The sequence below is a fragment of the Aristolochia californica genome, unplaced genomic scaffold (genome assembly GCF_029961685.1).
Source record: "Aristolochia californica isolate CCGP_79_NKW_82.1479 unplaced genomic scaffold, dmAriCali1.0.hap1 SCAF_13, whole genome shotgun sequence".
Lineage (NCBI taxonomy): Eukaryota > Viridiplantae > Streptophyta > Magnoliopsida > Piperales > Aristolochiaceae > Aristolochia > Aristolochia californica.
Genome location: NW_027181804.1, coordinates 22943366 through 23012620, shown reverse-complemented (window position 1 = coordinate 23012620; position 69255 = coordinate 22943366). Strand labels below are relative to the sequence as shown.

Genomic DNA, 69255 nt, shown 5'->3' with positions numbered 1-69255 from the left:
TGATTTGAGAGGAATGACCCATATGCATAAATTGTCTTTTCTTTGGGAATTAACTCTCTCTGCATTTGTGCATTACCATTTTAGATGTTCAATTTTAGTTTTTAAATGCAAACCTGAGTTTTCTCTCCCCCTTTTTTCTCATAAGCAAAAAGATAAGAGAAATAGATCACAACTTTGAAATATCACAACTTCGAATGATCACAACAAAATGAAAATTTAAAAGTGAGGTATGCAAGAATTAGAAAGAATAATGAATGCAACTAAAGCAAATTATTTACACACAACAAATGAACACGAAATTTTTGTTATTGATGTTCCCCTATTGGTGGTATTCACTACTAAAGAACTCGTGCTTGGAATTTTATAAGAAAGATATTTTGGCTCTGCTTCAAGCCACGCGGATACTCAAATAAATGATTAAAAGCAATGTCCTCTGAGATTGAGTTATATTCTAGCTCTAGCATGCTTTTCTATCTAGATTTAAAGTTTTAGTTAAACCTATCAAATATAATCAATAGATCACAACAAAATGAGTAGCTAGCACCCTTTTGAGGATCAGGGAGACAATCTTCTCCCTTGAAAGATCCAAACCTCCAATTTTGATGCACAGTTTGAAATGATTTGGAGTTTGACTCATTTGCAAAAAAAATGTCTTTTCTTTCTCAAAAAATGAACTTAATAAAGAATTTTAAGAAGAAATTTTTTGAATTGAGTAGGATTGCTAATAAATGCTCATTAACTTCTCCAATGAACGTTTGGTGGGATATTTACCTAAGCCAAACAAGTCATTTTTTGCCCATTTACAAAAAGCTGAGTTGACAATCATAGATCATTGTAAAGTGATTAATTGATCAATCATGTGAAACGACTATATTTGTTTCAAAAAATAACTTATGGATTGAGAGTCAACACTCAGTTAACAATCCCCTGCCCGTCCCTTTTTTGATGATTGCAAAACCTAATATGTAAAAAATAAAAGACTTCACAATCATAAGGATGGAGTTTAAAATTTCAAAGACTTTTGGAATAAGCTCTCTCTCTATTTCTGCATTACCATTTTAGATGTTCGATTTTAGTTTTTAAATGCAAAGTTGATTTTTCACTCTCCCTTTTACTCAAAACCAAAAAGTGTGAAATTATGGAGCCTAATCAACTCCTTATGTTGAGTCAGTAAGCAGATCAACCTTGTATTGCAGGCAGTTTGGGTATTTCACTCTTGTATTGTGGTTGCCCTAGTTTTCTCTTTATATTTAGGGCACAACTATTAGGGTTTATCATTAGAGAAGGATCTTGAGTTGCGACCAGAGAGAGGTTAGAGAAAAATGCCTGTAAGTGTGCGATTTCTCTTGTAAACTATTTTATTTTCATAGTGAATTACTGCAGTAGCAGAGTACAGGACGTAGTCTCACCTTGAGGTGAACCTTATAAATCTTGTGTTTTTTCGTGCTTGTTTTTCCTTTCTTCCGCATTTGTTATTATTGCTCTCGTTAGTTTGGAATTAGGGCATCTAATTCCTAACAAGTAGTATCAAAGCTTTGGTTCGTGAATGAGAGCAATTGCTAGCAGAGAAGGAACAAATTACGGTCTATGAAAATACTTGTTAGGAACAAATTTTATGTTTAGGCAATTTTTTCTTAAACAAATTACTTTCTTCAAATATACGGCCTTGTTTGTGCATTTTTTTTTTGGAAACATTGAAAAAATATATCTAGTAAAAATACTTATCTTGGGGCCCATTAGTGTCTCATGCTTCCTGAAATACTTTTGTAGTTGAAAATTATTACAAGGAAATTTTGTGGTAAGACAATTTTTGTTGAAACAAATTACTTTCTACAACTATTAGGCCTTGTTAGTGCATTTATTTAGAAAATGTTGGAAAAGTATTTCAATTAAAAATATGCCTCCTGGACAATTATTGATTCATATTTCTTGGAAACACTTTTCAAGCTAAAAATTCTTACCAGGAAAATTTTAGTTAGGCATTTTTTGCTGAAACTAACTACTTTGTAAAACTATACGGTCTTGTTAGTGCATTTTTTTAGGAAACATTGAAAAGTATTTCTAGTAAAATTATGTCTTCAGGGACCATTATTGCCTCATGTTTCCTCGAAACACTTTTCTAGTTGAAAATTCTTACCAGAAAATTTTTGTGGTAGGGTAATTTTTACTTAAACTAATTACTTTCTACAACATTATGGCCTTGTTAGTGCATTTTTTAAGGAAACATTGAGAAAATATTTCTAGTAAAAACACCTATCCAATGACCATTAGTGCATCATGTTTCCTCGAAACACTTTTCTACCAGAAAAATTTTACTTGGAAATATTTGTAGTAAGGCATTTTTTTCTAAAACAAATTACTTTCTAACACAATACGCCCTTGTTAGTGCATTTTTTAGGGAACATTGGAGAATAATTTCTAGTAAAAATATGCCTCGAGGAACCATTAGATTTCTAGAATGACATTTTCTAGTTGAAAATTCTTACTAGGAAAATTTTATGGTAAGACAATTTTTGTTGAAAAAAAATTACTTTCTACAATTATTAGCCCTTGTTAGTGCATTTTTTCCAGGAAAAATTGAAAATGTATTTTTAGTAAAAATACATCTCTAGGGGCCATTAGTGCCATATGTTTCCAGGAAACAATTTTCTAGACAAAAATTCTTACTAGGAAATTTTTTTTGGTAAGGCAATTTTTACTGAAACAAATTATTTTCTACAACTAAAAGCCCTTGTTAGAGCCTTTTTTATAGGAAATTCATCTCTGGGGACCATTAGTGCGTCATGCTTCCTGAAATACTTTTCTAGCTAAAAATTCTTACCATAAAAATTATGTGGTAAGGCAATTTTTGCTGAAACAAATTACTTCGTAACACAATAAGGCTCTGTTAGTGCATTTTTTAAGGGAATGTTGGGAAAACATTTCTAGTAAAAATATGGCTTGAGGGATCATTAGTGCTTCATGTTTCCAAGAAAAAAATTTCTAGCTAAAAATTCTTAACAAGAAATTTTTTTGGTCAGACAATGTTTTTGAAACAAATTACTTTCTACAACTATAAGGCCTTGTTTGCATTTTTTCAAGAAAGGTTGGAAAAAGTATCTAGTAAAAATACTTCTCCAAGGATAGTTAGTGCTTCATTTTTCCTGGAAACACTTTTCTAGTTGAAAATTCTTACCATGAAATTTTTTGGGTAAGGCAATTTTTCCTCTAACAAATTACTTTCTACAACTATACGACCAGATTAGTGCATTTTTTTCAGGAAAATTGAAAAAAATATTTCTAGTAAAATATGTCTCTTGGGACCATTAGTGCATCACGTTTCCTGGAAACACTATTCTAGCTGAAAATTCTAACCTGGAATATATGTGGTAAGTCAATTTTTGCTGAAACAAATTGTTTTCTACAAAAATATGGGTTTGTTTGTGTATTTTTAGGAAACATTGGAAAAATATTTTTAGTAAAAGGACATCTCCAGGGACCATTTGTGCTTCATATTTCCTAGAAACTCTTTTATAGCTGAAAATTCTTATTAGAAAAATTTTGTGGTCAGACATTTTTTTGCAAAAACAAATTACTTTCTACAACAATAGGGTTTTGATAGTGTATTTTTTTCAGGAAATGTTGGAAAAATAGTTTTTTGTAAAAACACATCTCCATTGACTATCAGTGCCACATGTTTCCCGAAAAATAAATTTCTAGCTAAAAATCCTCATCTGTATAATTTTGTGGTAAAACGATTTTTTCTGCAACAAATTACTTTCTATTACTATAAGACCTTGTTAGTGCCTTTTTTTTCTTGAAACGTTGGAAAATTATATCTCATAAAAATATGTCTCTAGGGACCATTAGTGCCTTATGTTTCTTGGAAACACTTTTCAAGTCCATGTAAATTTTATGGTAAGGCAATTTTTGTGAAACAAATTACTTTCTACAATTATACGGCCTTGTTAGTGCATTTTTTAGGAAAACATTGAAAAAAAATTCTATTAAAAATACATCTCAAGGGACCAATAGTGCCTTATGTTTGCAGGAAACACTTTTATAGCTAAAAATTCTTACCAAGAAAATTTTGTGGTAAGGCAATTTTTGCTGAAACAAATTAATTTCTACAACTATAAGGCCTTGTTAGTGCATTTTTTCTAGAAATGTTGAAAAAATATTTCTAGTAAAAATATGTCTCTAGGGACCATTAGTGCCTCATGTTTTCTGAAACACTTTTCTAACAAAAAATTCTTACTAAGAATATTTTGTGGTAAATTTTTTTTTGCTACAACACATTACTTTGTAACACAATAAGGCTTGATTAGTTTAGTTTTTTCAGGGAATGTTGGAAAATAAATTCAAGAAAAAGTTCGTCTCAAGGGACCCTTACTGCTTCATGTTTTCTTGGAAACACTTTTATAGCTGAAATTTTTTATTAGGAAAATATTGTGGTACGACATTTTTTGTTGAAAAAAATTACTTTCTATAACTATAAGACCTTTTAGTGCATTTTTTCAGTAAGCATTTGAAAAGTATTTCTAGTAAAAATACATTATTACAATGTGGGACCCACCATGGTGCACGAGCTGGTGGGACCCACCATGAGCACATGGGATACCAAGAAGAGTCCTCACCCAAGCTAGCATGAGTTAAAAAGATCAAGTGGGACCCACAAAGATTCCACGAGCTGGTAATCTTATCAATATAAGCTGGAATATCATGTGGGACCCACAATGATAAGGCCACGAGCTGGCCTCCTCCCTTATATTCACGTTATTGAAGAAGAGTTCTAGTTCAACTCATATTAGACTTTTAGTAGATTGTGTTATCTTTTCATGATGGACTTATCTTAGAGAGTTAGAGTTGAAATGTAATTAGGAGATAGAAAGGTTCATTGTATAAGGACATTGTCACTTCCTCTACTATAAATAGAAGTGTTGTAATTCAGAATTAGTCAAGTTACACATCTCCTTCTTGAGTAAATTTCTCTCTTTGTTTGGCGCACATCTCTCTTTTCTTTTTTTCTTCTTTCTACTCGAGAGCTCTTCTTCCCCTTTCTTCTTTTTTCTTTCTCCTTTCTCTTGCTCAGAATATTGGAAAAGGGATCCTAAATTCAACATACATCTCCAGGGACAATTAGTGCCTCATGTTTCCTGGAAACTTTTTCCTGAGACCATTAGTGCCTCATGTTTCTAGAAACACTTTTCTAGCTTAAAATTCTATCCATGAAAATTTTATGGTTAGACAATTTTTGCTGAAAAAATTTATTTTTTAACACAGTAAGACCTTGTTAGTGCAATTTTTTGTGGGAATGTTGGAAAATAATTTCTAGTAAAATATGTCTTGAGGGACCATTAGCGCTAAAATTCTTACCACAAAAATTTTGTGGTAATACAATTTTTGTTGAAACAATTTAGTTTCTACAATTATAAGGCCTTGTTAGTGAATTTTAAGGAACTGTTGGAAAAGTATTTGTATTAAAAATATGTCTCTAGGGACAATTAGTGCATCATGTTTCTGGGAAACACTTTTATACCTCAAAATTCTTACCGTGAAAATTTTATGGTAAGACAATTTTTGTTGAAACAAATTACTTTCTACAACTATTCGCTAATGTTTGTGCATTTTTTTAGGAAACATTGAAATGTTTTTTCCAGTAAAAATAGGTCTCTAGGGACCATTAGTGCCTCATGTTTCTTAGAACCATTTTTCTAGCTAAACATTTTTATTAAGAAAATTTGTAGCTAAACCATTTTTTTGTTGAAACAAATTACTTTCAACAACAATAGGGCCTATTTATTTTTATTTTTTTTCAGGAAACGTTGTTAGCTGAAAATTCTTACCTGGATAATTTTGTGGTTTGGCAATTTTTGCAGCAACTTATTACATTTTACAACTATAAGACCTTGTTGGTGCCTTTTGTCAGGAACCATTGGAAAAGTATTTCTCATACAAATACTTCTTTAGAGACCATTAGTGCCTCATGTATCCTTGAAAGACTTTTTTAGCAGAATATTCTTACCTGGAAAATTTTGTGGTAAGACATATTTTATTGAAACAAATTACTTTCTACAACTATAAGGCCTTGTTTGTGCATTTTTTCAGGAATATTTGGAAAATAATTTCTAGTAAAAATATGTCTGCAGGTACCAATAGTGCCTCATGTTTTCTAGAAACATTTTTCAAGCTGAAAATTCTTACTAGTAAAATTTTGTGGTAAGGTAATTTTCGATGAAAAAAAATTACTTTCTACATCTATAAGGTTTTGTCATATCATTTTTTCAGGGAACGTTGGAAAAAATTTTTGAGTAAAAATGCTTCTCTAAGGACTATTAGTGCCGCATGTTTCCTGGAACAACTTTTCTAGCTGAAAATTCTTACCATTCATGGTTAGGCAATTTTTGTAGAAACAAATTACTTTCTACAATTATACGGCCTTGTTTGTGCATTTTTTCTTGTAACGTTGAAAAAGTATTTCTCATAAAAATATGTTTCCTAGGACCATTAGTGCCATATGTTTCCTGAAACACTTTTCTAGCTGAAATCTCTTATTAAGAAAATTTTGTGGTAAGACATTTTTTTCTGAAACAAATTAGTTTCTAACAAAATAAGGCCTTATTAGTGCATTTTTTTCCGTGAACGTTGGACAAATATTTCAAGTAAAAATAAATCTTTAGGGACAATTAGTGCCTCATGATTCCTGGAAAGACTTTTCTAGCTAAAAATTCTTACCTGAAAAATTATGTGGTAAGGCATTTTTTGTTTAAACAAATTACTCTCTACATCTATAAGGCCTTGTTAGTGCATTTTTTGGGGAAAACGTTGGAAAAGTATTTCTAGTGAAAATACGTTTCCAGGAACAATTAGTGTCTCATGTTTCCTAGAAGCAATTTTCTAGCTGAAAATTCTTGCCATGAAATTTTACGGTAAGACAATTTTTGCTAAAAATTATTACCTTCTACAAGTATAAGGCCTCGTTAGTACTTTTTATAAAATAATTGGTAGTAAAAACAAGTCTACAAGTACCATTAGTGCCTCATGTTTCTTGGAAACACTTTTTGAGCTAAAAGTTCCTACATGTTGTTGAATTCAGGACCTCATGATTGAAACCTCGAGCAAGATGAGAGAGGCAGAAGAAAAAGAGTAGAGAGAGAGAGAGAGAGAGAGAGAGAGAACTCTGTTAGAAAAGAGAGAAAAAGACTTTAGGCTCGAGAGAGATTCTTTCACAAGTTTAGAAGTGGAGAGTTTGATTGAACCCTTCAACCAAGACCCCTATTTATACTATGTCCATTACATATTTAGGGAAATTTCATAGATAAGTTGGGATCCCTAATATCCCTAATTAAATCAATCATGATTATCCAAATCTACATAAATCAAAGGAAGATAAATCAATTACATTAATCAAGGAAGATTGCCAAATCTTCCAACTCATGCGATAAGGATTTCAGCTCATGTGATGACTCATCATGCCACCTCACATGGTGACTCATCATGCCAGCTTGTGTGGTCATGGTAGGTCCCACCTTGTAACACTCCCCCTTGAGTTGGGGGTGAGAAAACATCGTATATGCCCAGCTTGCTATGGACAAGACCTTATGAGTGACTGGTTTGGTGAGAATGTCTGCAACTTGCCCTTTTGAGGAGATATGTTTGAGAGATAATATGTTGGCTTGGAATTTCTCTTGTATGAAATGGTAGTCTACCTCAATGTGCTTTGTTCTCTCATGGAAGACCAGATTTGAGGTGATATGTATTGCAGTTTGATTATCGCAATGTAGATCCATAGGGGCTTCTTTATAGAATCCCAATTTACTGAGAAGGGATCTGATCCATAGAAGCTCACTAATTGTGTGTGTCATGGCCCTGTATTCTGCTTATGCACTAGACCTTGCAAATACATTCTACTTCTTGTTTCTCCATGTTACCAAGTTTCCTCCAACCATTGTACAACATCCCGAAGTAGATTTTTTATCATCTAGGGATCCAATCCAGTTTGCATCTGAGAACCCTTCTATGTTGAAGTGACCATGGTTCTTATAGAGAAACCCTCTTGCAGGAGCTCCTTTCAAATATCGCAATATTCTTACTAGTGCTTGCCGGTCAGTAAGTTATGGTTTGTGCATGTTTTGACTCACAACACGTACTGCATATGATATATTCGACCTTGTTACTTAGAGATAAATGAGTTTCCCGACAAGTTTTTGATATTTTCAGGTTTCCACATCTTCTCCAATGCCTGCAGATAATTTTGTATTGGAATCCATAGGGGTTTCTGCAGGTCTACACTCCATCATTCTTGTCTCTTCCAGTAGATAAAGGAAATACTTCCTTTGAGATAGTATAATCTCATGTTTGAACCATAGTACTTATATACCTAGAAAATATTTAAGTAGTCCAAGTTATTTTGTCTTGAATTATTCACATATTTTTTCCTTCGTTTCCTAAATGCCCTCGGGATCACAGTCGGTTAAGACAATATCATCAACATATACAGCTAAAATCAATTTTCCTTTAGGTGTGTCTTTAAGAAACATGAGATGATCTACAAAACATCTGTAAAATCTGTTGAATTTATGGAAAAGAGAAATACTTCATTGAGTTCGTTGATTTATTATAATCAGAGTACTTGAACCTCTATCTATAATAGAGGAAGGTAGTAGAGTCCAATTACAATAAAACAACCATTGTCCTAATTACAACCAAACTCTAACACTTAAGGATAAGTCTTAGCATAATTAAATAACTCAATATAAATAAAAGACAAACATAACTCAAACTAGAACTCTTCTAGGACGTGACCATAAGATAAAGATGTCAACTCATGGATATCTTTGTGAGTCCTTCTTGATCTAACAACTAGCTTGTGATTATCTTTGTGAGTCCTTCTTTATCTTCCAACTTATGTGATAAGAATGCTAGCTCACGGTAATCATGGTGGGTCCTACTTCTTATGTGCTTGGGCCCATCTTACAATACTCTTAGATATGTGAGACTTCCTTGGTGTGTGGACTTGGGCCCTATCTTCCAACAAACCCGTATGAGTACTTGGCTAAATTTATCAAACCATGCAAGAGGAGACTCTTTCAGACCTTAAAGGGATTTCTTCAATCGACATACTGACTCTCCCTCAACGACAAATCCAGGTGGATGTTGCATTTAAATTTCTTCATTTATACCCCTATTGAGAAAAATATTTTTCACATCAAGCTAATAGACTGTCCAGGAAAAATTAGCAGCAAGAGATAATAAAATACATACCGAGTTCATTTTGGCTATCAGAGAGAATGTTTCCTCATAATCGATCCCATAACACTGCGTATAGCTTTTGGCAATGAGGCAAGGCTTAAAGCGAGCAACTGACCCATCCAAATTATTTTATAACTGTAAAGACCCACTTACAATCAACAAGTTTATTTATTTATTTATTTTTTATGGTAGAGGAACTAGAACCCATGTCTGATTCTCATAGAGTACCTGCATTTCTTTGTCCTTTGCCACCTTCTACCCTGGATGTTTTAGAGCCTCCTGATAGGACTATGGGACTGAGATAGAGGAGATAGATGCAAGAAATTGACAACAAGAAGAGGATAAACGATGAGACACAAAATTGGATATGGGGTGAGAAGTAGTGGGCCTAGTGCAAGTTTTGGGTTCTTTTCTTAAGGCAATGGGTCAAGTATCATATTGTGGTCCAAAAGGAACAGGAGAAGATGTACTTATCTCAATGGGATCTGTAAACTCTGCAGGTGTGGTGTCAACTAGCGTTTCAAGGGGTTGAACAATTTTTGTAGCATGGGGCACAACCAGTCGAGGAGAGGTTGGTATAGAAGAGATACCTGAAGGAGCATTGTTAGAGTAGTATGAAGAGTCTTCAAAAAAAGTTACATGCCTGAACACAGGTAACCTTTAGAGAGTGGGATTGTAGCAAATATAACCTTTTTGCGTGTGAGAGTATCCTAAGAAGATACACTTGACAATTTTTGGATCAAGTTTACTATGTTGTGAGGAGGTAATATGAACAAAGCATGTACAACCGAAAACTTTCAAGAGAAGTAAAAAAGGATCACCATGTGGAAACAATAAGGAATATGGGAATTTATGACCGAGAGTAGAAGATGGTAGCCTATTTATTAGAAAACATGCAGTAAGGATGACATGTGGCCAATAAAAGTATGGGACTTTCATGGTATACAATAAGTTGTGAGCTACCTCAAGAAGGTGATGGTTCTTCTATTCTGCTACATCATTCTGTTGGGGGGGGGGGGGGGGGGGGGGGGTATGCTTGTGATGTTTGATGGATAATGCCATTCTTTTGACAAAAATAGTCAAGATCTCTGGAAGTATATTATTTGGCATTATCAGACCTAAGTAGTTTGATTTTCTTACCAAATTGAGTGACAACTATAGCATGAAAGGATTTAAATATAGATGGTATTTTAGATCACTCTTTAAAAAGAAATAGCCATGTAGTATGAGTAAACTCATCAATAAAGGTAATAAAGTATTTGACTCGGGAAATGTTTGAGATGCTCGAGGGTCCCTATACATCTATATGGATCAATGAAAAAGGAGCAACACTTTTAAGGTTTGGACGAGGTGAGTATGTGATCCTCTGGTGTTTGCTCAGTTGATACACTTCACAATTTAAATTTGACCTATCCTTAAAGGTAAGAAAAATAAGATGAAGAGATTGTGCGTATGGATATCCCAACTGATTGTGCCATAGACTTGTCTTAGTTTCCTGAGTTGAGACGATATTTATTTGAGGCATGTTTAGGTAGTAGAGCCTCCCTTGTTCACGGCATCCATCGATTTTTGAATTTATAGAAAAGAGAAATACTTCAATGACTTATTATAATTAGAGCACATGGACCTCTATTTATAATAGAGGAAGGTAGTAGAATCCAATTACAATAAAAATACCTCTGTCCCAATTATACCCAAACTCTAACACTTAAAAGATAAGTCCTAGCATACTTAAATAACTCAATATAAATAGAAGACAAACAAAACTCAAACTAGAACTCTCCTTTGAGGACGTGACCATAAGATAAAGATGCCAGTTCGTGGCTATCTTTGTGGGTCCCACTTGATCTTCTAACTAGTTCGTGGTTATCTTTGTGAGACCTTCTTGATCTTCCAACCGGCTAGTAGTTATCTTTGTGAGTCCTTCTTGATCTTCCAACTTATGTGATAAGGATGCCAGGTTGTGGTAATCATGGTGGGTCCTACTTCTTTTATGTGTTTGGGCCCATCTTACAATACTCTTAGATATGTGGGCCTTCCTTGGTCGTGTGGCCCATCTTACAATACTATTAGATATGTGGGTTCTTCCAACACTGCCCCTCAAGTTGGGGGTGAGAGAACATCATGACCTCAAAGTCTTGTTGCAAATGATGTATATGATCTTTTTGTATAGAATGGCAGTCCTCAATATCTTTCTGACTCTCCCCCTTACGCTAGTGGTTTTTCCATGAGGCCCAACTGGCATAAGATAAGTGAGAGTAAAATCATTCTAAGTTATATGACATTGCTCCATACTCCAGTAGGGCACACTCCTATCTTTGTAGGACGCAATGTTGAGAAGTGTAATAAAAACTCCTCCATCACCGTGTCCCTCCACAAGACAACGACTCTCAAGTAGTAGGAATAATAAATGCCAATTCAGGGGGTTAACATAGATGTAGTAATAAGCTCTTCCATCACAGTGATGTAACATAGATGTAGTAATAAGTTTGTTCATCACGGTGTCCCAACCCGAGCACCGATTCTCACAGGTAGAAATTAATGGGTAGTAGATGTAGTAATAAGCTCCTCCATCATGGTGTCTCAACCGTAGAAACACTCATAAGGTTACAATAAGGGTTGTCCCATAGATATATGTGAGAGTCAAATAAATGATGGTATGAGAAAGGTTACTGAGGCCACCTCTTTTTCAATAATAATGTCTCATCCAAAGAGACACAATAGTTGCATCTGAAATGGGTTTAGTCCCATATAACACGCCATCTTCCAACACATATAACACGAATAATGTCTTATCCAAAGAGACACAATAGCTGTAGCTGAAATGGGTTTAGTCCCATATAACACGACCATCATATAACACAAACCAAAATAATAAACCTTGTAAAAGGACCCATCAAATCATACGATATAAAAATTTCTTCGTAGATGGACAACTTCATTTGTGCTCCCCCTTTCTTGAATATTTTGGTCACATAAAACTTATCCACAACAAATGGAATAAAATATCTCTTGTGTTGTACTTCTTCCACTTCTCCCCCTCAAGCTAGGAGGTAATGGCAGTGATCTCAGCTTGAACCAAATATCATACATGTAGCAATAAGCCCAAATAACATAGATGTAGTAATAAGCCCTTAAACTAGGGAAAACTGAGATATTTTCATGATACAGCAACCCAAAAAGTGACACAAAACAATCGGCTTAAATTCAGATCCTAAAACACACACGAAGTGTGTGAGAAGGTAATCGAGCAATTGAAATGTTGTGTTAGCTGACTAATAGATAAAATATTCAAGGGAAAGGTAGGAACAAAAGAATATATGTGTGTAGAAGTGATAGTGTAAAAGAGGTAGATCCTTTCCTGAGAACTTTAGTTGGGAGTCATCAGCTATGGTAACAAATTTATTTGAGATACAAGGAGAAATTGAGTGAAGTAGATTTTTGTTACCTGTGAGATACTCAGAGGTCCTTGAGTCAATTATCCAGGATGTAGAGGAGGAAGTGGCAGAGAGCATACCTGAAGTGGTGGTGGCAATAGCAGTTGAGGATGAACTTTGAGGAGAGACCATCAGAGTTTTCATTTTTTGGAATAAGTCATACTCATCATCAGTAAGTGTTATTTTTCTGTTGGTGGGGATAAACTGGTCCTCGTTTGTGTCACCACTGAGACTTGATTAGCCTTAACCAAATCTGGTATGCCTTGGATTTAAAACACTAATTTATTGTGTGGTCATATTTCCCACAATGGGTGCATTCCCTGCAGTTTGTACTGACAAAACCATTCCTTCCACCTCTTCCTTGTCTTCCTCTATAATTTCTTCCATGACCTTGGTCGCGGTCGATTGATGTTCCCCTATGCCCAGAGTACATAGCGGATGACACTTCAGTAGGAGAAGGAGAAGAAGAGTCAGGAATGCGGAGTAACGTGGCACATACATCATCAAAGGTGGGAATAGCAAAGGCGCGAAGGAGTTGACTTTTAACAAGTTCGAGATTGGCTTAATATTTTCTAGGCAAATGGCAATGGCTAAGGCTTCCTTCTGCTTGTCTTGGACAGAGACATTGGTGGGCGTAGGCTGAGCTAACTTCCATTCTTGAAGATGGCCTCTAAAACGAGCCAAATATTCATGGATATTTTCTCCTTGTTTAGTGTTGAACATTCTTTGGAGAATATCTTATGGCCTGTATAAGTTGTTGGAGCTAGAGTACAACTTAGTACATGTCTCCCAAATTTTTTTGGGGGTGTTGAGATGAATAACATTGTTGGAGACAGGTTCTTCCATGCTATTGATGAGCCAACTAATTACCAAAGTGTCATTTTTAACCACTTAACATAAGAAACATCTTCTTCTTCAATGGGTGGCACAAGTTTGGCGAGGTGACCAAGTAGGTCCCTTGTTATAAGGAACCGTTGAACCAATGTGGACCAAATAAAGAAATTTGATATCCCCTACAAGGGTATGGTAGTATTATTGATTTTAAGGATTCCATGGATTTAGTTCGTGGAGAAAAAGAGAAAGGGACTCATTGGGAGAAAACCAGATGAAGAAGAGGTTATGGACTTGATGTCCTAATTTATAGATTAATCAAACTATTGTATTACAATAATACCCCTGAACTTAGGGTTTAGGGTTTTAACCCTAAAACTTTAACCTAATTACATCAATGCCATCTCTATGAGATGGCTCTTTATTTACCATCCTATCATCATTGTATGTGGGCCTATGGGTCTTCCTTGATCTTGTGGGCTTGGGCCCATCATCTAACATACTTGGATATATGGACCTTCCTTGGTGGTGTGGGCTTGGGTCCTATCTTCCAACATTGCCCCTCAAGCTGGGGGTGAGAGAACAACATGAACTCCTAGCTTGCTGCAAATCATGTATAAAATCTTTTTTGTATAATGTGGCACATCTTCCTACACTCCCCCTCAAGCTGGTGCTCTCGTTCATGAGGCCCAGCTGGCATAAAAAAAGTGAGGGTAAAATCACTTCAAGTTGTATGACATTGTTATTTAATCCAGTCAAATAACTCATGTTAGGTGTTCGGCACACTCCTATCTTCTGTAGGTAGAGCCACTCCTATTAATGTAGGTAGAGGGTCTATACGTTGCTCGGAAGTGTAATAAAAAACTCCTCCATCACCATGTCCCTCCACAGAACAACGGCTCTCAAGTGGTAGGAGTAATAAATTTTAATTTATGGGGGTAGTGGGTCCATAGATACTGAGGCCACCTCTTCTTCAATAATAATGTCTCATCCAAAGAGACACAATAGCAACAGCTGAAATGGGTTTGGGCCCATATAACACGAACCAAAATAATCCTCGTAAAAATGACCCATGAAAAAAATCCAATGCAAGTATCTGTTCCAAATGATATGCATACCAAGGAATAATCTATTAATACTTCAAAATAATAATCCAGCCTGATAAAAAAATACCGAGTCGCATCGAGTCAAATAGTAGACCAATATATCTGAGTTATGAAAGAAATATGTATAGAACTTGGACACCTATTCAGAGGCAGAAAATAAGTGGTCCGAGTCAGATTGACCTGGGTTGACTCGGCAGAACATAAGCATCCTCGGTTTGGCGGGTTCGCTGGGTTAACTTATCCGATCCGGGTTGTGGCAGTACAACCTGGCCCGACTCAGATTAATTCTAGTTTCCTAACTTAGGAAACATTAATAAGGCAACAATGCCTTCTTCTTCCCCGACGCCGAACAGAATGGAAACAACAAGGCAGCCGAGAAGTACGGGACAACAATAAACTGAGTTTCCAAAAATAATAGCAACAACATCAAGATCAAAATTTAGGAAATCAAGCAGCAATAAATCAGCAACAATGACATGATGACAACAAGACCAGCAGAGGAGTCGTCCTCCCAAAGCGGAAACCAAGCAAGATCAATTTTTAGGATTGACGATAGATTATAGGATGAACGACAAAGACAACTTTGCGATTTCCGAAAAAAATAGCAGCAACAATGTTCTTTGTTAATGGAGAACTAGAAACGGCAGCAGTAGCCGTGGCGCTGATGGGGTGACTGCGACTGAGGATGGTAAGCTAGATGGGTCGACCGATGAAAATAAAATAAACGGTAGGAGATGGCTCTATTTGGACCTTGAATTCCGCCTCGCAAACGAAAATATATTTCAACAACGTCGCTTGCAATGGTGCGATATAGAGGACTCACCGGTGGTTGCCTCTGGCATACCGGCATGGTGGATGAGTCACATAACCATTGTCTGCTTCTCTCCAATGGCAACTTGTAAGTGGTCTCCTTTCTCAATAGTTGTGATAGCAGCAACTACCATCAATAAGATACTAGGCAAAAGAAACCATGGCCTCTCTCTACTGCTGTATCCATGGTAATGTCATAGCAATACCATAAACTTCAATCACTTCTTCGACATCAATGATCTTCTTAAGACCTTGGCTGTGCTGAACCCAAAACTGTAAGGTAGATGCCAGAGAGAGTAGGACGGTGGATGATACGGTTTAATCAAAACACGAATGCAAAAAAATAGGGCACACGACTAAGAAATAAAAGAGAGAAAGAAAAATATTTTCTAGCCCTAAATGGAGAAGAATGAAACTTGAAAAACCACAGTCAAAATCCTGAAAATCAAAGTTCTGATACCATGTTGATTTTCAGGACTCCATGGTTGTAGCTCATGTAAAAAAATAAAAAAGGACTCATTGGGAGAAAATCAGAGGAAGAAGAGGTTATGGACTTGATATTCTAACCCTTCCCCTGAAGCTCAATTTATAGATTAATCAAACTACTATATTACAATAATACCCCTGAACTTAGGGTTTGGGGTTTAAACTCTGGAACTTTAACCTAATTACATCAATGCCATCTCTATGAGATGACTCTTTATTTACCATCCTACCATCATTGTATGTGGGTCTATGGGTCTTCCTTAACCTTATGGGCTTGGGCCCATCTTCTAACACATTTGGATATGTGGGCCTTCCTTGGTCGTGTGGGCTTCGACCCTATCTTCCAACAGTAATCTTGAGAATATCATTCTTGTTACCCATGTATTCTTCAGCCATAAGAGGCAATTCAAGGGTAATAATATACTCAAATTTGAATTAGCCTAAGTAGCGGCTTGGAGATTTAAGTGCACCCAAGGCTATCTTGGGTAGATGGGAGGAGAACCCGAGATTATCAAGTCTTTACGCAAGAAGGGAACCCTCTTTGCCAGTCAACATGTTGGCCAAAAATTTCTATAATTAATTTTCTAGTCTTCCTTGTAGACAATAACAAAAATCAATCAATAAGCATGAGATCAAGTAAGGTAAGGTAGCAATTCCGAATTAGATCTTTCCAAGATCATTCCAAAAATATATTTGACTCCAACTTAGGATAAACCAGTCTGGATTCAGTTCCTCATGAATTAGGCAAGATATGATTGATAAAAATCAAACAAAATCAGGCCTAATCAAGAAGATATTGTGAGATCTTCAAAAACAACAATCTTTCTTCAAAACGGTATTTGTTCTTGATTCCTTTATGTAAAACACAATATTCTATTATTGAATTTCCAAGATCAATCAGCCAACTCATGGCTGTAAAAAAAATCTCCAAAAAATACAAAACTGAGTAAAATTTTTCAAACAACTCGGTTAATAGAGAAGCTTAGCATAGAAGCTAAGTAATTAGATTTCTGAAATCCAATGGATAAAAAACCACTCATAATAGGCTCAAGAACATTTTTATTCATCAGGAAAATCTTGTTCCCACAAAATTATAACTTTTTATGTTGAAAATCTCAACATAAACCAATTTTCAGCCAAGTACTTGAAGACTAACAAAACTGCCACGGTAAACATTTTCTAATCTGAGATGCATAAATCTCTATAATTTCATAAGATGACGACAAGAATAAGATCATCTCTGAACCATCTTCTAAAGATCCAAAAACCAAGAGCATGAAGTAATAATAACAAGAATGAAAATTTTATCTCACAAGCTTCAATCTTGCTGCACAAAGAGCCTTCTATGAGTAGCTTTGATCATAACTTCTTAAAGCATTCTTTTGACGTGGGGATCCTAAAATTGATGCTCTGATACCATGTTGAAGTTTGGACCCACCATGATTGAAATCAATAAGATGAGAGAGGGAGAAGAAAAAGAGCAAAGAGAGAGAGAGAGAGAGAGAGAGAGAGCTCGGTTAGAGAGGAGAGAAGAGAAAAGAGAGAAAAATTTTAGGCTAGAGAGAGATTCTTCCACGAGTTTAGAAGTGGAGAGTTTGATTGAACCCTTCAACCAAGACCCCTATTTATACTATTTCTATTACATATTTAGGGAAACTGCAGAGATAAATTAGGATCCCTAATATCCCTAATTACATCAATCATGATTATCCAAATCTACATAAATCAAAGGAAGATAAATCAATTACATTAATCAAGGAAGATTTCCAAATCTTCCAACTCATCTGATAAGGATTCCAACTCCTATGATGACTCATCATGCCACCTCATGTGGTGACTCATCATGCCAGCTTGTGTGGTCATGGTAGGTCCTACATTGTAACACATGTAAAAAAATTTGGTGAGACAATTTTTGCAGAAAAAAAATAATTTCAACAACTATAAGGGCTTGTTAGCGTATTTTTTCAGGAAACACTCGGAAACAATTTCTAGTAAAAATACGTTTCCAGGGACCATTACTGCCTCATGTTTCCTGGAAACACTTTCTAGCCGAAAATTCGTAACAAAATTTTATTGTGGTAAGAAATTTTTGTTGAAAACAAATTACTTTCTACCATTATAAGGCCTTGTTAGTGGATTTTTTTTTCGGGAAGTTGGAAAAGTATTTCTTGTAAAAATACATCTCCAAGAACCATGCCTCATGTTTCCATAAAGCACTTTTCTACCTGAAAGTTCTTACCAGGAAATTTTTATGCTAAAGGATTTTTTTGCTGAAAAGAAATTATTTGTAAAACTATAAGGCCTTGTTAGAGGAAATTTTTCGGAAAGGTTGGAAAATAATTTCTATCTCCATGGATCATTAGTGCCCCATGTTTCATGGAAACACTTTACAAGCTGACAACTCTTACTAAGAAATTTTTTTAGTAAGGCAACTGTTGGTAAAACAAATTACTTTCTACCACCATAAGGCCTTATTTGTGCATTTTTCAGAAATGTTGGAATAATATTTCTGGTAAGGCCTTGTAGGATACATAAGATATGAATTATTAGTAAAAATACATCTCATGGTATCATTAGTGCCTAATGTTTAGAGGAAATAGTTTTTTAGCGAAAAATTCTTGTTAGGAAATTTTTTTTCTTGCAATTTTTGCTGAAAACAAATCATTTTCGACAACTATAAGACCTTGTTAGTGCATTTTTTTTTTTGGAAACGTTGGAAAAGAATTTTTAGAAAAAATACTTTTTTAGGGGTCATTAGTGCCCCATGTTTCTTGGAAACACTTATCTAGCTGAAAATTCTTACTAGGAAAATTTTGTTGTAAGGTAATTTTTGTTGAAACAAATTACTATCTACAACTATAATGCCGTGTTAGTGTAGTTTTTTTGGAAACATTGGAAAAATATTTTGAGTAAAAATACGTTTTCATAGACATTTAGTGCCTCATGTTTCCTGGAAATACTTTTCTAGCAAAAAATTCTTACCATGACAAATTTATGGTTTGGCAATTTTTGCAAACACAAATTACATTCTAAAACTATACGGCCTAATTATTGCATTTTTTTATGAAAATGTTGCGTATTTCTAGTAAAAAATACATATCCAATGACCATTAGTGCCTCATGTTTCCTAAAACACTTTTCTAGCTTAAAATTCTATCCAGGAAAATTTTGTGGTAAGGTAATTTTTGCTGAAAGAAATTACTTTCTAGCACAAAAAGGCCATGTTAGTGCATTTTTCAAAGAACTTTGGAAAATAATTTCTTATAAAAATACGTCCATAGGGACCATTAGTGCCTCATGTTTACTAGAAATACTTTTCTAACATAAAATTCTTACAAGGAAATTTTATGGTAATGCAATTTTTGTTAAAATAAATTACTTCCTACAACTATAAGGCTGGCCTTTTTTCATGACACGTTGGAAAAGTATTTCTAGTAAAAATGCATCTCCAGGGGCAATGAGTGCCTCATGTTTCTTGGAAATACTTTTTTACCTCAAAATTCTTACCAAGAAAAAATTATGGTAAGGCAATTTTTCCTGATACAAATTACTTTCTACAACTATTCCATTTTGTTAGAGTATTTTTTTCTAGTAAAAATTATTTCTAGTAAAAATACGTCTCCAAGGACCATTAGTGCCTCATGTTTCTTGGAAACACTTTTATAGCTGAAAATTCTTACTAGAAAATTTTTGTAGTAATCCAATTTTTGCTGAAAAAAATTACTTTCTACAACTGTAAGGCCTTGTTAGTGAATTTTTTCAGGAAACGTTGGAAAGGTATTTCTATTAAAAAGACGTCTCCATGGACCATTAGAGCCTCATATTTTTTTTTTCAAGAAACATTGGAAAATTATTTCTAGTAAAATACTTCACTAGGGAGAATTAGTGTGTTATGTATTTGGGAAACACTTTTTCTAGCTGTGAATTTTTACCAAGAAAATTATATTGTAAGGTAATTGTTTTTGAAACAAATTACTTACTACAACTATATGGCCTTGTTAGTGCATGTTTTCAGGAAACATTAAAAAAGTATTTCTAGTAAAAAAATGTCTCCAGGGACCATTAGACTCTCCTGTTTCCGGGAAACACTTTTCTAGCTGAGAATTTATTGGTAAGGCAATTTTTGCTGAAACAAATTACTTTCTACAAGAATAGGGTCTTCTTAGTGAATTTTCTCAAGAAACATTTCAAAAGTAATTCTAGTAAAAACAAGTCTCTAGGGACCATTAGTGCCTCATGTTTCTTGGAAAAACTTTTCTAGCTAAAAATTCTTACCTGGATAATTTTATGGTAAAATCATTTTTTCTGGAACAAATTACTTTCTATAACTATAAAACCTTGTTAGTCCATTTTTCAGGAAATGTCTAAAAATATTTCTTATAAAAATATGTTCCTAGGGAGAATTAGTTCCTCAGGTTTCCTGAGAACAAGGAAATTTTTTTTGTAAGGTAAATTTTGTTGAAACAAATTACTTTCTACAACTATAAGCCCTCGTTAGTGCACTTTTTTTTTCAAGAAACCTTGGAAAAAAATTGTTGTAAAAATATATCTTTAGGTACCATTAGCGCCTTTTCCAGGAAACACTTTTCTGGCTGAAAATTCTTACTAGGAAAATTTTGTAATAAGGTAATTTTTGCAGAAAATAAATTACTTTCTTCAACAATAAAGTTTTGTTAGTGAATTCTTTTAAGGGATCGTTGGAAAATAATTTCTAATAAAAATACGTCTCTAGGGACCATTAGTGCCTCATGTTTTCTAGAAAAGCTTTTGTAGTTGAATATTCGTACCGTGAAAATTTAATGGTTAGGCAATTTTTTCTGAAACAAATTACTTTCTACAAATAAACTACCTAGTTTGTGCATTTTGTTTTTGGAAACGTTGAAAAAGAATTTCTAGTAAATATACTTCACCAAGGACCATTAGTGCCTCTTGTTTCCTAGAACACTTTTCGAGCTGAAAATTTTTACCAGAAAATGTTTTTAGTATGCCTATTTTTTCTAAAACAAATTACTTTCTAACACAATAAAACCTTGTTAGTGCAATTTTTTTCAGAGATTGTTGGAAAATAATTTCTTGTAAAAATATGTCTCCATGGACCATTAGTGCATCATGATACCTAGAAACTATTTTCTAGCTGAAAATTCTTACATAGGAAAATTTTCTGGTATGATAATTTTTTTTGAAACAAATCACTTTCTACAACTATACGGCCTTGTTAGTGAATTTTTTCAGCAAATGCTGCAAAGTAATTCTTGTAAAAATACATCTCCATGGACCATTAGTGCCTCATATTTCTAGGAAATATTTTTCTAGCTGAAAATTCTGACCTGGTTGATTTTGTGGTAAGGCAATTTTTTCTGCAACTAATTACTTTGTACACCTATAAGACCTTGTTAGTGCCTTTTGTTAGGAAATGTTGGAAAAATATTTCTTGTAAAAATACGTCTCTAGGGACAATTAGTGTCAAATGTTTCTTGGAAACACTTTCTATATGAAATTTCATTAGATGAAAATTTAATGTTTAGGCAATTTTTGCAGTAACAAATTACTTTCTACAACTATATGCCCCAGTTTGTGCATTTTTTCAGGAAGTGTTGAAAAAGTATTTGTAGTAAAAATATATCTCCAGGGACCATTAGTGCCTCATGTTTCCTGAAATACTTTTCTAGCTGAAAGTTTTTACTTGGAAAATTTAGTGATATGACAATCTTTTCTAAAACAAATTACTTTCTAACACAACGATGCCTTGTTTGTGCATTTCTTGTAAAAAATTGTCTACAGGTACCATTAGTGTTTCATGTTTCCTGAAAACACTTTTTTTGAGTAAAATTTTTACTAAGAAAATTTTGTGGTCAAACAATTTTTACTGATAGCAGATTACTATCTACAACTATAAGGCCTTGTTATTGCATTTTTTGTAGGGAACGTTAGAAAAGAATTTCTAGTAAAATACATATCCACGGACCATTTGTGGCACATGTTTCCTCGAAACACTTTTCTAGCTGAAAATTCTTACCAAAACAATTTTGTGGGTAGGCAATTTTTTTTTATACAAATTACTTTCTATAACTATAAAGCCTTGTTAGTGCATTTTTTTAGGAAACGTCAAAAATGTATTTCTAGTAAAAAATGTCACCAGGGACAATTAGCGAATCATTTTTATTGGAAACACTTTTCTTGGTAGAAAATTCTTACCATAAAAATTTTAAGGTAAGGCATTTTTTCTGAAACAAATTACTTTCTACAACTATACGACCTTGTTAGTGCATTTTTTCAGGAAACATTGAAAAATTATTTCTAGTAAAAGTTCATCTCCAGGTACCATTAGTGCCTCATATTTCCTAAAAACACTTTTTTAGAGTAAATTTTTTACCATGAAAATATTATGGTTAGGTAATTTTTGATAAAAGCAAATTACTTTCTACAATTATAAGGCCTTGTTAGTGCATTTTTTTACGGAACGTTGGAAAAAAAATTTCATGGGAACGAGATTCCCTTGATATAGAAGATTAATATTGAGTCTATTATGAGTGATTATTTACTCAAAAAAAATCAGAATAATGATTGCTTAGCATCTATGCAAAATTTCTCCATGCACCAAGTCGTTTGAAGAATACTACTTGGATATTTTGATTAAAATTTTTTGGAGAATTATTTTCATTGAAGTGCCTATTATGGCTAAAGAAAATGTGAGTACAAAAGGTGGTATACTTAGAATTACCACAATACCCTTACGAACGGTATCAAATTTTATGAGTTGGTCCACATCGGTTCGGAGGTTTCTTATAATAAAGGACCTACTTGGTTTTCTCACCAACCGTGGACCACCTATTGATTAAGAAGACATTTTTTTATAACAAATGGTTAAAAATGATACCATTGTAATTAGTCGGTTAATCAAAAGCATGGAAAAATTGTGGAAAGAATGCACTCATTGTGGGAGATATGGCCACTCTATCGATACATGTTATTACAAGGAAATGAGTTACTGTGAAAAAAATGGTCACTTTGGAGAAATATGTTATAATGCCAACGACAACTCAAACTTGACAAAGGCTAATCAAGCCTTGGTAGGTGATACAAAGGAGAACAACCCACAAAAACAACTGAAAAGAAAAATTTTACTGATGAAGAATATGAGTTGTTTCAGAAAAGGATGGGTTCTTCTCGAAGTTCCTCATTAAATACCACTGCCACTATTGTTTCAGATATGCTATCTGCCTCATCTTCATCTTGGATAATTGACTCAGGGACCCCCAAACATCTTACAGGTAACAGACATTTATTACATTATGTATCTCCGTGTCTTTCACATAAGTTTGTTACCATTACTGACGGTTCTCAAACCAAGGTTCAAGGTAAAGGATCTACTTCCATTACACCATCACTTCTGCTTACTGATATTCTATTTTTTTCTACCTTCCCTTTGAATCTGTTGTTTGTTAGTCAGTTGACAAAGTATTTTAATTGCTCTATCACCTTCTCACCCACTTCATGTGTATTTCAGGATCTTATAACAAAGCAGGTGATTGGTGGAGGCTGTGAACAAGGGGGCCTATACTACCTGGATGTGATAAAAATAAATATTGTTTCCACTAGTGAAAATGAGACAACGCTATTGCACAACCGGTTGGGACATCCATCTTCACAATCTCTTCATTATATGTTTCATACTCTTAAAGTCAGGTCCGATTTTCATTGTGAAGTTTGTCAATTGAGTAAACATCAAAGGAGTACATACTCACCTCGTCCAAAAGTCAAAAGTATTACTCCATTTTCATTAATTCATACCGATGTATGGGGACCCTTGAGTGTCTCAAATATTTCTCAAGTCGGGTATTTTATTGCATTTATTGATGATTTCACTCGTACATCTTGGTTGTTTCTATTTAAGAAGCATTTCAAGATACCATTGATTTTTATGTCTTTTCATGCGATGGTACTCACTCAGTTTCGTCATAACATAAAAATACTTCGGTCTGATAATGCCAAAGAATACATTTCCAAAGAATTTGACTTTTTTGTCAAGAAAATGACATTATCCATCAAACATCGTGTGCCTACACTCCTCAACAAAATGGTTAGCCGAACGAAAAAATTGTCATATTCTTGAGGTAGCTCGAGGTTTATTATATGCCATGAAAGTTCCATACTTTTATTGGCCTCATGCAATCTTGACTGCATGCTTTCTTATAAATAGTCTACCATCTTCCGTTCTTGGTAATAAATCTCCTACTCTATATTGTTACCAAATGATGATCCATTTGTTATGGACACAATAAGACTGAGTCAACTACTTTACTTTTATTATTTATGTTGCTTTTAATTTCGAATTTTATTGATTTGTAATAAGACTTAAAGGTAGGGGTAGAATTGGGTTTAATAACCCTAACCTATGTTGATGTTAATTACCCTATTTAAGGGGTAAGGATGGAGAAATAAAGCAAGTTCGGAATTAGCATAAACTAGGGTAATTTAGGTTCCTTCTAGGCTCTCTATTCTAGGGTTCTTGGTGTGAACTCTCTTGGGGGTTTGCTGCATCCATTGGGGAGTCTTTGAGGAGATCTTGGAAGGAAAAGGAGGAGGAATCAGCCTTCTCTTCCATGCTGCAATAGTCATCCATCTCTTCCACGAACCAGTAGTGAGGGAAGGAGGATTTGGTTGAGTCTTAGCATCAAGAAAGGGATTTTCGAGTTGCTGAATTGAAGGAGGTCTTCAAGAGGTATTTTTATCTATCTTTTCCGAGTTTAGAAGAGCTAGAGACTGCCCTCTTTACATTCAGCATTGGTAGTTGCATGAATTCAGAAACCCTACTCATTGATGTGAGGTATAAAGTGGGGTTTCATAATTGGATCCTTAAAACAGTCTCTTGCTTGAATTGGTGCATTCATAATTAAGAAAAGGAAACTCCTTTTCAAGGGGAATGAATTCAGTAAAGGGAAAGGGGTTGTTCTTGAGTAATTACAGCAAGTAAAACCCTCTTCACATGAATCATAAAAGAGGGGTTTCATATCTGAGTGCTTAAACAGTCCTTTAACTTGCTGGTTGCATCTATAATTGAGAAAAGGAAACTCCTTTTCAATTATAACATGTGAGGGAAGAAAAAGATAGTTTCTTTTCACAAAAATGTGTTAAGAAACCCTCTAACAGTGCTGGATTCATATTCAACTCGCCGAATTACTAGATCCATGGCTAGGGACCATAACAACTTGGTATCAGAGCAGGGTAACCCGGTAGAGAGAAGCACCAATGAATACTTTGAATTGCTTGAAAGAAAATTTGATATTGTCCTAGAGAGGTTCTCAAAAATTGATATCGATATGGAGACCTTTAAGGGAAGGATGGATAGCATGGAGAATGGTCTAACTACTGGTAAGAATTTTGCTGCATTGGAGGAGAAGTTCACTCTCAGTTTGGAAACTTTGAAAGGAAGGATGGATAGCATGGAGACTAGTCTGAGCACTGGCAAGAACCCAATTCCGGGAGACCATTCGCAGATCAGAGGGGGAGATGAGTTTACTAGACACACGAGTTTCTCGGGTCAGCAAGGACCCTTCATTCCGGGGGGACACCTCAACCATGGGGGAGGGACTGTACCCCTCATTCCAGATCAGAGAGGAGGGGACCATTCGTATAACAGAGGGGGAGATGAATTTCCGAGGCGCACGAGTTTTTCAGGACAGCAAGGACCCCTCAATTCCGGGGGTACACTTTTACCAGGGGGGAGGCACTGTTCCGAGGTATACTAAAATGGAATTCCCTACTTATAATGGGTCAGAAGACCCTTTGATATGGTTGTATCGATGTGAAAAATTTTTTAGCCATCAGCGAGTCCCAACCTAAGACCGAGTCAACGTAGCTGTTTTCCACTTACTAGGGGAAGAACAACTTTGGTACCAACTAGTTGAGGTTGATAGCAAGGTGGTAGATTGGGATGAATTTAAGCGACTGTGTTCTCTCCGTTTTGGTCCTCCGGCTTACAGTAACCCTTTGGGAGATTTGGTTTTACTACGCCAAACTGGGGCCGTGGAGCAATATCAAAAATTATTCCAGGAAAAATTAGCACTAGCCAACAGTATGGTACAAGTGGATAGCAAGTTGCGCTATTTACAGCAGGACTGCCACAGGCCTTAAAGCTTGAGGTGGAGCTCTATGCACCTGTTGACTTATCCAGCGCTATGAATATAGCTCGTGCTTTAGAATTGCGACAACAGGCACAACACAGGCGACCTTCAGGGTCAGGGGAGCGCATTCCTCCGAGAAACAACCCGGGTATTACTTTGACAGGGGATCTGAGATCTAGTCATCCTACAACTCCTTATATAAAAAAAATTGACAAGTGCTGAGATGGCAGAACGGCGGGCTAAGAATCTATGTTACAACTGTGATGAACCATATCGGGTTGGGCATCAGTGCAAAAGATTGTTTTTGATCGATAAGGTTGAAGAGGAGGATATCGAGGTGACAGAGGATATGATTGAGGAAGAACCACTGGACATCCCCCTGCATGCCATTACTGGGCAGCAATCGGCCACAACTACGCAAAATGGGAGCGGCTCGACAACTTTCACCAGGTTTACCCAGCTTCCGAGCTTGAGGTCAAGCTCGATCTCCAAGGGGGGGCAGATGTTATGGACTCAATAAGACTGAGTCATCTACTTTACTTTTATTATTTATGTTGCTTTTAATTTCGAATTTTATTGATTTGTAATAAGACTTAAAGGTAGGGGTAGAATTGGGTTTAATAACCCTAACCTATGTTGATGTTAATTACCCTATTTAAGGGGTAAGGATGGAGAAATAAAGCAAGTTCGGAATTAGCATAAACTAGGGTAATTTAGGTTCCTTCTAGGCTCTCTATTCTAGGGTTCTTGGTGTGAACTCTCTTGGGGGTTTGCTGCATCCATTGGGGAGTCTTTGAGGAGATCTTGGAAGGAAAAGGAGGAGGAATCAGCCTTCTCTTCCATGCTGCAATAGTCATCCATCTCTTCCACGAACCAGTAGTGAGGGAAGGAGGATTTGGTTGAGTCTTAGCATCAAGAAAGGGATTTTCGAGTTGCTGAATTGAAGGAGGTCTTCAAGAGGTATTTTTATCTATCTTTTTCGAGTTTAGAAGAGCTAGAAACTGCCCTCTTTACATTCAGCATTGGTAGTTGCATGAATTCAGAAACCCTACTCATTGATGTGAGGTATAAAGTGGGGTTTCATAATTGGATCCTTAAAACAGTCTCTTGCTTGAATTGGTGCATTCATAATTAAGAAAAGGAAACTCCTTTTCAAGGGGAATGAATTCAGTAAAGGGAAAGGGGTTGTTCTTGAGTAATTACAGCAAGTAAAACCCTCTTCACATGAATCATAAAAGAGGGGTTTCATATCTGAGTGCTTAAACAGTACTTTAACTTGCTGGTTGCATCTATAATTGAGAAAAGGAAACTCCTTTTCAATTATAACGTGTGAGGGAAGAAAAAGATAGTTTCTTTTCACAAAAACGTGTTAAGAAACCCTCTAACAGTGCTGGATTCATATTCAACTCGCCGAGTTACTAGATCCATGGCTAGGGACCAGAACAACTTGGTATCAGAGCAGGGTAACCCGGTAGAGAGAAGCACCAATGAATACTTTGAATTGCTTGAAAGAAAATTTGATATTGTCCTAGAGAGGTTCTCAAAAATTGATATCGATATGGAGACCTTGAAGGGAAGGATGGATAGCATGGAGAATGGTCTAACTACTGGCAACAAATTTGCTGCATTGGAGGAGAAGTTCACTCTCAGTTTGGAAACTTTGAAAGGAAGGATGGATAGCATGGAGACTGGTCTGAGCACTGGCAAGAACCCAATTCCGGGAGACCATTCGCAGATCATAGGGGGATATGAGTTTACTAGACACACGAGTTTCTCGGGTCAGCAAGGACTCTTCATTCCGGGGGGACACCTCAACCATGGGGGAGGGACTATACCCCTCATTCCAGATCAGAGAGGAGGGGACCATTCGTATAACAGAGGGGGAGATGAATTTCCGAGGCGCACGAGTTTTTCAGGACAGCAAGGACCCCTCATTCCGGGGGGACGCTTCTACCAGGGGGGAGGCACTGTTCCGAGGTATACTAAAATGGAATTCCCTACTTATAATGGGTCAGAAGACCCTTTGATATGGTTGTATCGATGTGAAAAATTTTTTAGCCATCAGCGAGTCCCAACCTAAGACCGAGTCAACGTAGTTGTTTTCCACTTACTAGGGGAAGCACAACTTTGATACCAGCTAGTTGAGGTTGATAGCGAGGTGGTAGATTGGGATGAATTTAAGCGACTGTGTTCTCTCCGTTTTGGTCCTCCGGCTTACAGTAACCCTTTGGGAGATTTGGTTTTACTACGCCAAACTGGGGCCGTGGAGCAATATCAAAAATTATTCCAGGAAAAATTAGCACGAGCCAGCAGTATGGTACAAGTGAATCAACAAGTTGCGCTATTTACAGCAGGACTGACAGAGGCCTTAAAGCTTGAGGTGGAGCTCTATGCACCTGTTGACTTATCCAGCGCTATGAATATAGCTCGTGCTTTAGAATTGCGACAACAGGCACAACACAGGCGACCTCTAGGGTCAGGGGAGCGCATTCCTCTGAGAAACAACCCGGGTATTACTTTAACAGGGGATCTGAGATCTAGTCATCCTACAACTCTTTATATAAAAAAATTGACAAGTGTTGAGATGGCAGAACGGTGGGCTAAGAATCTATGTTACAACTGTGATGAACCATATCGGGTTGGGCATATGCTAACTCTCTGATCTTTTATGATTCATGTGAAGAGGGTTTTACTTGCTGTAATTACTCAAGAACAACCCCTTTTCCTTTACTGAATTCATTCCCCTTGAAAAGGAGTTTCCTTTTCTTAATTATGAATGCACCAATTCAAGCAAGAGACTGTTTTAAGGATCCAATTATGAAACCCCACTTTATACCTCACATCAATGAGTAGGGTTTCTGAATTCATGCAACTACCAATGCTGCATGTAAAGAGGGCAGTCTCTAGCTCTTCTAAACTCGGAAAAGATAGATAAAAATACCTCTTGAAGACCTCCTTCAATTCAGCAACTCGAAAATCCCTTTCTTGATGCTAAGACTCAACCAAATCCTCCTTCCCTCACTACTGGTTCGTGGAAGAGATGGATGACTATTGCAGCATGGAAGAGAAGGCTGATTCCTCCTCCTTTTCCTTCCAAGATCTCCTCAAAGACTCCCCAATGGATGCAGCAAACCCCCAAGAGAGTTCACACCAAGAACCCTAGAATAGAGAGCCTAGAAGGAACCTAAATTACCCTAGTTTAGGCTAATTCCGAACTTGCTTTATTTCTCCATCCTTACCCCTTAAATATGGTAATTAACATCAACATAGGTTAGGGTTATTAAACCCAATTCTACCCCTACCTTTAAGTCTTATTACAAATCAATAAAATTCGAAATTAAAAGCAACATAAATAATAAAAGTAAAGTAGATGACTCAGTGTTATTGAGTCCATAACATCTGCCCCCCCTTGGAGATCGAGCTTGACCTCAAGCTCAGAAGCTGGGTAGACCTGGTGAAAGTTGTCGAGCCGCTCCCATTTTGCGTAGTTGTGGCCGATTGCTGCCCAGTAATGGCATGCAGGGAGATGTCCAGTGGTTCTTCCTCAATCATATCCTCTGTCACCTCGATATCCTCCTCTTCAACCTTATCGATCAAAAACAATCTTTTGCACTGATGCCCAACCCGATATGGTTCATCACAGTTGTAACATAGATTCTTAGCCCGCCGTTCTGCCATCTCAGCACTTGTCAATTTTTTTATATAAGGAGTTGTAGGATGACTAGATCTCAGATCCCCTGTCAAAGTAATACCCGGGTTGTTTCTCGGAGGAATGCGCTCCCCTGACCCTGGAGGTCGCATGTGTTGTGCCTGTTGTCGCAATTCTAAAGCACGAGCTATATTCATAGCACTGGATAAGTCAACAGGTGCATAGAGCTCCACCTCAAGCTTTAAGGCCTCTGGCAGTCCTGATGTAAATAGCGCAACTTGCTGATCCACTTGTACCATATTGCTGGCTAGTGCTAATTTTTCCTGGAATAATTTTTGATATTGCTCCACGGCCCCAGTTTGGCGTAGTAAAACCAAATCTCCCAAAGGGTTACTGTAAGTTGGAGGACCAAAACGGAGAGAACACAGTCGCTTAAATTCATCCCAATCTACCACCTCGCTATCAACCTCAACTAGTTGGTACCAAAGTTGTGCTTCCCCTAGTAAGTGGAAAACAGCTACGTTGACTCGGTCATAGGTTGGGACTCGCTGATGGCTAAAAATTTTTTCACATCGATACAACCATATCAAAGGGTCTTCTGACCCATTATAAGTAGGGAATTCCATTTTAGTATACCTCGGAACAGTGCCTCCCCCCTGGTAGAAGTGTCCCCCCGGAATGAGGGGTCCTTGTTGTCCTGAAAAACTCGTGCGCCTCGGAAATTCATCTCCCCCTCTGTTATACGAATGGTCCCCTCCTCTCTGATCTGGAATGAGGGGTACAGTCCCTCCCCCATGGTTGAGGTGTCCCCCCGGAATGAAGGGTCCTTGCTGACCCAAGAAACTCGTGTGTCTAGTAAACTCATCTCCCCCTCTGATCTGCGAATGGTCTCCCGGAATTGGGTTCTTGCCAGTGCTCAGACCAGTCTCCATGCTATCCATCCTTCCTTTCAAAGTTTCCAAACTGAGAGTGAACTTCTCCTCCAATGCAGCAAATTTCTTGCCAGTAGTTAGACCATTCTCCATGCTATCCATCCTTCCCTTCAAGGTCTCCATATCGATATCAATTTTTGAGAACCTCTCTAGGACAATATCAAATTTTCTTTTAAGCAATTCAAAGTATTCATTGGTGCTTCTCTCTACCGGGTTACCCTGCTCTGATACCAAGTTATTATGGTCCCTAGCCATGGATCTAGTAACTCGGCGAGTTGAATATGAATCCAGTACTGTTAGAGGGTTTCTTAACACGTTTTTGTGAAAAGAAACTATCTTTTTCTTCCCTCACACGTTATAATTGAAAAGGAGTTTCCTTTTCTCAATTATAGATACAACCAGCAAGTTAAAGGACTGTTTAAGCACTCAGATATGAAACCCCTCTTTTATGATTCATGTGAAGAGGGTTTTACTTGCTATAATTACTCAAGAACAACCCTTTCCCTTTACTGAATCCATTCCCCTTGAAAAGGAGTTTCCTTTTCTTAATTATGAATGCACCAATTCAAGCAAGAGACTGTTTTAAGGATCCAATTATGAAACCCCACTTTATACCTCACATCAATGAGTAGGGTTTCTGAATTCATGCAACTACCAATGCTGAATGTAAAGAGGGCAGTCTCTAGCTCTTCTAAACTCGGAAAAGATAGATAAAAATACCTCTTGAAGACCTCCTTCAATTCAGCAACTCGAAAATCCCTTTCTTGATGCTAAGACTCAACCAAATCCTCCTTCCCTCACTACTGGTTCGTGGAAGAGATGGATGACTATTGCAGCATGGAAGAGAAGGCTGATTCCTCCTCCTTTTCCTTCCAAGATCTCCTCAAAGACTCCCCAATGGATGCAGCAAACCCCCAAGAGAGTTCACACCAAGAACCCTAGAATAGAGAGCCTAGAAGGAACCTAATTTACCCTAGTTTATGCTAATTCGGAACTTGCTTTATTTCTCCATCCTTACCCCTTAAATAGGGTAATTAACATCAACATAGGTTAGGGTTATTAAACCCAATTCTACCCCTACCTTTAAGTCTTATTACAAATCAATAAAATTCAAAATTAAAAGCAACATAAATAATAAAAGTAAAGTAGATGACTCAGTCTTATTGAGTCCATAACATCTGCCCCCCCTTGGAGATCGAGCTTGACCTCAAGCTCGGAAGCTGGGTAGACCTGGTGAAAGTTGTCGAGCCGCTCCCATTTTGTGTAGTTGTGGCCGATTGCTGCCCAGTAATGGCATGCAGGGTGATGTCCGGTGGTTTTTCCTCAATCATATCCTCTGTCACCTCGATATCCTCCTCTTCAACCTTATCGATCAAAAACAATCTTTTGCACTGATGCCCAACCCGATATGGTTCATCACAGTTGTAACATAGATTCTTAGCCCGCCGTTCTGCCATCTCAGCACTTGTCAATTTTTTTATATAAGGAGTTGTAGGATGACTAGATCTCAGATCCCCTGTCAAAGTAATACTCGGGTCGTTTCTCGGAGGAATGCGCTCCCCTGACCCTGGAGGTCGCCTGTGTTGTGCCTGTTGTCGCAATTCTAAAGCTCGAGCTATATTCATAGCGCTGGATAAGTCAACAGATGCATAGAGCTCCACCTCAAGCTTTAAGGCCTCTGGCAGTCCTGCTGTAAATAGCGCAACTTGCTGATCCACTTGTACCATATTGCTGGCTCGTGCTAATTTTTCCTGGAATAATTTTTGATATTGCTCCACGGCCCCAGTTTGGCGTAGTAAAACCAAATCTCCCAAAGGGTTACTGTAAGCCGGAGTACCAAAACGTAGAGAACACAATCGCTTAAATTCATCCCAATCTACCACCTCGCTATCAACCTCAACTAGTTGGTACCAAAGTTGTGCTTCCCCTAGTAAGTGGAAAACAACTACGTTGACTCGGTCATAGGTTGGGACTCGCTGATGGCTAAAAAATTTTTCACATCGATACAACCATATCAAAGGGTCTTCTGACCCATTATAAGTAGGGAATTCCATTTTAGTATACCTCGGAACAGTGCCTCCCCCCTGGTAGAAGTGTCCCCCCGGAATGAGGGGTCCTTGTTGTCCTGAAAAACTCGTGCGCCTCGGAAATTCATCTCCCCCTCTGTTATACGAATGGTCCCCTCCTCTCTGATCTGGAATGAGGGGTACAGTCCCTCCCCCATGGTTGAGGTGTCCCCCCGGAATGAAGGGTCCTTGCTGACCCGAGAAACTCGTGTGTCTAGTAAACTCATCTCCCCCTCTGATCTGCGAATGGTCTCCTGGAATTGGGTTCTTGCCAGTGCTCAGACCAGTCTCCATGCTATCCATCCTTCCTTTCAAAGTTTCCAAACTGAGAGTGAACTTCTCCTCCAATGCAGCAAATTTCTTGCCAGTAGTTAGACCATTCTCCATGCTATCCATCCTTCCCTTCAAGGTCTCCATATCGATATCAATTTTTGAGAACCTCTCTAGGACAATATCAAATTTTCTTTCAAGCAATTCAAAGTATTCATCGGTGCTTCTCTCTACCGGGTTACCCTGCTCTGATACCATTTTACTGCCCTCTAAAATCTTCGGGTGTCAATGTTTTGTCCATATTTCCTCCCCAAAAAACAGTAAACTTGATCCTAAAGCTATCAAGTTAATCTTTCTAGGATACTCTCGTACTCAAAAGGGTTATGCTTGTTATAATCCCACTCTTCAGCATTTACTTGTGTCCGGGGATGTCAAATTTTTTTAAGACTCTTCATACTATTCTGACAATGCACCTCAAGGTTTATCTTCAGTACCAGGTCCTCCTCAACCGGTTGTGCCCCGTGCTACAGAAACTTCTCAGCCCCCAGAGACACCGGTTGACACCACACCTGTTGAGTTTACGGATCCCATCGAGGTCAGTCCATCTTCTCCAGTTGTTTATGGCCCACGATATGATACTCATCCTATCGCATAAAGAAAAGAACCCAGATCATGCACCATACCCTCTATGTCTCATCCCATATCAAAATTTGTCTCATCATCGTCTGTCCCCTCCATGTTCTCAATTTCTCTCTGCTATTTCTTCCATATCTATACCACAGTCCTATTAGAAGGCTCTCAAACATCCAGGGTGGAAGACAACAATGGATGAAGAAATGTAGGCCCTTTATGAAAATCAGGCATGGGCTCCAGTCCCACTTCCATTTGATAAGAAACATGTCGGTTGCAAATGGGTGTTTATTGTGAAACACAATCCGGATGGGTCTGTAGCTCGGCTGAAGGCTCGCCTCATGGCTAAGGGCTATACACAATCTTATGGAATTGATTATGAGGAAACCTTCTCTCCAATGGCAAAAATGAACTCAGGTACGTGTGTTATTATCTCTAGCAGGTATATCAACTTGATGTGAAAAAAGCCTTTCTGAATGGGACCTGAAAGAAGAAGTTTATATGCAACAACCACCTAGGTATGTGGTTGAGAGGGAATCAGTATGTCGACAAAAAAATCTTTGTATGGTCTAAAACAGTCCCCTCGTGCATGGTTTGAGAAATTTAGTCTAGCCCTCATACGGGCAGATTTTACAGATGCTCTGGAGTTCACTCAGTTTTTATTAAAAACACACCGAGAGGCAAGGTAGTCATGATAGTATATGTTGATGATATCATTTTAACTGGTAGTGATTCCGAGGCATCCAGAAAACAAACGAAAAAATATGTGCTGAATTCAAGACAAATGATCTTGGACTACTCAAATATTTTCTGGGTATTGAAGTATTACAATCCAGACAAGGGATTGTGCTATCCCAAAGGAAGTATGCCCTTGATCTACTAGAAGAGACAAAAATTCTAGGATGCAAACCAACAGACACTCCTATGGACTCAAATACAAAATTATGTGCAGGTATTGGAGAAGACGTAGATATCAGAAAATATCAGAGACTAGTGGGAAGATTTATTTACCTATGTGTAACAAGTCCAGATATATCATATGCAGTAAGTGTGGTGACTTAATACGTGCACAAACTACAACTTAGTCATTGGTAAGCACTTGAAAGGATATTACAATATTTTAAAGGAGCTCCATGAAGAGCGCTTCTCTATAAAAATCATGGTCACTTCAACATCGAAGGATTCTTAGATGCAGACTGGGCCAGATCCCCGGATGACAGGAAATCTACTTCGGGATTTTGTATGATGGTGGGAGGGAATTTGGTTACATGGAGAAGCAAGAAGCAAAATATAGTAGCACGGTCTAGTGTAGAAGCATAATAGAGAGCCATGACACACACTGTTAGTGAACTCCTATGGATAAGATCTCTTATCACTGAAATGAGATTCTACAAAGAAGCTCTGATGGATCTATATTGTGATAATCAAGCAGTTATACACATTACATCGAATCCAGTCTTCCATGAAAGAACAAAGAATATTGAAGTTGACTGCCATTTTATATGAGAAAAGTTCCAAGCGGGTCTTTTATCGTTAAAGCATATATTATATCACAAAGTCAAATTGCAGATATTCTCACCTAGCCCGTCACTCACAAGATTATGTCTACCATCTGCAACAAGTTGGGCATCTACGATGTTTTCTCACCCCCAACTTGAGGGAGAGTGTTATAATGTGGGACCCACCATGATGCATGAGCTGGTGGGACCCACCACGAGGACGTGAGATGCCAAGAAGAGTCCTCATCCAAGCTAGCATGAGTTAAGAAGATAAGAAGCACAAGCTTAAATGAGTTAGAATACTTGAAGATCATGTGGGACTCACAAAGATACCACTAGCTAGAATCTTATCAATATGAGTTGGAAGATCACGTGGGACCCACAAGCTCACCTCCCTTATTTCCACGTTATTGAATAAGAGTTATAGTTCAACTTATATTAGAACTCTATTAGATTGTGTTATCTTTTCAATATAGATTTATCTTAGAGAGTTAGAGTTGGAATGTAATTAGGAGATTTAAAGGTTAATTGTATAAGGTTTAGGGTGTTGTAAATAGAGGTGTTGTAATTCGGAATTAATCAAGTTTTACAATTTTCTCTTGAGGAAATCTCTCTCTCTTTGCTTGGCACACACCTTGTTCCTCTTCTCTTCTTCTCTCTACCCGAGAGCCTTCTTCCCATTTTCTCCTTTTTTTTCTCTCTCTCCCCTTGCTTGGAATATTGGAAAAGGGATCTTAAATTCAACAAGAATCAGACTTGGGCCCTAGTTCCTCTTCCTCCCAACAAGAAACTTGTGGGTTGTAAATGGGTTTTCCCTATCAAGCACAATCCAAATGATTTTGTTGCTCGACTCAAAGCCCGACTCATTGCAAAGGGACACTCAATACTATGGAGTGGATTTTGAGGAAACATTCTCCCTAGTGGCTAAATTAAACTTAGTATGTAAGTTTTTATCTCTAACCGCTAATTCATTTTGGACGGTATACTAATTGGATGTAAGAAATGCCTTTTTGAATGAGGACATAAAAGAAGAGATATATATGCATCAATCACCTGGTGTTGTTGTTGAGGGGGAGTTGGTGTGCAAATTGAAGAAGTCTATATTCCTCGGGCTTGGTTTGACAAATTTAGCCAAGCAATATCGCAGATTGGATTCAGCCGGTGCAGAGTAGATCATTATATCTTTATCAAGAACACCTTGAAGGGAAAAGTATTAGTGATAGTTTATGTGGATGATATCGTCTTAACTGGAAGTGGTGAAGACAACTTGAAATAAGTCAAAGAGAAGATATGCCAAGAATTTAAAATGAAGGATCTTAGACTTCTAAAATATTTTCTAGGTATTGAAGTATTTTAGTCAAAGCATGGGATTGTATTATCTCAGAGATAGTATGTCTTGGATCAACTAGAGGACACAAAGATAATGGGTTGTCAACATGTAGACACTCCTATGGATGTCAATGCAAAACTATGTGCAAGCTCTAGCAAAGATGTTTGTTAGAAGATGGGCTCAAGCTCATGCGAGTATGGAGAAGGCCCACGTGTCCAAGAGGGGGATGGCATGATTTTAAATAAGGTGTCATCTTATAAATTTGGCACAAGGGTGTAATTAGTTGTTGAAACCAGTGCGCTAAAAGGCTCGAACCTTATAGAAAAGTAACTACACGGATCTTATTCAAGGACTGACCCGATATAAATATCTCAACACTCCCCCGCACGAGGAAACCCGTGGAAATTTGGGGCCCGTAGAAAGTGCACGGGGACAACCGTGGAAAGGCGGCGGGAGTTGGATTTGAACTCGAGACCAACCTGCTCTGATACCATGTTGAAACCAATGCGCTAAAAGGCTCGTACCATGTAGGAAAGTAACTACATGGATCTTATACAAGGACTGACCCGATATAAATATCTCAACATTAGTCAATGTGAATATGTCCACTTATGTCTTTTCTCAAGTTAAGCTTGTAGCCCTAAGGGAATTGTAGGCATGGTAAATTACTCTAAAAAACTATAAATAAAGGCCATTAGCTTGGGGTAGAGCATCAAGCTCTATCCTCTTCTCTCAATTCGTGAAAACTCTCCCTCTTAGCCTAAATGCTCTCCCTCTCTCTTTTCCTTTCTCTCTTCTCTACCCGAGTTCCTTTTTGCTCTCTCATTTTCTTCTCTTCTCCCTCTCTTTTTTTGCTCGATGTTCTTAACATGGGGTCCTAAATTCAATATGGTATCAGAGCATTAAATTTAGGATCCCCATGTCAAGAACATGTTCTAATGAGGTTATGATCAAAACTACTCATAAAAAGCTCTATGTGAAGCAAGATTGAAGCTTGTTGAGATAAGTGTTTTATTCTTGTTATTATCATTCATTCATGGCTTCATGCTCTCATTTTTTACTATAGAAGATGATTCAGAGATAATTCTCATTATTAAATGTAATTATTGAGATTTATGTATCTAGGATTGGAAGGAGCTTGTCAAAAGTTGTTTAAGTCACTTTACAAGTTTTTTTGGCTGAAAATCGGTTTATGTTGAAATCTCTTACATGAGAAGTTACTATTTTGTGGGTGCAAGATTTTTTTATGAAGAACACTTTTCTTGAGCCTATTATGAGTTTTTTATCCATTGGATTTCGAAAATTTAATCACTTGGCTACTATGTTAAGTTTTTTTCCTTGTCGATTAATGGTATTGGAACTCCACTCGGCTTAAGTGTTTTTTAGAAGAGATTTTTTCAAGGTCTTGGAACTCCTATGAGTGTAACAAGATATGCTCATACATGAATGATCTATCATGCTAAGGTTTATCAACTTTTCTTTTATAAAAGAAGAAGTTGAAAGAAGAAGGTTGTTTTAAAACACCTACTTGTGAAAGTTTTTTTTAGAGGTCGAACCTTGTTTGATTCAAAGCCACGAGTTGGCTCCTTGTTCTTGCATCAATCTCCTTGTGAAATCAAAGTTGGAATATTGGTTTACATAAAATGAAGCAAGAAAAAGATTTAAGGAAGTGTTTTCTTTTTTATTTTGGAAAAACCAAGGTGGCACCAACTTAATTGAGGAAAGTATCTGATTTTTTGAGATCTTACAACACCATGATGTTTGAAGCAACTTCACATGTGTGGAAAAATTACATAAATGTATGCTCATACACATTATGTATTTATGTTTTAACTAAATATTTTATACTAATTTTGTTCAATAATTTATTAAATGTGCAAGCCCATCCAAATGCAAAACAATATCGATATAACCATATTTTGAACTATGATGACTTACATTTTCTCTTTGGGAAAGATCATGCAACTGGGTCTAGTGGTAATATTGCTAAAGAGCGACAAATTGATTTCAATAAAGGGCCTAAATCATAGCATAGTTATTTATAATGCATTTATAAATAAATTTTAACTATAAAATTATTTTTATTGATAAATAAAAGTCCATGGTAATATTTTAATAAATAGATATTTTGGTTCTTATGGTTATAATTATTAAAAATTAAAAAATATTTATTTTATTTTATTTTCCTTTTTCCTTGTGCATCCAAACAAGAGAAATCGTGTTTCTCTTTTGTTTTGGCTCGTATTTTCCATGGGCATCCAAACAAGAGAAACATTCTTTTTCTTTTCTTTTCTCTTTCTCTTCTTTTTTCTCTACCTTTTGTGTTACAAACACAACTTCAAATACTTGAAGTGTTGTTTTTAGTAGGGGGGGTCCAGCCCATGAGTGGGCCCCACCACTAATCTCTTTCATGTGAAAGAGATAAAGTAAAAAAAAGAAAAAAAGAAAACCCAAGTGAAGAGGGTTTTGCCGTGAGCGAGAGAGACCCATGCGCGAGAGAAACTGAAGAGGGTTTTTTGCCGTGAGCGAGAAACAGTGCCGTGAGCGAGAGAAACAATGGAGAAAAGAAAGGAAAGAAAGAAAGAAGGTTTTTCGAAGCTTCTCCAAAGTCGTCTTTTTTCTACATCCTTATTTTGGTGAAATCTCCATATCCAGTGATCTCTAATCTCTGTTTATTTGGTTATCTCTCAATTATTGTGAATGAGTTTGAATTAGAAACTTGTTTTTCTCTCATGATTTTGTAAACCTCAAGTTTGGGCAAACTTGAGAGAAATTGATATTGTAAGCCCATATTTAATAGTGGAAGATTATTCGGATTTGTCCCGTGGTTTTTTCCCTTCACACTGAAGGGTTTTTCCACGTAAATCTTGTGTTGTGGTTGTATGATTGAGTTTGGTTGTTAGAGCTTCCATAAAGAGCAGATGATAGTTTGATTGAGTTTGCTGATTTGTACTTCCTATAACAAGTGGTATCAGAGCATTTGGTTGTTTGGGGTTTTTTTTTTTTATCCAATGGAGAGTTCAAATGCAGCTAATAGAATGGTTGGTTTGAATAGAGAAAATTGGATAATATGGAAAGCAAAGATGGAAGACTATTTGTATTGCAAAGACTTGTATGCACCCATTGAAGGGGAAAAACCTGAAAATATTTCAGATGAAGAATGGAAGAAACTTGATAAAAAAGCAGTTGGACATATCTGACAGTGGGTGGATGATAGTATTTTTCACCATGTCTCAAGTGAAACTTCAACCAAAGCATTATGGAAAAAATTAGAGGATTTATATGAGAGAAAGACAGCTAGAAATAAAGCTTTCCTCATGAGGAAGCTTGTGAATTTGAAGTACAATGACAATGGTTCCATTGCACAACATCTCAATGAGATAAAGAACATTGTAAATCAATTGACAGCCATGAAGATGGTTCTTGATGATGAGCTCCAAACCCTTCTATTATTGAGTTCTCTACCAGATAGTTGGGAAACCTTAGTGGTGTCTTTGAGAAACTCCGCTCCGGATGGAATTGTGAGTATGAGTCTTGTCACTAGCAGCTTGTTGAATGAAGAGACAAGAAGAAAATCACTAGGTTCTTCCCACTCTCAAGCATTGGTGTTTGAAAAGTGAGGTAGAAGCAAAAGTAGAAAACCTCAAGAGAGAGGAAAATATAGCGGAAAGTCAAAGTCAAGAAGGGATCTTGAGTGCTACTATTGCCATAAGAAGGGACATATCAAAAGTGAGTGTCAGTTTCTCAAGAAAGCACAAAAGGAAGGAAAATATAGTGCCAAAGAAAAAGAGAATGAAAAAGATGAAAACACAATAGTGTTGGATGATGAAGTTGCTATTATGACTTGTGATGTAGATTCTCTTTTAACAAGTGATTTTGAAACAAGTTGGATTGTTGATAGTGGTGCTTCCTTCCATGCTACTCCTCATGCAGAGTATTTTTCTATGTTTCAGTCAGGTGATTATGGAACAGTGAAAATGGGAAACACAGGTTTTTTGAAAGTTAAAGGAAAGTGGGACATAGTCATCAAAACTAACCTCGGGTGCAAGATGATTCTTCGAGATGTAAGGTATGTCCCAGATCTTTTCTTTAACATAATCTCTGCAGGCATATTAGATGAAGAGGGATTTGAGAGTCGTTTTGTTAATGGCAAGTGGAAGCTTTGCAAGGGATCACTTATACTAGCAAAAGGAATCAAGACATGTACTCTTTACAAAATTGAAGTAGAAGTCATTAATGAAGGCTTGATTGCAACCCTAGAAGCAAGCTCATCAAATTTATGGCATAAGAGACTTGGACATATGAGTGAGAAAGGGTTAGAGATTCTAGCAAAGAAGGACCTTTTACCTAAAGGTATGAAAATTTCTCCTTGTGATCATTGTTTGTTTGGTAAACAACATAGACTTACCTTTGCTAGAAATGCTCATAAGAAAGACACAAAGATTCTTGATCTTGTTTATTCTTATGTATGCTCTATGGATGTTAAGTCTCTTGGTGGTGCAGAGTATTTTGTTACTTTATAGATGATGCTTCCAGGAAGGTTTGGATCTACACTATGAAATTCAAATGGGAAGTTTTTGATATATTCCAAAAGTTTAATGTCATGGTTGAAAGGGAGACGGGTAAACAACTTAAATTCTTACGTAGTGATAATGGAGGTGAATATACTTGTAGAGCATTTAAAGATTATTGTTCAAAACTTGGAATTAGGCATGAGTTAACAGTTCCAATGACCCCTCAACACAATGGGGGGTTAGTGCCCCAAAGTGGATTCTTGAAGATCAAGTCATGTCCAACATGAAGATCAGGTAAGAATTTGTGTTAGTGTTGACGACTTCATGTGCACTGGAAAACAGTTTCCAGTGTTAGTGCCCCAACATGAGAAAAACATAAAAAATAAGAGAATTTCTAAACCTTTACAGTGCACTTAATTACAACATAATCCTTAAACCCCAAATTAGGTAAAACAACCATTATTACTACACGAATAAGTTATTTAATGTATAATTAAATATACTAATATATTTATTAATTGAATTAGATATTTTATTGTACATTAATATGGTAATTACATGAGCCAATGAAATACCTACATGATTAATTACAAATAATAAATAAATAACATTATAAATAACAAAAACGAAAGTAATACGTTGAGTTATTAATTTATTAATAACATATGATATACTTTAACCTAAAAATGAATAATTTAAGAGAAAAAATTGATCTAATCATAACTTTAACACACTATATATTTGTACATAATATATTTTATGTATTATTAATTATTAATATATTATCACAAAATTTAAAACTATTGGTTTAATTAACTATAGCAATCGGATAATTATGCCAAAAATAATTTATCAAATATTTATTTTAACAATATTTTAATTATGACTATTAAATCACTATTTTAATATAGTAACTGTAAAATAAATATATTAAATAAATTAAAATAATTATTTTATAAATAAAAATAATTATTTTATAAATATAAATTATAAATTAATAATTTTTATGATGATAGTTTAATTTTTCCTAACTTAGGAAAAATTAAACCATCGTCGTCTTCCTCAGCTGCGAGCCAAAGGGCAACGACGATGGCGACGGGGACGGGCTAGTAGGCGACGGCGACGGCCAGCGACGATGGCGGGCAACGACGATGGCGACGGGGATGGGCTAGTAGGCAACGGCGACGGCCGGCGACGGCCGACGACGGCCGGCGACGGAAAGAGAGAGGGTTGCTGCAACACCGAGAGAGGGTTGCGGGAACGAGAGACGCTTGCGGAAAGAGAGAGGGCTGCGGCAACACCGAGAGAGGGTTGTGGAAGGAGAGAGGGCTGTGGAAATGAAATGGCAAAGAGGGTGTGCGGCAAAGAGCCCCCCGAGAGACAGCCCCGCTCGACGAGAGAGAGCCCGGGCGAGAGTCATGTAGATGATTCTCAAAATCGGGCGGAAAACACTTTCCGCCCGTTACTCTTGAGACATGAACTCTTGAGTCATGTATCTTCATGTACATGACATGAATTTTGGCTCTCCCTAACGACATCAGGACATGAACTGCGTAATGCGCATGAAGATCATGTCCTGAGTCATGTGCACTAACCCCCCCAATGGTGTAGCTAAAAGGATGAATCGCACTATTGTAGGAAGAGTAAGGTGTATGCTTTCTACAGCTAAATTACCTAAATCCTATTGGGGGGAAGCTGTGAGGACTGCAGTTTATTTGATAAATTTGTCACCCTCTTACCCTTTGGGAGAGGATATTCCTCAGAGAGTATGTAAAGGAAAAGACATTTCTTATTCCCATTTGCATGTATTTGGTTGTAAAGCTTATATGCATGTACCCAAAGAAAACTGGTCAAAGCTTGATGTGAAATCTATTCCATGTGTATTTGGTTGATATGGAGATGATGAGTTTGGATACAAATTATGGGATCCTAAGAACAGGAAGTTGCATAGAAGTAGAGATGTGGTCTTTCATGAAGACAAAACCATTAAAGACCTTGAAAAAGTTGAGAAAAGTCAAAGTACTGCAGAAAGTACCTCATTCTTGCCTCATATGTCCCTTCCTACACCAGTTATTGAAGAAAGTGTAGAATCTCATGAAGAGGATGATGTTATCCATGAAGATGTGACTCCTAATGATGCTGAATTGGGGAAGCAACTAAATGAACCCTCTCAAGAAGTTGAAGAAGAAGAAACTCCTATTGAACAACCGGTGGCTGAACTTGAATTGAGAAGATCTCAAAGAGGTAGAATTCCTTCTCAGAAATATCCTTCTAATTAGTTTATTACTCTTACTGATGCAGGTGAACCTGAAAATTTTAAAGAAGTTCTGAAAGATAAGAACAAGAATATGTGGTTGAAAGCTATGAAAGAGGAGATAAACTCTTTGCATAAGAACCACACTTTTGAGTTGGTGACATTGCCGAAGGGTAAGAAGACCTTGAAAAACAAATGGGTTTACAAACTGAAACAAGAAGGGAATAATCAAGTCAAGTACAAAGCAAGATTGGTTGTAAAAGGTTTTAGCCAAAAGAAAGGAGTTGATTTTGAAGAAATATTTTCACCTGTAGTGAAGATGCCATCAATTAGACTGATTCTTAGTCTAGCTGCTAGCCTAGACTTAGAGATTCAACAAATGGATGTCAAAACAACATTTCTCCATGGTGACTTAGAAGAGGAGATATATATGGAACAACCAGAAGGATTCAAAGAAAAAGGGAAAGAATATATGGTTTGTAAGTTGAAAAAGAGTCTCTATGGGTTGAAACAAGCCCCAAGACAATGGTGTAAAAAGTTTGACTCCTTTATGATGGGTCAAAGCTACAAGAGGACATTTACAGATCATTGTGTTTACTGTAAAAGGTTCCCAAATGGTTGTTTTATAATTCTTTTGTTGTATGTTGATGGTATGCTAATTGTTGGGCAAGATATGAATTTGATTGACAGGTTGAAAAAGGATCTCAACAAGTCCTTTGATATGAAGGACTTACATGCAGCCAAACAAATTTTGGGCATGAGGATTTCTCGTGATAGAAAGAAGAAGAAAATTTGGTTGTAACAACATAAGTACATTGAGAAGATTCTTGAGAGGTTCAACATGAAAGATGCAAAACCCGTAAGTACACCATTGCAAATCATTTCAAATTAAACTCCCAATAGTGTACTTCAATTGAGAAGGAAAAGGAAGTCATGGAGAAGATTCCCTACTTTTCAGCAGTATGAAGTTTAATGTATGTTATGGTATGTACTAGACCAGACATTGCTTTTGCAGTTGGTGTTGTGAGTAGATTTCTTGCAAATCCAGGGAAAGAACATTGGGTTGCTGTTAAGTGGATTCTCAGGTACCTCAAAGGGTCTAGCAAATTGTGTTTGTGTTTTGGTGGTTCAAAACCTACATTAGAAGGTTTTACAGATGCAGATTGGGCAGGTGACATAGATGGGAGAAAATCTACATCAGATTACTTATTTACTTTTGCAGGGGGGAGTCATCTCTTGGCAATCTAAACTTCAAAAATGCATTGCTCTCTCTACAAACAGAGGTTGAATACATTGCAGCAACTGAAGCTAGTAAAGAAATGTTGTAGTTGAAGAGGTTGATGGGTGACATAGGCTTAAAAAAAAAGAGGTATGTAATTCATTGTGATAGTCAAAGTGTTTTGGACTTGAGTAAGAAGGCTACTTTTCATAATAGGACAAAATACATTGATTTGAGGTATCACTGGATTAGAGATGTGTTGGAAAATGATATGTTATCTCTTGTGAAGATCCACACTGATAAAAACCCATCAGATATGATGACAAAAGTGGTGACCAAGGAAAAACATGAGTTATGCACTAGTCTAGCCGGTATGGAAGATTGTGGTGAGCCCTCCTCATGGTCTGGAGGGGGAGATTGTTGTTTTTAGTAGGTGGGGTCCAGCCCATGAGTGGTCCCCACCACTAATCTCTTTCATGTGAAAGAGATAAAGTAAAAGAAAGAAAAAAAGAAAACCCAAGTGAAGAGGGTTTTGTCGTGAGCGAGAGAGACCCGTGCGCGAGAGAAACAGAAGAGAGTTTTTTGCCATGAGCGAGAAACAGTGCCGTGAGCGAAAGAAACAGTGCCGCGAAGACCTTCGGCCGAGAGAGAAAAAAAAAAGGGGTTCGACCGAGAGGAGAAAGAGAAGAGAAAGAAGAAGAGTGGAGAAAAGAAAGGAAAGAAAGAAAGAAGGTTTTTGGAAGCTTCTCTGAAGTCGTCTTTTTTCTACATCCTTATTTTGGTAAAATCTCCATATCCGGTGATCTCTAATCTCTGTTTATTTGGTTATCTTTCAATTATTGTGAATGAGTTTGAATTAGAAACTTGTTTTTCTCTCATGATTTTGTAAACCTCAAGTTTGGGCAAACTTGAGAGAAATTGATATTGTAAGCCCATATTTAATAGTGGAAGATTGTTCGGATTTGCCCCATGGTTTTTTCCCTTCACATTGAAGGGTTTTTCCACGTAAATCTTGTGTTGTGGTTGCATGATTGAGCTTGGTTATTAGAGCTTCCATAAAGAGCATTTGATAGTTTGATTGAGTTTGCTTATTTGTGCTTCCCATAGCATGAAGATTACTAGTTACTAATTTTAGAGATACTAACTCTGAAACTACTATTGATATAAAAATGAATTCCAATTGTATAGCAATTCTAAACACACTAACTCTGAAATTTCTATTTATCTAGAAATGAATTCTAATGGGATAACAATTCTATATACACAAACCCGCACTATCTTTGATTATTTGATACACCCTCTCTTATTGCTAATATTTAGGCATGCAAAATGTTACATGACACCCTCAAAATACCAGCTAAGCTGGAACCGAGATATCACCCATTAGCAAACTAATATAGCTTCCATATGAGAGGAAAATCACGGGTTGGGTCGAGGATGAGTTTCCTAACTTGGCCTCAAAACCCGAACTTGATTAGGAAACCAACCCCATTTTTGCTTCATCCCTGCCCCGAACCATGCAATTTTGATCAATTTCCGGTCCACCCCTCGACTCATAAGACAATAGCCTATTAAAAATTCTATAAACTTGTAAAACTTATAATTTTTTCAAAATTATAAAAATATCAATACACCACAAAAACTATATAACAAGTTTATACCCCTAAGAAATTTATAAAATTATAATATTATGAATAAATATATATAATTCATATATTTTTAAAGGGTATTTTGGTATAAAATCCTACAAACCCTAAACCCTCCATCCCCCGTGTGGTGAAATCTAAAACCCAACCCCAGTTTTTCGGATCAGGGTTGGGTCAAATCAGGTCGGATTCCTCACGAAACTCGAACCGGTGCCCACGCGTACTCGAGCAGAGTCTTAAAATGTCCGTCAAAACCCTAATTCTATCGCTATAAATTTTCATTTTCATTTACGAAGTTATGCAAGCAGAACTAAGCGATTTGCTCTCGCAGTCTGCCGTAGCCCTAGGTCGAGGGGAGATCCTTCTCTAAACAGATTTTTGCTTTTTGTGCTCTGCAAGTTCGTCAAATTTCAATCCGCTCTCCACTCTCATTTGAGTTTTCCTTCTGTTTCTTTTCTCTGTAGTCGTCTTTCATATCGCCATATCAGGGAAGATTGCAGTGATGACTCATTAAATTCAAGCTCAACAGACCGGATTACAGGTCTTTCTTTCAGAGGATTTGTATGTCGACTACCCCGCTGAACTGAGCAATCTACTTTTATGCTATTTGTTTTCTGAGGTTTTGGTTTTTAGGTTCTTGTTTTCGTCGTTTTCTTGAACGGTTGCTGCTTCTTGCTTTCTATCTTTATTTTGATAGTTTTAGAAATAGTATCTTTGAGGGAAATGTAGAGGTTGCCATGAGGATGACAAGCTCCCTCTTCTGAAATTGAGTTGAGGACGATCGCTGGCAGAATCGAACCTAATACTCTTTCGCCACATCTGAGCCTCCCGAAGTTTCCTCTCTTACCTTTTTTTTTTATATTCTTTTATAATTTTCTCTCTTATTTGTTCTTTTTATACCATTGAATGCGAAATCCGCAGATGAGGATGAAGTAAAAGCTATTATCCAACACTTGATCTGAAGATTTTCTCACTGATGCTAATGCATTTGCTTCTGAATCTGTTATCGTTTCTTTCATTTTTCTGTCGTTAAACATTTAAGAGTACTTGTGTTTTCGTAGTTGGTATCATCCATCAGGTGATGTGAAGTTTAAAACGAAATCTTAGGACACCTTCCTACGCAGCTGTTTAAGGCTGTGGATGAGAAAGATATTTCATTCTGATGATGGATGATGTTAGTCTAATTTCTATTCTTCCTAGGACGATCCAAATATTTGAAGAACATCTGAAATGTGTTTTTTGTAGTATGAAATCCGGCTGTTGGGTCTTGGTTTAGTCGATATCTTTATGGTATGGTTTATTAACATTGGTTAAAATCAGATGAAATCTGTAAAACAGAGTTCAAAATCCCCTGGTTTTGTTATATTTATTGTAATCTTTCTTTCTGTTTTCCTAGAAATAGTTGTAGCCAAAAGTATGATTTTTCCTCTGCTTGGGGCGTATTCTTTTCCTGGAGACAATAAACCAGCGTAACGTGTGAGTTATGCCAGCTCTAGGATTGGGTCCGCTCTTCGAATTGGTTTTGAAATGCATACCAGGTTCTGTGGCTTATTTTGTGAGTACACTTGGCTGTAAAATCGGAACCTAACAATCCTTGCAGTCTGAGTCACCGGATTGGCTTCGACCCTGCAGACAGAAAGCTAAAAAATCCCTCCAGAAGTACATTCATACAATTAGTCTTATAGGTGCTTTAAAATATCCTAAAATTTGTAGTTTTTTAAGGTGTTTTTTTATTTCTTCTTATTTGTTCTTGTTCCTTCATTTTTACATTTTAAAACATGATTTGAGAACGTTTTTGTTGTTATGAATCAATCAGGTATTCAATTTAACCAGAGATATGTGAATAAAGATTAGTTACATTGTTAATTATTAATATTATTTTTAATTTGTATTAATTAAATTCTTATAGAGTTGAAAACTAACATAATCTTTTTTTGATATTTCATTGGGATAATGGAGGTACCTATTCTTCTTTCACCCCTTCATTGAGTACTGAAGGTGAATTGTTAAAAGTATTATAGAATCATTTTCTCAGCCAATTCTCATCTTAATTTATTTTTTTGAAATGATATAAACTTCAAATATAGAGCCCGATATACACAATTCAACTTAGTTAAGATAATTTTTATTATTGGACATTTGCTCTCATTGTTTTAGATCAAATGACATTGGGTATCCAAATGTGTCATCCCATTTAACTTTGATTTTTTAGTTGAATAATCAAATGTATAATGACCTAAGATTTATTTGTAATTGATATCATTATGTAATGTTAATTTTTTAACCTTTGTCACACATGTACGAACTTCTAGATTTTTTTGTCTTTTTGTCTCAGATATTTTTTCGAACTTCCACTTTTTTCACATTATTTGTTCTATATTCTGTTTTATTTGAAGGGGTGACTTTTTTTTAATTTTACTGTCTTTAAAGCATGCTATAAGTCTATGATGTTTCTCATGGCTAACCATTTGTTGGAATTTTCCTTTTTTTTTAAACCATAAAATCCTTTCATACTTCACTTAAAATTTTCTAGATTGGAGGTACAATTAGTTTTCAAGAATTTGATATTTTCTCTAATTACAAAAGTTGCCTACTCAACTATCTAATTTCCTTTTCTTTTCTTTAAAGAGGATATACAAAAAAAATGAAAATTTTAGAAGTGTGTATGCAAAAAGTTGATATCAAGAATAAACATAAGTAAAGAAAATTTATTCATGTATTATAAATGAACACAAAAGTTTTGTTATCCATGGAAATTTTACTATTACAATGTGTAATAACTTGGAAGTTTATAAGAAACAGATTTCTAATTGATCTTAACATGTTTTTAAAATGGAGATTATTGCATGAAATATGTTTGATGCAAATGATGATAAAAAATTTCAAGGAGTATAATAAATGTTCATTAAATTCTCGTGAACATAAAGTGAGATATTGACCAAGCCAAATAGGTTAGTTTTTGCTTATTTACAAAAAGTTGACTTAATAATCATAGATCATTGTAAAGTCATTGATCAAACGGTTATATTTTCTATAAGATGTGACTTATGGTTTGGGAGCCACCACTCCCTAGCACCCCCTTTTTTTATGATTGCAAAACTTAAAAAACTAAAAGAGTTTACAATCTCTTAAAATTAAAGAGGCTTTTTAGATTTATCTCTCTCTGTATTTGTGTATTTTAATATTAGATCTTCAATTTGTATTTCAGATCCAAACTTGAGTTTCACTCTTTTTTTTTCTCGTAAACAAAAAAATAAAAAATTTAGATTTTGGGTATGCAAAAAATTAAAAACAATAATAAATGTAAGTAAAAAATTTTATTCACGCACCACAAATGAACACCAAAGTTTTGTTATCTATGTTTGGGAAATTCCACTAGTACAACCCCTAATACTTTGGAATTTTATAAGAAAAAAACTTCTAATTAATCTTAACATATTTTAAAAATGGATAAGAGTGCATGAAACATGTTGAAGATGTAAATGACCTAATGATCAAAAACTTTCAAGGAGTACAACAAATGCTTATTAAATTCTCAAGTAAACGTGTGGTAGGATATTTACCTAAGCCAAATAAGCAACTTTTTACCCATTTACAAAAAGTGGACTTAACAATCATAAATCATTGTAAAATGATTGATCGATTAATCTTGCATAACAACTATATTTTTTGTAAGAGATGACTTATGGTTTGGGAGTCAACACTTAATTAAAAATCAACATCCTCCTCTTTTTTCGATGATTGCAAAACGTAATATATAAAAACTAAAAGTGTTTAAAATCCTTCAAAATTTCAGAAACTTTTTGGATTTATCTCTCTATACATTTGTACATTTTGATTTTAGATTTTTAATTTGTATTTCAAATCCAAACTTGAGTTTTCACTCGCCCTTTTTTCTCATAAACAAAAATATAAGGCAAATAGATCACAACAAAATAAAAATTTGGATTTTAGGTATGCTAAAAATTAAAAATAATAATAAATGTAAGTGAACATAAGTTATTCACGCACCAGAAATGAAAACCAATGTTTTGTTATCCATGTTTAGGAAATTCCAATAATACAATCCCTAATAGCTGTGAATTTTATAAGAAAGAAATTTCTAGTAGATCCTAATATGTTTTAAAATTTGACATACATGCATGAAACATGTTGAAGATCCAAATGACCCAATGATCAAAAAGTTTAAAGGAGTACAACAAATGCTTATTAAATTCTCAAGTGAACGTGTTGTGGTATATTTAACCGAGCCAAACTAGACATTTTTCCCCATTGACAAAATCTGACTTAACAATCATAGATAGTTGTAAAGTGATTAATTGACCATTCATACGTAACGGCTATATTTTCTATAAGAAATGAGTTATGGTTTGGGTGTCTACACTCAGAGAAAAATCCCCTGCCACCTCCCTTTTCTGATGATTACAAGACCTAATATATAAAAACTAAAAGAGTTTTCCATACCTCAAAATAACGCAGACTTTTTGGATTTGTCGCCCTCTGCATTTTTTCATTTCCATTTTAGATGTTCTATTTTAATTTCAAATCCAAACTTGAGTTTTCACTCTCCATTTTTTTCTTGTAAACAAAAAGATACGGCAGATAGATCACAACAAAATAAAAATTTAAGATTTTTGGTATACAAAAAAATAAAAACAATAATAAATATAAAGAAAGAGAATTTATTCCCACACCACAAATGAACACCAAAGTTTGTTATACTTGTTTTGGAAATTCCACTAGTTTAACCCCTATTAGCTTGGAATTTTGTAAAAAAGAGATTTCTAATTAATCCAAACATGTTTTAAAAGTGGATATGCATGCATGAAACAAGATGAAGATACAAATGACCAATTGATCCAAAACTTTCGAGTACAACATATTCTCATTAAATTTTCAAGTGAACGTGCGGACGGATATTTACTTGAGCCAAATAAGCCACTTTTTGCCCATTTACAAAAAGCTGACCTAACTATCATATATCATTATAAAGTGATTGATCGATCAATCATGCGTAACAACTATATTTTTTTAAAGAGATGACTTTTGGTTTGGGAGTCAACACTCAGTTAAAAATCAACAGCCCCCCCTTTCTCCGATGATTGGAAAATCTAATATATAAAAACTAGAAGAGTTTTCAATCCCTCAAAATTACAGAGACTTTTTGAATTTTATCTCTCTCTGCATTTGTGCCTTTTAATTTTAGATGTTCAATTTGTATTTCAAATCCAAACTAGAGCTCTCACTCGCTCTTTTTTCTCGTAAACAAAAAGATAAGACAAATAGATCACAATGAAATGAAAATTTTGGATTTTAGGTATACAAAAAATTAAAAAAAAATAATAAATGTAAGTAAAGAAAATTTATCCACGCAACAAAAATGAACATCAAAGTTTTGTTATCCATGTTTGGGAAATTTCACTAGTAAAACCCCTAAAAGCTTGGAATTTTATAAAAAAGAAATTTATAATCGATCCTAATATGTTTTAAAAATTGATACGCATGAGTAAAACATGTTGAAGATGCGAATGACCTAATAAACAAAAAAACTTTTAAGGAGTACCACAAATACTTATTAAATTCTCAAGTGAACATGCGGTGGGATATTTACCCGAGCCAAACGAGCCACTTTTTGCCCATTTACAAAAAGCTACCTGACAATCATAGATCGTTGTAAAATGATTAACCGATCAATTTTGTGTAACTGCTATATTTTCTGTAAGAAATGACTTATGGTTTGGGGGTCAACACTTAGAGAAAAAATCCCCAACCAACCCCTTTCTGATGATTGCAAGACCGAATATATAACAACTATAGTAGTTTACAATCCCTCAAAATTACAGAGACTTTTTGGATATACCCCTCTCTGCATTTGTTCATTTCCACTTTAGATATTAAATTTTTTATTTCAAATCCAAACTTGAGTTTTCACTCTCCCTTTTTTCTCGTTAACAAAAAGATAAGGCAAATAGATCACAAAAAAATAAAAATTTTGGATTTTAGGTATGCCAAAATTTGAAATTAATAATAAATGTAATTAAAGAAAATTTATTCACACACCAGAAATGAAAACCAAAGTTTTGTCATCCATGTTTGGGAAATTCCACTAGTAGAACCCCTAATAGCATGAAATTTTATAGGAAAGAGATTTCTAATTGATCCTAACATGTTTTAAAAATTGATATGCATGCATGAAATATATTTTAGATGCAAATGACCTAATGATCAAAAAAAATTTAAGGGAGTATAAAAAATGTTTATTCAATTCTCAAGTGAACGTGCGGCAGGATATATACCTGAGCCAAACGAGCCAATTTTTGCCCATTTACAAAATGCTGACCTAACAATCATATAACGTTGTAAAGTAATTGATCGATAGGTCATGCATAACAGTTGTATTTTCTGTAAGAAATGATTTAAGGTTTGGCTGCCGACACTGAGAGAAAAATCCACAATCCCTCCCTCCCCCCCTTACCGATGATTGCATGACCTAATATATAAAAACTAAAAGAGTTTACAATTCCTTAAAATTATAGAACCTTTTTGGATTTATCTCTCTTTGCATTTTTTCATTTCCATTTTAGATGTTTAATTTTTATTTCAAATCCAAACTTGAGTTTTCACTCTCCCTTTTTTTGTCGCAAACAAAAAGATAATGCAAATAGATCACAAAAAAAAAAAGATTTTAGGAATGCAAACAATTAAAAACAATAATAAATGTAAGTAAAGAAAATTTATTCACGCATCATAAATGAACACCAAAGTTTTGTTATCCATGTTTGGAAAATTCCACTAGTACAACCCCTAATAGCTTGGAATTTTATAAGAAAGAGATTTCTAATTGATCCTAACATGTTTTAAAAATGGATATGCGTGAAAAAAACATATTGAAGATACAAATTATGTAATGATCCAAAAATTTCAAAGAGTACAACAAATGCTCATTAAATTCCCAAGTAAACATGCGGTGAGATATTTTCCCAAGCCAAACAAGCCACTATTTGCCCATTTACAAAAAACTGGCCTGACAATCATAGATCATTGTAAAGTTATTGATCGATCAATCATACGTAATAGTTATATTTTTTGCAAGAAATTACTTATTGTTTTGGAGTCAACACTGAGTTAAAAATCCCCAACCCCTCCTTTTTCAATGATTACAAAACCTAATATATAAAAACTAAAGGAGTTTACAATCCCCAAATATTACAAAGACTTTTTGGATTATTCTCTCTCTGCATTTGAGCATTTCAATTTTAGATGTTCAATTTTTATTTGAAATCAAAACTTGAGTTTTCACTTTCCCTTTTTTTCTCGTAAACAAAAAGATAAGACAAAAAGATCACAACAAAATGAAAATTTTAGATTTTTGGTATGCAAAAAAAATAAAAAAAAAAATAAATATAAGGAAAGAGAATTTATTCCCGCACCACAAATGTACACCAAAGTTTTGTTATCCTTGTTTCAAAAATTCCACTAGTGCAACCCCTAATAGCTTGGAATTTTGTAAAAAAAAGATTTCTAATTGATCCAAATATATTTTAAAAGTTGATATGCATGCATGAAACGTGATGAAGATGCAAATGACCTAATGATCCAAAACTTTCAAGGAGTACAACAAATGCTCATTAAATTCTCAAATGAACGAGCGGTGGGATATTTACCCTAATCAAATAAGCCATTTTTTCCCATTTACAAAAAGCATACCTAACAATCATAGATCATAAAGTTATTAGTCAATCAATCATGCATAACTTCTATATTTTTTTGTAAGAGATGACTTATGGTATAGAGTCAACATTCAATTAAACACCCCCCCCCCCCCCCCCCTTTTCGATGATTGCAAAACTTAATATATAAAAATTAAAAGAGTTTACAATCCCTCAGAATTACAGAGACTTTTTGGATTTATCTCTTTCTGCATTTGTGCATTTCAATTTTAGATGTTCAATTTGTATTGCAACTCCAAACTCGCCCTTTTTTTTGGTAAACAAAAAAATAAGACAAATAGTTCACAACAAAATAAAAAATTTGGATTTTAGTTACGCAAAAAATTAAAAACAATAATAAATGTAAGTAAAGAAAATTTTTCACGCACTAGAAATGAAATGAAACATGTTGAAGATGCAAATGACTTAATGATAAAAAAACTTTCAAGGAGTACTACAAATGCTCATTCAATTCTCAAGTGAACATGCAGTGGGATATTTACCCGAGCCAATTTAGCCACTTTTTGCCCATATACAAAAAGTTGACCTAACAATCATAGATCATTGTAAAGTGATTGATCGATCTACAATGCATAACAACTTTATTTTCTATAAGAGTTGACTTAGGGTTTGGGAGTCAACACAGTTAAAAACGCACAGCCCCCCCCCCCCCCCCCCCCCCCCCCCCTTTTTACGATGAGTGAAAAACCTAATAAATAAAAATTAAAAGATTTTACAATCCCTCAAAATTATAGAGACGTTTTGGATTGCACTTGTGTATTTTAATTTTAGATGTTCAATTTGTATTTCAAATCCAAACTTGAGTTTTCACTCGCCCTTTTTTCTTGTAAACAAAAAGATAAGGTAAATAGATCACAACAAAATAAAACTTTTGGATTTTTGGTATGTAAAAAATTAAAAAGAATAATAAATGTAAGTAAAGAAAATTTATTCACGCACCAGAAATGAACACACATGTTTTGTTATCCATGTTTGGAAAATTCCACTAGTACAACCCCTAATAGCTTGAAATTTTATAAGAAAAAGATTTCTAATTGATCCTAACATGTTTTAAAAATTGATATGCATGCATGAAATATGTTGAAGATGCAAATGACCTAATTATCACAAACTTTCAAAGAGTACAACAAATGCTCATTAAATTCTCAAGTGAACGTTCGGTGGCATATTTACCCGAGCCAAACGAGCCACTTTTTGCCCATTTACAAAAAGCTGACCCTGACAATCATAGATTGTTGTAAAGTGATTTATCGATAAATCATGCGCAACGGCTATTTTTTTTTTAAGAAATGACTTATGGTTTGGGTGTCAACATTCAGATAAAATCCCCACCCCCCTCCCTTTTCGATGATTACAAGACCTAATATATAAAAACTAAAACATTTTACAATCCCTCAAAATTACAGAGACTTTTGTGATTTATCTTTCTCTACATTAGTTCATTTCCATTTTAGATTTTCAATTTTTATTTCAAATCCAAACTTGAGTTTTCACTCTCCTTGTTTTCTCATAAACAAAAAGATAAGGCAAAAAGCACACAACAAAATAAAAAAATTAGATTTTAGGTATGAAAAAAATTAAAAACATTAGTAAAAAGAAGTAAAAAATATTTATTCACGCACCAGAAATGAACACCAAAGTTTTGTTTTTCATGTTTGGGAAATTCCACTGGTACAAACAATTGCCTGGACTTTTATAGGAAAGTGATTCTTAATTGATCCTAATTTGTTTTAAAAATTAATATCCATACATGAAACATGTTGAGGATGCCAATGACCTGATGATCCAAAACATTCAAGGAGTACAACAAATGCTCATTAAATTCTCAAGTGAACGTGCAGTCGGATATTTACCCGAGCCACTTTTTGCCCATTTACAAATAGCTGACCAAACAATCATAGATCATTGTAAAGTGATTGATCAATCAATCATGCATAACGTCTATATATTTCTTTAAGAAATGACTTATGGACTCAAAGAAAAATCCCCAACCACACGTTTTCCGATGAATGCTAGACCCAATATATAAAAAATAAAAAAATTACAATCCCTATAAATTACAGAGACTTTTTGGACTTCTATCTCTCTGCATTTGTTCATTTCCATTTTAGATGTTCAATTTCTTTTTCAAATCCAAACTTGAGTTTTTACTCTCCCGTTTTTTCTAAACAAAAAGATAAGGCAAATTGATCATAACAAAATGAAAATTTTAGTGTTTAGGTATGTAAAAAATTAAAAACAACAATAAATGTAAGTAAAGAAAATTTATTCACACACTAGAAATGAACACCAGAGTTTTTTTATCCATGTTTAGGAAATTCCACTAGTACAACCCCTAATAGCGTGGAATTTTATGAGAATGTGATTTTTATTTGATCCTAACATGTTTTAAAAATGGTTATGCATGCATGAATCATGTTGAAGTTGCAAATGACATAATGATCCAAAACTTTAAAGTAGTACAACAAATGCTCATTAAATTCTCAAGTGAACGTGCAGTGGGATATTCACCTGAGCCAAACAAATCACTTTTTGCCCATTAACAAAAGGCTAACCTAAAAATCATAGATCATTGTCAAGTGGTTGATTGATCAATCATGCATAATGACTTTATTTTCTGTAAGTAATGACTTATGGTTTGGGAGTCAACACTGAGTTAAAAATCCCCAGCCCCCCCTTTTTTAACGATTGTAGAACCTAATATATAAAAACAAAAGGAGTTTACATTCCCTAAATATTACATAGACTTTTTGAATTATTCTCTCTTTGCATTTGTACATTTCAATTTTAGATGTTCATTTTTTATTGGAAATTCGTACTTCATTTTTCACTCTCCCTTTTTTCTTGTAAACAAAAAGATAAGGCAAATAGATCACAAAAAAATGAAAATTTTACAATTTATGTATGAAAAAAAATAAAAATAATAATAAATGTAAGTAAAGAAAATTTATTCTCGCACAAAAAATGAACACCAAAGTTTTGTTATTCTTGTTTTGGAAATTCCACTAGTGAAACCCCTAATAGGTTGGAATTTTATAAGAAAGAGATTTTTAATTGATCCAAACATGTTTTAAAAGTGGATATTCGTGCATGAAACATGATGAAGATACAAATGACCTAATGATCCATAACTTTCAAGGAGAAAACAAATCCTCATTAAATTCTCAAGTGAACGTACTGTGGGATATTTACCCAAACCAAATAAGCCATTTTTTCCCATTTACAAATAGTTGGCCTAACAATCATAGATCATTATAAAGTGATTGATCGATCAATCATTGATAACAACTATATTTTCTGTAAGAGATGACTTATGGTTTGGTAGTCAACACTCAGTTAAAAATCCACTGCCCCCCCTTTTTTCGATGATTGCAAAACTTAATATATAAAGACTAAAAGAATTTAAAATCCCTAAAAATTACAAAGACTTTTTGATTTGTCACTCTCTGCATTGTTGCATTTCGATTTTAGATTTTCTATTTTTATTTCAAATCCAGACTTGAGTTTTCACTCTGCCTTTTTTCTCTTAAACAAAAAGATACGACAAAGAGATCACAACAAAATAAAAATTTTATATTTTAGGTATGCAAAAAAATAAAAAACAATAATAAATGTAGGTAATGAAAATTTATTCACGCACTACAAATGAAAACCATTGTATTGTTATCCATGTTTGGGAAATTCTACTAGTACAATTCTTAATAGCTTGGAATTTTATAAGAAATAGATTTCTAATTGATCCTAACATGTTTTAAAAATGGATATGCATGCATGAAACATGTTGAAGATGTAAATGACTTAATGATCAAAAGCTTTTAAGGAATACAAGAAATGCTCATTAAATTCTCAAATGAACGTGCGTTGGGATATTTACCCAAACCAAATGAGCCACTTTTTGCCCATTAACAAAAAGCTGACCTAACAATCATAGATCATTATAAAGTGATTAATCATGCATAGTGGCTATATTTTATGTAAGAAATGACTTATGGTTTGGGTGTTAATACTCAAAGAAAAATTCTCAACCACCCCTTTTCCGATGATTGCAAGACCTATTATATAAAAACTAAAAGAGTTTACAATCCATAAAAATTACAAAGACTTTTTGGACTTATAACTCTCTGCAATTGTTCATTTTCATATTAGATGTTCAATTTTTATTTCAAATCCAAACTTGAGTTTTCACTCTCCCTTCTTTCAAAACAAAAAGATAAGGCAAGTAAAACAAAACAAAATGAAATTTTAGAGTTTAGTATGCAAAAAATGAACAACAATAATAAATGTCAGTAAAGAAAATTTATTCACGCACCACAAATGAACATTGTTGAATTTATGGAAAAGTGAAATACTTCATTGACATATATAACTTGTTGTAATTAGAGTACATGAACCTCTATTTATAATAGAGGATGGTAGTAGAGTCCAATTACAATAAAACTACCCTTGTCCCAATTACACCCAAACTCTAACACTTAAAGATAAGTCCCAACATAATTAAATTACTCAATATAGATAAAAGACAAACATAACTCAAACTAAAACTCTTCTTTGATGTGACCATAAGATAAGATACTTTTGTGAGTCCTTCTTGATCTTCCAACCGATGTGATATGGATGCCAGCTCATGGTAATCATTGTGGGTCCTACTTCTTATGGGCTTGGGCCCATCTTGTGGGCGGTTGTGTGGCCCATCTTATAATAATCTTAGATATGTGGGTCTTCCTTGGTCGTGTGGGCTTGAGCTTATATTCCAACACTCCCCCTCAAGTTGGGGGTGAGAGAACAACATGAACTCCCAACTTGCTGCAAATGATGTATAAAATATTTTAGTATAAAATGGCACATCTTCCAATATTCCCCCTCACGCTGTTGAGTCCTTCCATGAGGCCCTGCTGGCATAATATAAGTGACAATAAAAATACTCCTAACCGATAAGCCATTGCTTCATACTCTAGTCCTAATGCTGGATATAGGGCACACTCCGTCTTCTATCGGTAGTGTATCTATCGACATTGCTCTGAAGTGTCCACCACCATGTCTCTCCACAGGACAACGACTCTCAACTGGTAGGAGTCAAAAAAGCCATTACCGGGGGGGGATTATATTTTCATTTATAACATTGATGTAATAATAAGTTCCTCCGTCATGGTTTGCCAACCGTGATTTTTTTTACAGAGCCTATCATGGTTTCCCAACCGTGATTTTTTTTACAGAGCCTATCATGGTTTCCCAACCGCGAGATTTTTTGACAGGGTATCCTCTGTAATGGTTTCCTAACTGTGATTTTTTTTTTATAGGGCCCATCATGGTTTCCCAACCGTGATATTTTTTGATAGGGTATCCTTCGTCATGGTTTCCCAACCATGATATTTTTTTACAGGGTAAAATAAACGATGATATGAGGCCACCTCTTCTTCAATAATAATGTCCCCAAAGAGATATAATAGCAGTAGTTGTATATAACACGACTATCTTCCAACACATATAACACGAACCAAATAATAAACTTTGTAAAAAAACTCATGAAATAATCCGATATAAAAATTTCTTCTTAGATGCACAAGCTTCATCTTTTGTGCTTCCCTTTCTTGAATATTTTGGTCACATAAAATTATTCACAATATATGAAATAAAATACCTCTTTCTTGTACTTCTTCTACTTCACCCCCTCAAGCTGGGAGGTAATGGCAATGATCCCAGCTTGAACCAAATATCATATATGTAGGAATAGGCCAAAATAACATATATGTATAAATAAGCCCTCAAATCAGGGAGAAGTGAGATATTTTCCTAATATATCACTCAAAAAGTGACACAAAACAATCGGCTTAAATTCAGATTTTCAATGTAACAGAATACCAGCATGACCTTTGATTCTTCCAATGCGAATATTTCTTTAAATATAGATCAGATTAACATGAAACTTTCTCATTATGAAAGTAAACTTGAATAAATTTCATCTAAGTACAACTTCTCTTCATAAAATATAATTACCAGAAGATAAATAATCTGATAGATTTCTGTCTCTATCATCTGGCCGAACTAAGTACCTTTTCTCCTTTTTTTCGGGAATGACCATCGACTCTTCCAAGAAAAATATCTCCTTATAAAAAAATTATACTGAGAATTGGTTGAATAGGTAAGAAAATAGACTTACATATCTTTCTTTTGATAAATAATTCTCCATATAAAGTCTCTTTCTTGATAGCATAGAATACCTCCGTAGTTGAGGTTTTCTACTGCAGCTCGAACCTCTTTTTCAATCTGACCTTTGTTGTTTCAAATATCGATTTCTCTTTGTAGATAACTCAGATAAAAAATTGGTTGAACAAAAAGATAAGATAAATAGATCACAATAAAACAAAAATTTTAGATTTTAGGTAATCAAAAAATTTAAAACAATAATAAGTCTAAGAAAATAAAATTTATTCACACACCACAAATGAACACCACGGTTTTTTTATCCATGTTTATGAAATTCCACTAGTACAACCACTAATAGCTTGAAATTTTAAATGAAAGAGATTTCTAATTGATCCTAACATGTTTTAAAAATAGATATGCATGCTCGAAACATGTTGAAGATGCAAATGATCTAATGATAAAAAACTTTCAACCAGTACAACAAATGCTCATTAAATTCTAAAGTGAACGTGAAGTGGGAAATTTACCCGAGCCAAACTAGCCACTTGTTGCCCATTTACAAATAAGTTGACCTAACAATCATCGATCATTGTAAAGTGATTGATCGATCAATCACGCCTAACAGCTATATTTTTTTGTAAAAAATGACTTATTGTTTCAGTGTTAATAATCCCTAGCCTCCCCCCCCCCCCCCCCCCCCCCACACACACACACACACACACACGCGCGCACGCGCGTACACGCACACCCCTTTTTCGATGATTGCAAAAAATTGAAAACAAATATAAGTAAAAAATAATAATTTACGCACCACAAATGAACACCAAAGTTTTGTTATACATGTTTGGGAAATGCCACCAGTACAACCCCTAATAGCTTGGAATTTTATGAGAAAAAGATTTCTAATTGATCCCCACATGTTTTAAAAATGACTATGTATGCATGAAACATATTGAAGTTGCCGGTATGGCAATAGCATTTGTATGCGTCTATTTGTCTCAGTTTGTGGTTTAGTATTAATTTTTCTTTTAGTGCATTTTATAATTAAAAAAAGCCTATGATACGGAAAATCTTATCAGAAAACAATGCAGTCGAAGAATGTAAAATAAACAAAGAAAGAATTTTTGAAGAAGAAAGCGAGGAAAAATGGGCAAAATGCATACCTTAAAACCAAATCTCAGAGCAAAATGACTGTATTTAGCTTCGCCGACGCAATTGCAGCAGCAGTTGCATTTCGTGGAACTGGTAAAGCAGTAGATGTGAACAACAGCGTCGAGAAGTTCAAAAACATTAACAGCACGAAATAAAAACCTATATTAGCCCTCCAGAGGATCAATTTTTCGATTTTTTGGCGTGGATTATCTGGACAAATTTTTTTTATAGCCAGGGTTAAACTCAACTGCACTATCCTCAAATTTGTATAAACCCAACCGAAGTCGTACTTCTGGAGAGGTGACGATGGGTCAAATTACTTTTTCCAAGTATCGTGTAGTGAGTCTCCGTTAACGACTGATGCTCTGCACCACACAACTCAACCAACTCAACTCTAGGGAAGAGAGAGGTAAAGAGGAAAATGACGCAATGCAAATCCAATGAAATTATTCTTTCTCATGTCAATGAAGATATAATGGGGGGCGACCCCGCATTATCTTCCTATCCGCCACAAATGTGACTGAGAATTCAAACTCATCGTCTTATGATTTTTTTCCGTTTTCCATCACCAAATGAAACACTAATAAGCCTCAAACCAAAATTCTTGAATGGATTTGTCCCAAGTAGCAAGAGAGGACCTGTCGAAGAAGATTGATATGTCTATCAGAAGATTTATACATCATGCAGTTAATTCTTTTGAAAATTATATATTGCATTCCCCTTTGCTTATGTTTTGAAGAGGTTTTTGTAATGGTTTTTAAAAAGAGTAGGCAGAAAAATGGGTGGATCAAGGAAGAAAGAGGGGTGAAGAAAAGAGTGCCAACCTTCCTCGTTCTGTTTGTCCCCTCAATATTGATGGTGACAATGACAAAAACTCGTTGCAGAAAATGTTATGATAAAAAAATGAATTACCTCGTAAATTCTCCCTTTCTACTAACGAAATCACTGTATTCTTCCGCTACAGAAATCCTTTGCCAAATGGGTACTCCACTTTGCCCAAAATCTAAACGAGTGATGACAAAATGCTAGCGTGGCAGCGTCGTGCTTCCCTCAGCTGGAAATTACTCACTGGCCGGTTTTTCCTTTGATTAAAAAAAAAATGGATTGGTGACACGACCACTGAAGAAAGCTGAGAGACGCCACTTGCGAAACAAAGTGGAACTGGGAATCCACCAACGAAGGAAATCACCCTAGTACTTCTCTCCGAAATCAGAGTTTTTGCTCTCCTCTTCTCTTCCAGTCTGGTCTCTGGAGTTCCGTGTCTACGTTTTTCGATATTTCTGTCGTCGCCGTTACTTTCTGGTTTCTGTCACCGCCTTCCTTGTTTGGTTACGGTTTTTCGGAATCGAGGTGGAGACTTGGAGGGTGCATTATGATCTGCTCCGGTCGGATTCTGACTTTGTCTATTTCTCCGACGCCTCGGGTTCGTTAAGGTTTTTCGGAATCGAGGTGGAGATTACTACAGGGGCGTCCTAAATCCAACTTGAAATGGAGATGCATGGCGACTGAATCGGATTCCTCTTCCTTTGCTCCGCCCATTGATTCTGATTCTACTGAAAGAAATGCTGGGTAATCTCAATTGCATCTTTTCGCGTCTTTCTCTTGCCATAATTAACTTCGCCTGTTTTTATCGGCCACTTTCTGTCTCTCTCCATTTTTTGGTCATCTCTTTAGCTACTATTTTGCCTCTTAATTATTATTTTCTCTTTCTGAATTTTCGGCACGATCCATGTGTTGTGTCGGGCTAGTACTCCTGTCGGATTTCCAAATTCTGGCTTACATGACCTTCTGACTCTGATTTGGGTGTTCGTAAGCTTTTAATGCATTACCATGTAAGAGCCACCAAATATTTGACGTCTGTTTAATCGTGGTTCTTTCTATAAACGCAGATTTTGCATTATAGAAGGACCTGAAACAGTGCAAGACTTTGCTCAAATGCAATTGCAAGAAATTCAAGATAACATTCGAAGTCGGCGAAATAAGATTTTCCTGCACATGGAGGAGGTAAAATTTCATATAATCTTCTTCTAGAGATTTATTTTTAGTGATGAACTGGAACGAATTTAACGTAGACTTTTCTTTTTTTTGGGAAGGTCTACTATTTTTTATACGCTTTACTGTGGAACCGCTGCAGGTCCGCAGACTAAGGATACAACAGAGAATAAAAAGTGCTGAACTCGGAATTTTTAATGAAGAGCATGAAAATGAGCTCCCTGATTTTCCATCCTTTATACCGTTTTTGCCTCCTTTGGTATGCCTTGTATTTTTTACCTAATCTTCATTCTTTAAGGTGTTTAGCTTCTTGATTCTAATTTTTTTTTTAAATTCTTAATAAACAGACTCCTGGAAATCTTAAGCAGTATTATGCTGCTTGCTTCAGTCTGATTGCAGGGATTATGCTCTTTGGTGGCCTTCTTGCTCCAACAGTAAGTTTAGCTCGGTGCTATATTTTTCTTATGATAATTAATTATTTTTTTTGTTTTTGAGAATTGTTGGCTGCAACTACTTTTTATCTTCTGAGGACTGGTACCACAAGTAAAACATTTGGCACTGACATGGTATATTACATACCGACTCTTTTATCTGGAGACTTCTTTTATCCCCATAATTAAATATCACTTTGACATCTTTTCTTTGATTAATTTGCTAGTTGCACTTCAATCATACTTGGTTGCTCATCCTTCTAGAGCATAAGAAGATCCTCTATGGATTTTGAAAGCTGGACCTACTCAATGAAAAGTTGTATTTTCCTGAGGCTACTAAAATGTCAATGCAAAATTGCATTCTGTATCTAGTATCATAAATGCTTTAGAGAGTGTCCACGCTGCTGGTTCTTTCTGTAGTGTATATAAAGGTAATTAATCCTTTCTCTTTTTTATCATTCAGTTGGAGCTTAAGTTGGGTTTGGGGGGCACGTCATATGAAGATTTCATTCATAGTATGCATCTACCGCTGCAGCTAAGGTATGTCTGGTGAAATGCTATTTACAGAGAAGTAAGAAGGAAAGCCCTTGTGGAGAAGTTGAGTCCAAATGTCTACCAAACCTGCAGTGGAGCCACATCACAGCACTCCCGATGATCTTACTCTAGGAGTATAATGTGTTCATATTATTGTTTTTCTTTTTTCTTGTCTTCTTAAGTCATTGGCTGCAAAAGGTGCGCTTGATGGAGCCTCTATGTTTGTCCAAAGTTCATTTTAGTGCATAACTTAAGCACTATGAGCAAGCACATTTACTCACTTCTTGATTTCTCCTGAGCCTCACTTGTTTGGCTTGGCATATACTTCAGAGCTGAACTCTTTGAGTGCTGTGGTTTGACCTTTTCCGTGTCCACATTAATACTCCTGTTAAAACTTTTTTCTTATGGATTAATCTGTTGCTCACATTATCAAACATCTGGTTTATCTTAGTTCAGTGCCAAAAATCTTGAATATGTTCTTTACACACAACCTGTTAAAAGGATTCATTCCTAAAACTTTATTAGATGTTCCAGTGCATAAAGTATTTAGCATATATTTTCTATGTCATCACTTTGAAATATTCCATCCTTTTTAGCTTGTCTAAATACTTTCTGGTTTACTTCTTCAAAACCTGCAGTCAGGTGGATCCAATTGTGGCATCTTTTTCTGGAGGAGCAGTGGGTGTCATTTCAGCTTTAATGGTAGTTGAAATCAACAATGTCAAGCAGCAAGAACATAAGAGGTGCAAGTACTGCCTTGGAACTGGTAATCTTGCTATTACTTCTACCCTTTTGTGAACTATGGGCATGGAACTGCCATGCTGCAATCAATTGGTTTTGATTGTCAATTCTAGATCAATTGGTTTTGATTGTCAATTCTAGAACCTATGTCTTGAACCATATATGAGACAGTTTACATTATGTGGCCTTGATTTGCTATTTCCAATGAGTCTTCCATTTGGTTTTGTTATTAGGGATATGAAAACACGGTGCAAGCATATGAAAACACTGTGCAAGGATTTTCCTCACCAGATAATACTGGGGTTTGTGAGAACTTAAGACTGCTGGAATAATGGTGTTTGCAGTTAGTATCTTGGGTGATTGCAGTGTCTGCAAAATCCTCCAAACCTTTTAGTGGGATCTTAATATCCAAGATGGTTTTCTTGGTCGGAGTTTCACTTGAAACTTGGGACATTTCTTCATTTGCTTTTCCTCTTTATTTCCCTATGATTTGATTTTCTTTTGTGCCTCTTAGGTATTAGTTCGCTTTCATGTAGCTCAAGATTCTTGAACCCTCCCCATCGATATGTCAGTATGCAGCATTTATAATCCTTTATCTTGGACTGGCGCAAAGGATCCTCCATATATGGATGACTTGTAAACTAAGTCTTACTAGGAAAAATCCTAGGGCTATTAGTTGGAAAAAAAACCTCCTAACTTTGGCTAACCATTTTGAGATGGGCCTGGATCTAACTTTAACATGGTAGACATCTGTTTTCGTGGGTCTATTTGTACCATTTTTGTGTTGCTCACGTCTCAGGCCTCTTGTCCATTTGTATGGACGTGGCCGTTACGCTAATAGGAAAAACCTTTTGGCTGTTTTGTTGGGAAAGGACATAACTACGGCTTTCTATTTTGGAACCTCGATCTAATTTTAACACCAAAATTCAGTTTAGACCATGAATCCTTGTAACCTTTTACTTTATTCCTGTACTTTCTGCTGAGATTCATTTAACTGCAATAAAAGTTGAATTAATCACTGCATGAAAAATATATGATGCTATTACTGGCTGATTTGTAAGTGCGGCTTTTTGCGGCCAATTTATCATTAAACTATTTTATGTTTATTTGGAGTTGTGGTTTTGTTTGTAACATTTTTATGGTTTGAAGTTTTAGGTTTTTATGTCAATGATTCTTGTGCCCCTATTTCATTTAACTGACTGTTGGTGCAGGATACCTTGCCTGTGCTCGCTGTTCAAGCACAGGATCACTTGTTCTAATTGAGCCAGTTGCTACTAGTAATAGTGATGACAAACCTTTATCAACTCCCAAAACCGAAAGATGTTCAAATTGTTCTGGCGCAGGGAAGGTAAAACACTGCACTTGTATACCATGCCAATCATGCAGTCCAGAATCACCCATAATGCTCACAACTACTTCAATTGCATTGCAGGTCATGTGCCCAACCTGCCTGTGTACAGGGATGGCTATGGCAAGCGAACATGACCCCCGCATTGATCCTTTTGACTAGAGTTATTTTTGTTAAAGGTCAGCTGATATACAAAGCCTGCATCATCAACTTGATTTTACGATATATCCTGTACATAGGCAATGGTGTACCTGGACCGGGTTCGTTCTCCACGGCATATCTTGGAAGAAACCAAAGAGTTTAGTACTAAAAGCATTGGCAGCAAAATGGGAAAATTTTAATGAGATTACGTAGTAGGAAGTTGAAGAGTCTCCGTGTGGGAAAGTTTGAACTGTTGTACATGAAAAAACAGGGAAGATCATGCTTTTCAGAGGCATTGAAGCTTTGTAGAATGTATTGTGTTAGGAAATTCACATTTCCTATTCAAATTTGGGTAACATATTTATTGTGTAATTATATTTTCTATTATTAATGGAATGGGCTAAAATTGAGTGATCTAATTTTGTTAAGCCCATTGAAGAATGGGTCATGGATATGGGCTAATTGAGTAGATACTATAGGGAATTATGGGAACCCTATATAAAGAGATACAACAGGGTTATGGTCCTCGATATACTAAATCACACACAGTTTCTCTTCTCCCTATCCGGAAGAGAGACGAAGGTCCCATTGAGGAATAAGGCGATTTAGTTGAGGAAGACCATATCCGTTCTTATCGTTCGTCATAGTGATTCCGCATCAGAAGGTGAAATTCACGGAACGGATCTAGGTATGTTTTTAATCCTAATATTCTAACATGTTGTAAATTTTGGATTAGAATTTACTATTACGGATTTAACAAGTGGTATCAAAGCAGTCCTGTTAGATTATTAGGATTTTTGGATTAATTCTGTGGAGAGCGTCACGGAGAAAGAAAAATTTAATTTCTACACGGAATTCGTCCCGGGGGTGTGCGTCGGTCAGCGTCGCCACGGAAGCCGACGTCCAACGTCCCAGGCTCGCGCTGCAGCGTCCGCTGGGAAATGTTGTAGCCACGACCATCGCCCCCTTCCCCTCACCATCTCTCTGTGCGTGGCAGAGAGGGCGAAGGAAAACCCCCCGACCCCTTCTCACTACGGCAGAAAGGGGAGACGGAAGAAGCCAACACTGCAACGACCTTCAGCGGGAAAGGGGGAGGCGACGGAGGGCGCCTGGGCACGCTGTAGCGCCCGACGGCATTGTTTTTTTTTTTTTTTTCCGTCGTCACCATCGCTTCCGTTGTCGGAAGGGAATGGGCCGACCGAAGAAGATTGGGCGACGGCAGATCGGCTAACGGAGGAAGATTGGGCGACAGTAGTGCCTGTCGAGCGTGCTGCCATGCCCGTTGGGCGACAGAAGAGCCCGTCAGGTGACAGCAGAGCCCATCGGGAGCACTGTCGTGGTCCTTGTGCGGCAGCAGCGCCTGTCGGGAGGGTTGTCGTCGTCATTGGGCGACAATAGCGCTCGTTGCTCCACCGGGCGCGCTGCCATGTCCGTTGGGAAACTACAGTGGGCGTGCGTCCGTTGGGCAACCGTCGTGCCCGGTCACTATAGCGGGCACAGTGCTTTGTCTGTTGGACAACCGCAACAATCGTTGTGTGCGCTGCTATGTCCGTTGGACAAACTGCAGTATCGATGGTTCACTGCAGTGGGCGCGCGTCCGTTGGGCAACCGTCGTGCCCGGTCACTGTAGCGGGCGCGGTGCTTTGTCCGTTGGACAACCGCAACAACCGTTGTGTGAGATGCTATGTCCGTTGGACAAACTGCAACATCGACATAAAAAAAAATTAACAACTCGGGGTTGGTAAGACTTACCTAATGAGATTGACTCGGGTGAGTCAATTTGAACCGGTTGCTGTAGATTGGGTCGACTCGGGCTGAGCTGGCTCGACCGAGCTGAAGCTTTGCTTTTGGCGTGTATGCCCAATAAGGCTGCTCATATTTGTCTGTTATATTTGACTATATGTTTTGTTTATATATATTACATTACAAAACATTTATTGCAGCTCCAAGGAAATAAAGGTCAACGTCGTGACGCCAATGGGGCGGTGCCACAGTGTTGGGCAACTGAATAAAAAAAATAAAAAATATTTTGTTCAGTTGGTCTAGTATTTTCAATCAAATTGTTTGAAGCTACATGTTATCAAAGTAACCTCTGTAGTGTAGAATAATTTGACTAGAAATACATAGATTTTTGTACGGAGTTATTTATGCAAATTGTGCTCGGCCCAAAGGAAGACACAATTTGGCCAAATAAACAACGTACTTGTGATGATAAATGTGTGACAATTATAAAGACTTTTCATGTGAATAATAGTCGGTCCAAAGAAAGGCTATTGTTTGATAGAACTGGCTGTAAGTATTTGATCATTGCACTGAGAGTGTCACTTACAATTAATTTCTCTGTCCAAAGACTAGGAATTTATGTTGTACTAGGTATCTTGAGATGGGTCCCCAATTTGGATTTTATTTTGTACTTGTCTATTTTTTCTTTATATGACATGCTAGTCAATGTGAGTATGCTTTTTTATTTTGCTCTTTATACAGTTTCTGTTGCTACTGCTTCAAATGTTACTGCTCAAATTAGCAGCATTCCAATGTTAAGCGGGACGAATTTTAAGGCTTGGAAAGATACCGTGGAAATTGTCCTCGGTTGTATGGATTTAGATCTTGCACTTCGGGCAGAGCCACCCATTTCTACTCCTGATAACCTCAATGAGGTTAAAATTGAGAAGTGGGAGCGCTCTAACCGAATGTGTTTGATGATCATGAAACGCTCCATTCTGGAGGCATTTCGGGGCTCTATGACAGAGAGCGAGAGCGCCAAGAAGTTCCTAGAAGAAATTGAACAATATTTTGCCAAGAATGAAAAATCAGAGGCGAGTAGCCTTTTGGCTAAACTCGTTTCGATGAAGTATAAAGGCAAAGGGAACATAAGAGAGTACATCATGGAAATGTCTCATCTCGCATCAAAACTCAAGTCACTTAAGTTAGAGCTATCTGAGGACTTGCTCGTGCACTTGGTTCTGATCTCTCTTCCTGCACACTTTAGCCAATTCAAAGTGAGTTAT

The 69255-nt window shown here is 36.0% G+C and overlaps 1 protein-coding gene and 4 non-coding genes across 5 annotated transcripts; all 5 read left to right on the top strand.

The window, feature by feature from the left end:
* Positions 1-46526: 46526 nt before the first annotated feature.
* Positions 46527-46627, top strand: LOC137949121 (small nucleolar RNA Z107/R87). The gene has a single exon (XR_011111694.1). It is a non-coding gene; the product is annotated as a small nucleolar RNA Z107/R87 (small nucleolar RNA).
* Positions 46628-46761: 134 nt separating this feature from the next.
* LOC137949142 (small nucleolar RNA R30/Z108) lies at positions 46762-46859 on the top strand. The gene has a single exon (XR_011111714.1). It is a non-coding gene; the product is annotated as a small nucleolar RNA R30/Z108 (small nucleolar RNA).
* A 93-nt stretch (positions 46860-46952) lies between these two features.
* Positions 46953-47038, top strand: LOC137949130 (small nucleolar RNA snoR31). The gene has a single exon (XR_011111702.1). It is a non-coding gene; the product is annotated as a small nucleolar RNA snoR31 (small nucleolar RNA).
* Positions 47039-47104: 66 nt separating this feature from the next.
* LOC137949120 (small nucleolar RNA snoR31/Z110/Z27) lies at positions 47105-47204 on the top strand. Its single transcript, XR_011111693.1, has one exon. It is a non-coding gene; the product is annotated as a small nucleolar RNA snoR31/Z110/Z27 (small nucleolar RNA).
* A 14968-nt stretch (positions 47205-62172) lies between these two features.
* On the top strand, positions 62173-66661 carry LOC137948460 (protein ORANGE-GREEN, chloroplastic-like). Its single transcript, XM_068794545.1, has 8 exons — positions 62173-62629; positions 62950-63064; positions 63195-63311; positions 63400-63486; positions 63947-64023; positions 64656-64783; positions 65970-66106; positions 66191-66661. Exons 1-8 carry the CDS (start codon positions 62559-62561, stop codon positions 66266-66268), a joined length of 810 nt encoding a protein of 269 aa, XP_068650646.1. The 5' UTR covers positions 62173-62558; the 3' UTR covers positions 66269-66661.
* Positions 66662-69255: the final 2594 nt, after the last annotated feature.

Bases quoted from the DNA above. Each gene is read 5' to 3' on its own strand.
- LOC137948460 (XM_068794545.1), top strand. From the start codon at position 62,559: ATGGCGACTGAATCGGATTCCTCTTCCTTTGCTCCGCCCATTGATTCT. The intron at 63,487-63,946 runs GTAAGTTTAGCT...TTTATCATTCAG, and splicing joins GTGGCCTTCTTGCTCCAACA to TTGGAGCTTAAGTTGGGTTT. The intron at 64,024-64,655 runs GTATGTCTGGTG...CAAAACCTGCAG, and splicing joins CATCTACCGCTGCAGCTAAG to TCAGGTGGATCCAATTGTGG.